Source organism: Syngnathus acus, chromosome 24, assembly GCF_901709675.1.
Source record: "Syngnathus acus chromosome 24, fSynAcu1.2, whole genome shotgun sequence".
In the NCBI taxonomy this organism is placed as follows: Eukaryota; Metazoa; Chordata; class Actinopteri; order Syngnathiformes; family Syngnathidae; genus Syngnathus; species Syngnathus acus.
In genome coordinates, this window is record NC_051108.1 from 3477497 (window position 1) to 3536776 (window position 59280).

The 59280-nt window shown below is 40.8% G+C and overlaps 2 protein-coding genes across 3 annotated transcripts; both read left to right on the forward strand.

The window, feature by feature from the left end:
* The first annotated feature begins 11457 nt into the window (after positions 1 to 11457).
* On the forward strand, positions 11458 to 22664 carry tfap2d (transcription factor AP-2 delta (activating enhancer binding protein 2 delta)). The gene is made up of 8 exons (XM_037245091.1): positions 11458 to 12177; positions 12674 to 13189; positions 15633 to 15693; positions 18842 to 19007; positions 20362 to 20480; positions 20563 to 20704; positions 20847 to 20960; positions 21323 to 22664. Exons 1-8 carry the CDS (start codon positions 12139 to 12141, stop codon positions 21537 to 21539), a joined length of 1374 nt encoding a protein of 457 aa, XP_037100986.1. The 5' UTR covers positions 11458 to 12138; the 3' UTR covers positions 21540 to 22664.
* A 3389-nt stretch (positions 22665 to 26053) lies between these two features.
* Positions 26054 to 34167, forward strand: tfap2b (transcription factor AP-2 beta). Of its 2 annotated transcripts, none has more exons than XM_037245060.1 (7): positions 26054 to 26144; positions 27786 to 28241; positions 28974 to 29028; positions 30200 to 30419; positions 30598 to 30716; positions 31072 to 31213; positions 33292 to 34167. In XM_037245060.1, exons 1-7 carry the CDS (start codon positions 26097 to 26099, stop codon positions 33569 to 33571), a joined length of 1320 nt encoding a protein of 439 aa, XP_037100955.1. In that variant the 5' UTR covers positions 26054 to 26096; the 3' UTR covers positions 33572 to 34167. The 2 variants fall into 2 exon arrangements, with proteins under 2 accessions (XP_037100955.1, XP_037100956.1); XM_037245061.1 differs by lacking the exon at positions 26054 to 26144 and adding an exon at positions 27299 to 27689.
* The last annotated feature ends 25113 nt before the right edge of the window (positions 34168 to 59280 follow it).

The following is a 59280-nucleotide window of genomic DNA, read 5'->3' on the forward strand; positions in this document are numbered from 1 at the left end:
GCTTTATTGTCAATCCCTTCATACGTCAAGACACACAAAGAAACCGAAATTCCGTTTCCTCCATCCCACGGTGACGAGACATACAAGTAGGCGACACAAAACAAAAACAAGAAGGCACAAACCATAAATAATAAATAATAAATAAAATAAAATGAGCGATGAATAAAAACAGATGTCATGGCAGCACTTTTCAATGTAGTAGATGCTAATGCAAGGACACGCAAAAAGTGTGTGCAGGTTGGCCTTGGATGGGGCAGACTGTGTGTACGCGTGTGTGTGTGTGTGTGTGTGTGTGTGTGTGTGTGTGTGTGTGTGTGTGTGTGTGTGTGTGTGTGTGTGTGTGTGTGTGTGTGTGTGTGTGTGTGTGGGGGTGGGTGGAAGTTGCACCTACACATTATCATCTTTGTTAATATGATTGACGCACAGTATTTGATAGTTTAGAGAAAAGCATGGTGTGCAATATGTTACTTTACATCAAAACCTTTTGTGGTTTTTCGTGTCCAAGGACGGAAAAAAGTGCGAAAATGACAGAAAAATAAGTAACATTAAGTGTAATATTACTTATACTAGATAAAAAAAAAAGATAAAAATTACAGTGGAGGCATTGTGTCATATTAAAAATAATAAAAGTTAATACATGTTGAAAACTGGTAATGTCTCTTCTTCCCTGCCTGAAAACACAGCAGCTTTTTAAATGTATGAATCATATAGGTATAAATAAAACATGATTTCAAACTTTGGGAATAACGGTGAGAAAAGTGGGAAGTGGGTCAATGCGAACCACAAGTGGTTGCTTTTCCACATCCATTTGTCAATTTGCTGAAACGCTTGGCAGCTTTTACGATCATTTTCACTCCTGCACTTCCTTAGCCTACAATTTTTATAACTCAAACATGATGATCACAAGACACTAATCCAATCAAAGTTTACTTCAGGATAAGATGTCGTAATTAGCGCACAGTTAGGAGTAAATCACTCTTCAGGATTTTCGGGGGAGCCTGGAAGCACCCAAAACACGATTAGTCCTGCCTGCCAAGGTTAATTCATTCCCTTACTAGTTTCAACCTCCTGCCTGCATTGGCTTCTTTGTGACTGGCGGTGATGGTGAAGTCATTAAAAGTTAATCAGAGATGCACCATTACAACCAGAGTGCAGGGGAGGATTGCCTTTGTCAGCGGCTCGGGGCATCGGAAATCGTAGCGGATAGAGATAGACCGACTCGGGGAAGCGGACAGGGAATCTTCTCTTACTAATGAACCGTCACTTCCCAACATCTATCCCACCTAACCAGGCCTCATTATGACAACCCATCCAGATTTTTTTTACATAGCGGGCACATCCTGTTGCAAGGTAATGGTGGGAAAGTCGGCCCCGCCGTACTTGTCACATCGCATCTACAGCGTAGCGGCCGAGAGCATATGCATGTGTTGTTCGTGTGTTTGGGGAGGGGGGTCTAGGTCTGGGGCTGTGCCTGAGGGCCTCGCCTGCGCTACAAAAGACTCCACTCAACTCCGGTTAGTCCCTTTCGCTAGCATATCGACACTGACGGATTGCACACGTGCGCAAATAGAAAGTCTCTGTGATTAAATGTGCACCCCCCCCCCCCAACCAATAAACACACTGACTTTGGTGTGGACAGGAGAGTGACAACATCAAGTGCTTGTTGTCTGTTGCTTTGCGCTCACACACACGTGTGGAAGAGGTAATGAAGGTGTGTGTGAATGTGTGTGTGCACTGCGTGCTATCACTCTCTTGCTAGGGGTGACAGGTTGGTTGGGGACTAATGCAGCGCGACGGAACTGAATGTGGCCTCGAGCAAAGCAGCTGCCTGCAGCCAGTCCTCATCTGAGCTGTCAAACACACACATACACACACAAGAAGCCATTCCAATGGTAAGAGAGTTTAGGATCCACACACACACACACACACTTCTAAACACACTCATGAGCATTATAACCCCCCGTCGCCCTTACTTTTCTGCTTGTGTGGCTCGCAGACAGTAATGCCTCTGCCTGGGTGAAGTGGCGGACATGACATGTGGCTGTTGCTTCACTTTTTACAGTTTGTTTCACCTAATGAAGTCATAATTAGACTTGGGAAATACGGATCGTTTATTATAACGTCGTACGACAGCCGACTCGAGATGGTATCGGGGATTTTTGTCAACTTCGATCGCATTTTTTAAAGTGTGTGTATCTAAAGAAGTGGCGGATGAGCGTCAGAATTTGCAGCCGTTTATTTGTTAGCGGTGGAGCTAGTCGAGGCAACTAACTGGTCACCAGTCACACAAAGTCAAGTCGCCTTCATGTCGGGATATAACTGCCGAAAATTTTTTTTATTCTCACTTGAGAATAAAAGTAGCTGTCATGTCGGGATATAACTGCTCAAACCTTTTTTTATTCTCACTTGAGAATAAATGAGTTTCAAATAAGGACAAATATTTTGGGAGGAAATCAATACGGCAAGATTTCTCTTAACCAAACCCAAATTGCCTTCACCCACATTCAATTTGAGGATATTCCATACGATGCATATAATTCAGGGGGGTACCACCGATGTTTTTAACTACCCCCATGTTTACATTAGAGCTGGGGTGGTTACTATGGCAATGGAGTGCCCCTCTTAACTGGTGCACTCAGGAATAATGCATTGTTGAACATTGCCTGAGGCTAGACACACACACACGCACACACACACACACTAATCCTTAACATCTGCTATAGCGTATGTGTGTGTGTGTGTGTGTGTGTGTGTCTGACTTTCTCACTGCAAACTCATTGATAATCAGTTAAGGTGGGCTCTATTAAGTTCACTAGTAGTAGTCTGCCATGCACTATCCTGTGTTTGTGTGTGTGTGTGTATGTTGAAGGCAGATTAAATTGAGGAGTGTATGAGCCTACCACACTACTAGTGCTCCCTCTAGTGGCCGGGGACCATTATTTACTCTCACTCACTTTCTCACACAGAAGCATAGCACCCAATAATTAATTTTTTTCTCAGACAAATGATGCACTGCGAACAATTTACATTTTTGTTTTGGCGATAATTTAAATGTGGGATTATGCAGAGCCTGGACACATCCTGTTGGGAATGAACCATCCAGAGGCACAATATTGGAATCAACCTAGTGTGATAATTACAGCAAAACCTATACTGTTGGTAGCCTCCAAGGACAGAAGTGACACCATTAGGAAGTCCCAACTTGCCTCATTGGAGCTCAAGTGTATCTATAATGAGGCTCATCATTCAGGGTGTGAAACAAATGTTAGCGGTAAAAAGGAAGATGGAGTGTCATGAGATGTTTCCAAAGTCTAATTGGGAAAGTTGCAAAGTCTGCAGCTCATCTGGTAGAGGAAATTAAAAAGTCAAACCGACGAGCTGGAATTAGAATCCAAAGATGTTTAACCGTTGCCTTCAGATATGAAAGCAAGCTGCATTTAGGCTTTCTTTGTTTGCAGCCTCCCCCCGAATCAACACAACTTTATTTTCTTCTGTGTGCCACGCGTTTACTTTGCCATCATTAGGTTGCTCCTTTCATGCCAATGAACCTTGTTTAAATTTGAATGTGAATTTGAATTTTAGAGGATAAATGAGGGGAGGGGAGGGAGAAAGAAAGTGGGGAGAGAGTGAGGTTGTCAGTTGGCTGTCTGTGTTTAATGGAGGTCCCTAGTGTCGCCCTCAGGCTCCTTCACTTCACAATTAATGGAGGATCTCTCTGGGGAAAGCTGTGCTTCTCAATAACACCCCACACACACCTACACTCACATCTAGTAATAAACCTTCTGGTTTAGCTGAACTCTGCACCACTGAGTAAGAGCACTGTACTCACAGCACGGGCTGTGGGTTTATTTCCAGCGACCCTGAACTGTTTCGACCAGTACCACCAGACACTTGGCTCCTCACACATTCAAGTTCTGGAAGTGGGGGTGCGGTGTTGAGATGCTATGGAGATGAGAGGAGGTGAGAAGGATTGGAAGGAAGGAGCGAAATGCTTTTCCCTCAGAACTCAGGCTTGATTATGTCTCTGCTCTGATCTGTCCACTTTGGTTTTTTTTTTTTTTTTGCTCCTCTTCAATGTGTGTGTGTGTGTGTGTACACAAGGTTACATATACACTGCAAAGTTGAATTTTCATGGTTATTTTAAACAAATAAGACATTAAAATGTATTATTTGTGTTTGCCAACACTTATTTTATATCCATAAAAGTTATCACTATTACTACAACTGTTTCCTTTTAAGTCTAATATTATAAAGTTTTTAATATTAAAACATTATGTTTTGCAGTTTTTTTTAATGAGGCTAGAACGGATTAAAGGCATTTTCATTCGTTTCAATGGAGAAAGACGATTTTCAGTTACAAATGCAGATACAAAAAAAGCTTTTAAAAAAAGCTCCATCATTCTGGCACAAAATATGGGATCTATTTTAGAGCAAAACGACATGCTGCGAAATATTTCATTTTGAATCTCAAGACATAACAGCACGTTTTCAAGATATTAACGGGATTAAACAATTACCGTATCATTTTCTTCATCTTGTTTTGTTGTCCAGCATCTGACTATAAATGGATTAAATCTATCCAAAGGAGACAATGTCTAGATTTGATCTATATTAGCCTTAATTCACAGTAAAATCCCTCCAATCAGCTATTTTCTATAACGTTATCCTCAATCTGAAAAACACATAATATCCAGACTCCACACAGGTAGGCAGGAAGAAGACGGCCACCCAAGTCGTGCTAACAACCTATTCCTGATTCTTGATTTGAATTAGGACGTGCTAATAATAATAATAAGCAAGTGTATGAATAAAGTTGACTTCACCGCTGATTGGATCGTGTTCCTTCACCTGCATGCAGCCACTTTTTCGCTCTGCATATTCATCCAACCACTCATAAATATTGATGAGCTGGCATCGGGCGCAGTGGTTGCCCAGTGGCTGCAGGGCATTGTGGGAAATTAGCCACATCACTAATTGTGATCCACCGCCCCTTGAGCATGTCAATCAAACTCGGGAAGGATACTTTTGGGGGCACCTGTAGCTCGGAATATGTATGCATGAAGCGGCGGGAAGAGATCGAGGGAGAGGGGAAGAGTGAGCGCGCCGGTGTGTGCGGGCACATCCAGGGCCACAAGACCACACCGTTGTCATGGTAACCTCCACCATCAGTGCACATGAGGCTCAGGATCGTGATCTCAGAGTGATGGAGTGAGGCTGTATGAGAAATGAAATGAGTTATCCATCCATCCATCCATCCATCCATCCATCCATTAAAAGTTTTAAGAATAGCCTTTGTCGACCTCTGCACAACCCATATGTAATGCACATTCCCTGCCAAATATTAAAGGGACAGTGTGTCGGATTTACTGCCAACTAGTGGTAAACTAACAGAATGCAACAACCTAAATTGGAAGCACGCACACTATGGAATCTCAGACACACCGCAAGCAAGTCTACTGCCATTTCTTTTCAGCAGAGGTGCAACCAAAATGTTTCTACATATTTAACCAAGCAATAAAGTCATTTTACACTTCACCCTTGTACTTTTTCTAATCCAAACACAGCGATTCTACTCAGACTGATTTTTTTTTCCATGTATAATTTTTTTGATGTATGTAGGGCAACATGCTGTTGCTGTCTGTAGTTTAAGCTAAGACATGTTAAAATATAGATACATTTAATTATGCATGGATTATCCACTATGCGTGCATATCAAAAGCTATAACCAAGGAGAGCGTCATATATTTATACACTGTGCATAGTTGTTCCCCCTCTTTCTATCTTGTACAAAAATCAGATCAGGAATTGCACCATGCGTAAGGCAAGGCGCTTAAAAACAGCAAAACATCTTGTAAAGATGTGCCAAAATTCCCCGCCATCTTGCATTTCTACCACTTGATGTGACTCCCTTTGACATATCATATTTGCCGTTATTTCACCAGGTTTATTTTTTTTCTTCCTCCAAGAGTACCTTGATGAATTGCATATAGCGCTGTTTGGAAATGCAAGACACAAGAGTGTATTGCAAGTGAGTGAAGTCATTAATATTTCCTCTGTATCAATATCACGGGTGGAAGAGTGTGTGCAGCAAAAAAAAAAAAAAAAAAAGTCGATGTGTGTCGAACGCGTGCTTTAGATTGACAGGTGGATGATCTCAGTGAGTAGGGCACCCCGGGATCGACTGCATAATCAGGGAGACAAAGGAGCAGAGGAAGAGATGAAGAGAGAGAGAAAAAGAGTGTGTGTGTGTGTGAGTGTGAAGGGGGGATGAGAGAAGCGCAGAATAGCAAAATTCCCAGCGGGTTGAAGGGGTTGTGTGCTCTCGTCTCTGTTTATTTCCCTGCATCCGTTTGAAATGCTTTGTGTGTATGTGTGTGTATACCAACTCCAGGCCTGTGCCAGTGTGTGTGTGTTTGTCAGGTGTTTGATGGTTTGCAGCAGTAAATGGGTTCATTGTGAGAACGGCAAAGGTTCCACATCGGGAGACTTCCCAGGTAATTACACGGGAACAGGCAAGACTTCCTCCTTATACGCACTGATCCGTGTCGCCTTGTTTTGTGGTTGTAATGTGGCTGTTTGTGTTGCCATGAAGCAGCAGCTTTGTGATCTCAGGTGAGTCGGCGCGCACTGACTTAACCAAAGTCAATAAATAAAAAAAAACAGCAAAAAGTGAAAAGGTGAGTTGACCAACACCACTCTTGGATACTAGCTTCTATTCATTCTTTATCTGTATTTGTTGCGCAATATTTGTTAATTAGCACAGTAGTCAATGGTATTGTGGGATTGCCAGATTATTTGGGGCCCAGTGGCTTTTTAATTATGAGCAAAATGTACCCACAGAGGCTACTTAAGGGCCTCCTAAGAGTCCTCAGAGTCCACTTAAACAAGCAGTGCAGCATCTAATATACTTTAAAGTCACCCAAAAGTTGTGATTGGAGTGTTGTACATGACTCATTATTTATTTTCTGACTGTTGGCTGCAGGTAAAATAAATATATGTCATCTTACAAATGATTGGCTGAAACGAAATATGGACATAAATCTTTGGAGGCGCTATGGGTCTACTTGAGTTTCACAAAATTAATTGCTCACCCCTGATTTTAAAATATAGGGGAAAAAAATACACATTGTAGGATTGAGATTGGCATTCTAGTGACCTCACAGTTTTGAGGTTCCAGGTTTGAATCTTGCCACCGGCCATCCTGTGTGAAGTTCTCTTTTTCTGGGGGGTTTCACGACGTACTCAGTTAGTTCGACACAAAAAAATTGTCTAAGGATTTGAATGTGTCAAATGTTTCCTACTTCAACCTTGCATCATGTCCAGCTGGCACGGCACTGAAAATAAAATCCATGTCTAACATGACAGCGTTTCTCTCCAACTTTTGAACTTTGTCAATCTAGGTTATCGATGTATATATTTGGACTATCAGCTCTTTCTGGGCTTAAATTTTTCTAAAGACAAAGTGGCAAGATCAAGTTATGCCTCCTATAGACTCCTGCTTCATTTTGCTAATTCAAGATACACAATGCACAGATATTACACAAAAATTACACAACTGAACCTGCTTACATGTGTGGAACTGCAGTGGGTGTGTGTGCGCGCGTGTCCGTGGATGTGTTTTGAATTTTGCTCTGAGGTGGCACCAAGTTGATCTTCTCCCAGGTTGCACTGCCAAAGTGGCGCACTCTGCTGGTTGGGACGTGAACAGCAGAATTTTTTTTAAAGCCTTCCCACAAACTATATTGACAATTCTAAATTTAAAATGTACAAAATTAATCTAACTTTAGTCTTGAACAAAGTTCGGTTGATAGCTCATAAATCTGTTATGCCTTATGTCGGGATCACAATTAAAATGACATTAGCATCGCCATATGTTTCAATTTATTGTATTTCCGTGCAAGTACTCTGAGTAAATCAATAAAGTGGAAATGTGTTTTTATAAAATCTGACCAACTATTGTGTCATTATATCTTCTACCAAAATATTAGGTACACCTGCACAAGAGCTCAGTTTTGATAATGACATTGCCAGATATGCTCAGTAATATGGAACTTGACTGAACCATACGAACATATCAAGAAAAAGTTTGCATTATAAATCTTGCGATTGCATTTGTTCTTTTCCCCACATAGCTGGAAAGTATCCCTTTAAAAACAAATAAATATATTTGAATGAGAAAAAAAAACCTCGTTGCTGTTCATTTCAAAAAAGAAGTGAATGGGAAATATTGGAAAGACTTGGCTTCCGTGTGATCTTGGGCAGATCTTGAGAGAATTCTGGCCAAGAAAAGTTAATGAGCATCGATCCGCGCACAAACACGCACAGACGCACGCGCACCAGACCCACTGAGCCAACAGCTGCTGAAGTTAAGTTATAAGATCAATTTTATAGCATCGGTTGCTGCTTGGTGGCTGTGGCTGTCTATAAAAAAAAAAAAAGGTTCATCAGTGACCGTGTGGAAGAGCGTCGATTGATTGCTTGAATGGCGATTTTAATTAGCAAGAAATCTAAATGAAAAATATTATCATGATTAATATTGTGATTATTATGATTGTTATAATAATAATAATAATAATAATAATAAATCAATATTATTAAGCAGAAGGATTATGCATGTCCAATATGGTTAGTGAGTGGCTGTCCGTTGGTGGCAGATTGGCCTTCGCTGCACTATTTCAGCAGCAGCTGACACGTGTCTGCCCTCTATGAGCCTCTCTACTGACTTCAGGACTAATTACGCACACAAAGAACCACAATTAAATGCACTAATTGGCAACACAAACCAGCAATGATACCCCAACGCCCATCTTGTTGAATTGGTCTTTTATTTTAAATAGAAATCCATGTGAAAATAATATCAGTTTGACTCGCCATTGTGTTTTGATTTGTATTTTTAATACGAACGAATTGGCAGACGACTGAAAGCTTTTTTTTTTTTTTAAGGGTCAATAAAGATTTTTCTGTCTTTCTCTATTGGGCAATCTGTTTCTCCCTGACTGTCCATTTGCCAACGACCACCTGTTTCCTGCCTCCTCACCTCACGCACTGCATGCATGGGCAGAAATTAATTTGCTGCAAAACAAGGCGCTGACGCCCCCCCCAGCACCCTAACCCCCCCCCCCCCCCCCTTACCCTTTGCAAACTGACAAGTAAATCCCTACAATTAGCAGATCCATATTAGCATATTAACCTGTGCTTCCAGTCCGTGGCGCATCCTTTATCTAGGTCAGACACCACTTGTCTTAATTGCTTTTTATTTTGGAGGACAAACATCTTCTGGGCCGTTTGTTTATGAATCACGCCATGATTATGTGCCGGTCGTTATTTGAGTGAAAAAAAATTTCGACTCCGCATGCACACAACTCTTGCAGGACTGATATAACGGACGCCCAGAGCCATATGAGCAGGATGAGTGATTAAAATGAAAACAGACTCGGGAAAAAAAAAGACCCACGCATGCGCAGATGCAAAACAGCGCCAACTTCTTTACTTGGTTAATAAATCAACACGATACGGTTTGTTCATAGCCACTTGATTGGAACATTTGCACAATAAAATGAGTTTTAGTTCATCAAAAAGAATAATGTTTAATATAGAAAGTCTCCATGACATCATTATTTTATTTTTGTAATCTTCAGTCAACATGCCTCCTGCTGGTCATTGGTCTGTCAAATGACTAGACGCGTCATGGCAGAAAATTCACACCTGACCTCTATTCTTGTATTGTTTTCTGACACTTGCTCTAAAAATATATCAACCAACCCCTCAGCTCCCGGCAGGAAAGCAATGGGCTGATCAAAATTCTCGCCTCTGGGCTTTACTGCGTTTTGGGCCTTTCCCTGCCTCGTCAGGCGGCAGATGGACTGGCTCCTGTCCGGAGATCAGTGCGCATCTGGTGCATGCAGCGCTTGCAGCCCACGGTATAGTAGGGCCACTTTATACAAGCTCAAAGCCAGAGTTTAGATTTCATTTCAATTTTCATTTTTTGCGCGGGGCGAGTCAGCATCTATTTATGCTAGAAAGGAATAAAAATCAAAATGACATCAGACGGATCATTGTGCTTTTTCATCTGCTGTAGACCCTCTTCCCACTCCTTTCTCTCTCACTCATTCATTCATTCATTCATTCATTCATTCATGAAGCTGAGGTTTGACGCTGAGCCTGGAGGGTACAGAAAAAAAACCAACCTCGAATCGTTAATTAAAATATTTAAGGCCTTGAGAACTTTTTTTTTTTTTTTTTAAATGATACTATTGGAGGCGTGTTGCTGATTCAGACGAAATGATAGTGACGTAATATTCCAAAGATACAGCACAATAGGGGACGAAAAAAATTAAAAATAAAATCGAATAATTTTTTTAAACTCTTCATGTTATATTATGATTGTGTTTTTTGCGACAACGGACAGTGAGAGAGGCGTGCATGCAGGAACAGATGGGATCGAAGGCTAAATAGTTGCTTAATTAAAGTGCAGAGTCAATGGTGGCGTCTGGGCGTCAGCAGTCTGCACTTTTTTTTTTTTTTTAATAATATCACATGAAGAGTGGCTTTTACAGCTGACTAGCAATCCAAACAAAACAAGTCTGATTGGGGCTTATCGTCACTATGCTCTCTGTCCATTCGCTGTGAATGGAAGAATGTGACAGTTAAGTCAGACGCTGCATGTTCCTCCCCTCCCCATCTCCTCCACACTTGCTTTTGCTCCTCTCCAGGCTGTGGCCGCGAGCTTTACCTTCTCGCGTTCACGTTTTGTATTGCTGTTTCTTCCTAGGCTGCCCAAGGGCAACGACTATAGCTATAGGTGGTGTTTGTACTCCTTAAAACAGGCTGCAGATATCACACGGTGCACCGATGTTCTCATATTAGCCTCTTTATTCGAGTGTTCACCGGTGATTTTTAACATCGTCATTTACAAGGTAAAAGTCAATGAAACGAATGCAAAGAAAAGAAGAAAAAAAAAGACTTTCGTCTTGTCAGGGTTTTCTGTATTAACATATCCTTGCAAGAACAGCACGACCACCCCGAGGGCGCGTGCACAGGTGAGTAAAATCACGAGGATATATAGTACAGAAGAAGGTCACGGGATTAATCGGGAAAAAAAAGTCATAAAAGCAATTCAATATTAACAGTGATTAAAAACATAAAACGAGTTTTGATTGAAATTGGGGTGGAAATGATAAAAACACAAAATAAATGTAAAGGAAAATAAAAATCGAATCCAAAAGCACGGGGAAGAAAAATGCCATGCAAATTCAACAGTCAAAGTAATGTTGAAAATGGAAACATTCAATCGTAGCTAAGAAAATATGTTGAAAGTGCATTTCAAAATCATTTGTGTTCTCGTAAAAATCGAATGTTTAAAAGAAACATGCGTAAAATGCTCTCCTTTTGTTTGTAAATTCGCATTTAAATGAAAAGAAAACAATAAAAATATTTTTAAACGCGCAAAAACATCCCCATATCAAAATATTCCATCCAAGCTCTCTCCGCGTATCATTTTTTTTTAACAAAATTATTTTTTTTATTTCCGACACAAATACGCAAATATTCGATATAATGCTCGAAAGTAAACTTACATTTTTTTTTGGGAGGGGGGGTCGAAAATCCGTTTGTCAAAATAAAAATTAAAATTAAAAAAAAGAATTAGGCTGTTGATATGGGGCGGAAAGCAACAAGACGGTGAAAGCGAGCAGAGCACCAAGCACAAACGGGTCAAAAATGGAAATGTCCGCAAAAAAAACGGAGGAAATTGTTGAAAGCAGCACGTGCTTCCTTATCAAGGCGAAGATACAATATTTATTCCTGGTCTCCCGGGATGCCCCACTCCGTCTATTGTCCTCCCATTCCTCAGTGCTGATGCTTAATTTTCAAAACTTCTATATCACCAAGGGACCTACGACATCAGCCGAGAAATACCCTGCAAGTACAAAATCCGTGAGCCAGCCCCGTCCGTGCAGAGGGGAGACGCTCGCCGCCTTGCACCAGCTTTTCCCTGCCCTTACTACCCACACACAGCACGCGAGGGGAGACTTTTCCATTTATCGCACATTTTGGGGACTTTAACGCCTTTTTTTTTTTTTGCCATTGTTGGAGAGGAGCGGGGGGGGAAAGCAACGGGTTACTTTGGAGAAGCACACAATGTCAGCGACCTTCCCGGGACTTGTCCACGACGCAGAGGTACGTTATTTACTTCGAAATGGATTCAACTTAAAGAGTATGCGTAAAGCGGATTTTTTGGGGGTAAATATATTTAGATCTTTAAATTTTACAAATGTAAACAGTTTAAAAAAAATAATGCAGGAGTGCCCCAAGAAAATCTATTTTATCAGTATGTGGATGATGGTAGATGTTTCTCCATTGTGAGGAACTGGGAGCAGCATGATATACTAATATATCATTTTTTATTTGAGTTTTTTTTACAAACTTGCGGAAAAAGAGAGTATAAGAAAAAAGCAGATGATGGCTCCTGTTGCGACGGAGCGTTGGTTTGCCTCCCGGGCGTGCAGGTGACATCTCCTTCAGGTGGTTAAAAGCGAGGGGGGACTCGCTTCGAGAGTGTAAGCTGTGTTTTTTCGGAATGTTGGGGGGTTTTTTGCAAGCCAGTGTGAGGAGACAGCTCGCTGATGCTAAATGACACGGTTCCCACAGCCCGCTCGTCTTTCTTATCCCGCAGATACGTCACGACGGATCAAACAGCTACCGGCTCATGCAGCTCGGTTGCCTGGAGTCCGTGGCCAACTCCTCGGTCGCCTACTCCTCCTCCTCCCCGCTCACCTACCCGGCGCCGGCGGGCACGGAGTTCGCCTCTCCTTATTTCTCAGCCAACCACCAGTACACTCCCCTGCACCACCAGTCCTTCCACTATGAGTTCCAGCACTCTCACCCGGCCGTGGCCCCAGAGGCCTACGGGCTCAACTCGCTCCACTCGGGTCAGTACTACCAGCAGATCCACCACGGAGAGCCCGCAGACTTCATCAACCTGCACAGCGCACGCTCGGCACTCAAGTCGTCGTGTCTAGACGAGCAGCAACGGCGGGAACTGGGCTGCCTCGACGCTTACCGGCGACACGACCTGTCGCTCATGACGTCACACGGCTCCCAGGCCTACGGCGTCGGGATGCACCATCCGGACCAGAGATTGCTACCTGCTGCCGGCCTGGGCCTCCCTGCCACTGCAGACGACCTGCAGGTACCTGTGACTTCCAATTTTTGCACCAACCAAAATCACATTTACTGCAAACCACTAAACTAACCGTCATGCAAAGTTTTTCCTTAATCGAGGCATTTAATTTGGTCTTGTCCAATCAAAAACAGTCAAGTGTGATCCAATGCATACTTCAGTCCGACATATATAGTATTGTGCAATTCAATTGTCTTTATTGTGGTCTAGTTTAGTCTAGTCGTCCAGTCTAGTCTCGTCTAGTATAGTGTGTTGTGGTATTGTGAAGGCAAATAGTTGTAAAGTAGGCCTATACATGTAGTATATACAAGATAGGTTAGAGTCTAACAGTACAATATATAATTAACTCTTAAATAGTCTATAGTTGGGTAATCAAAATACAGCCAGTCAATTATAATTGGAATACATGGGTTAACTATAGTACAGTCCAGTGTGGTCACCCCCCCCCCCCCTCCCCACAGCACCCGTGCCCCACTGGCCTACTATTATCAGCACCCCACCTCCACTACAACCATAATTCCAAAATATGAGTGGGAAGGAGGGCGCCAGATGTCTGCCAGTCTGCCGACCGGCCTTTCATGCGTCTTTGGAAAGCTAGTGAGGTTTATAAAGAAAAAGGGAATAATGCTGCATATCCTCTCGAGATCATTTGCTTGCCAGCAAGTCAGGAGGGGAAACCGAAACGAACGTGACCCTACAACAAGTAAATGTCAAGTCTGCACGGGACTGCGCCTCGGAAAGCCAGGCGTCTTATTTTTGAAAGGTTAATTGACTGGCAGTCTATACAATCCTCGTCAAATCCGCCCTTTATTTTTCCACATGCACACGTGACCTAGATTTTACATAATTCTTTTGGATGTAAAGTAGTGGAGATGAAAACTGCGTGTGCGTGCATGTGCGTGCGTGTGTCCGGCTAGCTGTTGAGGCGAAGAAAAGCGGCTAGTTTCTCTATTCTGCGGTCAAGGGCGGATTAAGGGATCGGGGTTGACGACACAATACCCTGCTCGAGCACCATAAAGCACCGTAGTTTATCCAATTACAGACTTAACGTCAATCAACTTTGTCACTTATGCAGCGACATCTGAGCTGATTTAAACAAGCTTCTAGTTAAACACGTCGCCAAATTATTTCGGCTGCGTTAAGTGTATTCGCCCCAAAAAATTGAATTTAATTGAAAAAAAATGAATAAAAGTAAGCCGTCATTTGATTATGATTAAAATGTGACATGGAATTGTATGCAGGTATTTATTGAACTCATGAATCTGAAATTGACCTCAATATATATTCGTCCACGTCACAGCAGCATTTGAAAATAATTTACAGGAGTATATGTTTTTGTTATACATTTATTTAATTGATTTTATTTCTGCTTAAATTACACCGTCTTTTTTTTTTTTTTTTTTTTTTCGTTTTTACGGGGAAATAAAGCTCATATTGACTGAGGGTATAAAACCAGCGCAGTTTAGGTCCTTTATCGGGTAAAAGAAAGAACCAAAGGGTCCGTGAACCTGAGCTCGCACAAGGCGTGAACGGAACAGATGCGCCTGTATAGTTCCGTGGAGCCCACTGTCATCTTTTGAGCGCCTTAAAGCGATTTTCATGCCGAACAAAAGCAGCTGCCACACCTTTCCCCCGTCACTAAGCTAATTCATGCAAGACCTCTGCGTTTTGTATATTGATTTTATAATCACTTTAGCTTCGCAATGGAATAAAAAGAAACAGAGCAGGAGCTGGTTTTATGTATAGCCTACAATACTCCCCCCCGCCCCCCTCCACCAAAGGCGAACTACAACACACTCGCTTTCCCCCACTTTATTATAATCGGGGAGTTTTCTGCGTGGGCGCGGGCCTTGAGGCTCGCACGAGGGATTAAGTGTTGCTGAATAAAAAGAGCGTGTTCTTTTTTCTTGATGACACTGTTGATAGTGCTGATCTGGACCAAAATGGCGGAGCTCGCAAATGCACATAGATCTACAAGGATGACCTGCAGATAGTCAAATTATGTAATTTCTTTTTATCTAAAAACTGGTATGACCTTCCCTATCCTTGTTAACCTTTATAAAGTTGAAAAAAGCCTCAATATTTACCAGGCATGTGCTTCATATCTAAAATAATCGAAATTAGTCATTAAAAGCTCTCATTCAATGTCATGTTTTATATTCGTTTCATTGCGATAAAAGTCACGTGCATGTGGAGGTTTTTTTTTTTTTTTACTGAATTTCACTGTCCCAAATAAATCCGCTTGCCCCAAATATTTTAAAATATACTCCAGCGACAAACAGTATGTTATAGTACAATAATAGCAATCATTAAAAAAAGATCCGTTTATTTTTTTATGACATTGTATGTTGTTGGTAAACTGTACATAGACAGTTCACCTGTAGCAATCAAATAATATGCGCAAAGTGATTTTGAGCATCCCATCCGTGTTAATGAGTGCGCGTCTCCACAGGGCTCCGTGGAAGCGCAGTGTGGGCTCGTGCTCAACGGCCAAGGGGGCGTCATCCGGAGAGGTAAGACCCACTTCCACTTCTCTGTTGTGTTGTGTTGTATTGTTGTATACCCCAGGCCGTGAATACTCACGTTCAGACACGACAAGACAAGACAAGACAAGAGAGCAGCCAGACAAACGCGCCGGAACACACCCCACTCGTGTGCTGTCAGCATGTTACGCACATCACTTGTAACATGCTGCTTCCTATTTCCGGTCTGAAATCACTTTAGTCACTTCATGCCCGACACATTGAGATGATCCCCTATATTTCATGCCAATTGATTGATCATATATTTATTTATTACGCGGAATTAATTAAGGTGTGCATACGTGGGTCTTGCATACACACACGCGAATGTTATCAGATATAGAATTGGTGATTCAATTCAAGATTAAAAATGGAATTCATTGTAGGGATTATCACGAGGTAAAGCAAATCAAATTACAATACAAAACCATCACAGCATTTGGTGCACCAGTATAATTATTTTATAATAGGCCTACCGAATGAGACATTACCAAATGTTTACCTTTTCAAGGACAGTAAATTGTTTTTCCTATGGACAAAATTAAATTTGTTGATTTTTAAATGTTTTAGTGGTTGTGTGATTGCATGCTATTCTATATTTTGACGCCACAGTAAAACGTGATTGATTAATTTTGATCACCTGAAAATGATGTTTTTTTTGCAGACCAAACTAAACAAATTCGGTCATGATGTTTTTTTGTGGGTTGTTATACATATCGATTTATTTAGATGTTTTTTTTTTTTTTTTAATTTAACTGCATTTGTCACATAAAAGTCTAGGCTATTTTGTCTGTATTTTTGGGAACGTCCGGAGTTATTTGCGCGCATTTAGCTTTGCAAAACAACGCTGTTTTTAAAGCGCACGCGCGTTTGTACTTGTGCGTGTTTATAGTCAGACCGTTGTGCTTTTCCATACGGAGAGGAAAGCGGCGTGTCTCCCGTTTAATTTTTCATCAGGACTTCTTAGGTGTTGGGGCTTTTCTGTCGGATTGACGCGGGAATCCCTCCGCTATCACATTCGGTTAATGGTGCGCAGTATTTGGCCCTGAGCTCAGCCGCCGCAACCATCACAACCAATAATCTTTGCTTTAGCTCGCACTCCTGTATCGATAGCTTCTCTCGCCTCGGGCGCACGCTTTGATATGCTAATGAGGATCGGGGCTCCGGATTCAGCCGAGATCATATTAATGTTGTTCTTTCTGACTGCGGCTTTGCGGGCATGAATATTCACATAATGCCCCCGCCCCCCTCCGCCCCGCACGCCAGAAGAAAATCAGTAAAGAAAGGCGCTCGCTATACTTAAGAGTCGTCTGCGCTTTTAATCACCCTGCGAGGCCCACTTCCGGTTCCGAGCGTGACATCACCACTTTTACTCGCTCCCGTTACGCGCTGTCAAGCAAGTCACGCGGCGGGCTTGTAAGAAGCTGTAAACATTGTTGTTAAACTATGAGAAGAATGACATTTGGCCCGTGTTCTTTTTCTTTAATTTTCGGCAAACTGGTTTTAAAACAGACGCTTGATTCCGCGTGTGATCCCGCCCGCCGCTCGCGCCGCAGCCCGAGGCTACTCTCCGTTGCTTAAATACCGTTATCGCCTCTGGGCCCGCACGCTCCACTCGCTGCACGAGCAGCAATAGCTCGTTTCGATTGCCCTTGGCAACATAAAATACAAACTACTTTGTATCAAAACATTTTTAGGGGAATTAATACGATGTGAACCCGAGGCTTTCAGAGGCGCGCGCCCCTGTCAGAGCGCGTGAATCTGACAGACAGGTCACATATTGGAAACGGACATGCGCAGTATGATCCAGGTAGCCGTGTCCACTATGTCGCTGTCCAGGTGCTGAAATGCAATCGTCGCTGTGTTTTTACAAGTCGCCTATTTTCAGCGGACTTTCTGTGGCAAGGAAAGTAACACAGGCTGGTGCATTTGTGTGGATGGTGAATAATACATTTTGAGGGCTGAAATGTAGGTTAGAAAGCCTTAGTTGGTGGCCAAATATGTCCACGTTGGCCGCCCCGAAAAAAGACTGGCGCGGGCATCTTCGCCTGCAGCCCTGTTCCGCTTGGCCTAAATGGAATCTTTTCTTCCGATTCCATCACATCATGGCCTGATAACAAAGCGACACACCCCACTGTTAGATTTGATAATGAGGCAGATGAATAATAGAATATAGCCGAGAGTACATCAGACAGCAACCTTGCGTTTCCGCTGCTTGGCACGTTAGTTTAAGTGAAAGTTGATTAATAATAGGCCTCCTCAGCTAGAGTAGTCAATATTTTCTAGGAGGAGAGCAGGGAGACTTACTCAGATGCAGTTATTAATGCGTAAGAGCCTTCGCTAGAATGATTTATTAACACTTTTACAAGCACAACTTAGTCAACTTGGTGGCGGGGTGATAAAATACTGGGTTTGTTTGCATTAAAGCAGACAGCTCCGACCTACAAATATTAGTTTGACGCTCAAGTGCACATGGAAATGACATTTTAATTATGAGAAATGGCTTTTTAAACTCTATGCATCTTGGAAATGGACAGTATTTATTTTCTGTTGGTGTCAGCAATTCTTATTTTTCAAGTAAATAAATAAATAAAAACATGATCCGTTTAATAATACTAATGCACCAATGATTTGTAAAATGCCCCCCACCCCCCCAAAAAAAATATCTAAGCTATATCTGGGTTGACAGCCCACTTAACAAAATAATTAATGTCTGATTTTCTCCAATTTTAATGATTTTCCACAAGCTACAAAGTTAATATAACCGCATAGGTTTATCTTTTTTGAATCTTGAATTGCATGCTTTTTTGACCTAGGAGTAAATTTAAATAATTCATGAAGTACTTAGTTCACTGAATTACATTTGTCATTAACTTTGTTTTGGCTCACTGACTTTAGCAATATTGTACTTAAAGTAATCTATCATTACTCACATTAAATATAATTACCAATTAGCCAATTTACAAATATAAACTTAATGTGATCATAGCAAATAAACACATTTGATTTAATTTCTTGTAATGCATTCTTTTTGACACTTTAAAAAATGTTCTACTTTCTGTCACAGTTACCCACCCCAAAAAAAAAAAAGTTGTTGTGGTATTTTTGTTCTAACAAATTGTCTTGCATTTGCGTGCAGGGGGAACTTGTGTGGTGAATCCGACAGATCTATTCTGCTCGGTACCAGGTCGACTGTCACTCCTCAGCTCCACCTCTAAGTACAAAGTCACCATCGCAGAGGTGAAAAGAAGACTGTCACCACCAGAATGCCTCAACGCCTCTCTACTGGGTGGAATACTGCGCAGGTTCGTACAAAAATCACATCAATGTGACAGCTATATTACTTTTTTTTTGGTAGGGGGACTCGAGACACCACTTGTATTGAAGCCAATAAGATCCAAAAAATGATAATAAAAATAAGAGGGATATTTTTAACTGCTTTTTTTTTTCCAGACCAATAGCAAATATTTAGTACTCACCGATACATTGTACTTTTGGTGTATAAAATGTCTTTCAACACGACAGAAATTGTGAGCCAAAACCACAGATATGTCAAATGACCACAGTATAGCGCCACCTACTGCAGAGGAGGACTATCTGGTCTCCATACTTGCCCATCCTGATAATACCTGTCAGAATGATGCAATGCAGTTCCACACCACCATATAATAAATATTATGAGTGTCAATTGATCAAACATTTCCTGGACATACAGTATACCCCCCCCCACACACACACACACACACTCTGCTGAAGCACTACACTTCAATGATGTTGAGTTAGAGGGCCCATAGTAATTGCGAGAGATTGTAGAGCACTTTTTAGACGCTAATCTATTTAATGAACATTGAAGAGCGTTACATGAGTCTTTGTAGAGCTCAGATAAAAGAGAGGATATGCTAGTAGGGAAACGTTCACAAAGACTATTGGTGAGTCAGAGCCAAACCATGCTAGGATTAGAGGAACCAGAGGGTCGGCTGTATTATTGATGGGATGGAGAGACAGACGGGCAAAGAGGAGACGGGCTTTGTGAAATGGTCAAATAAGGTGACTAAACTAAAACATCGGGGGAAAAAAACAATATACAGCTCTGTGCAATGTCAAACAAAGTATTGGCAAATATTTTAGACACTTTTCATAGGAACAATAGATTAGGAGATATCATTTTTGCTCATGTGTCATTTTATATAAAGCAAAGCTTTGTTTGGAAATTAGTACAGTTTGATGAATTTGACTTCAAACCCGATGATCCACATAAATTAATAAGATTAGAACTAAGAAAACCTATATTGTCACATTTCTACATGGAACAGAAAATAAAAATGACATCGATCTAAAATAGTGTGTATTTAACGAAAGATAAATGCGCTAACAACAGAGAAGAAGCTCAATGGGAATTACAAAGTGAAAGCGCATTAAATATGCAAATGTGCTTGATTAAAGAAATGACGGTTATCCTCAAGGTGACATATTATAATTTATTCAGCCTTTCATTTACTATAATCCTGTTGTCATAATAAAATGAAATCTTGTTCGCTGTATATTGTCAATATTGGAGCCAAAGCGAGTTGTATTTTGGAACAATTCCCAAGAAACCGAAAGTCCGAATATTCTAAAAATATGGAAGACGTGATGCTAAATTTGTTGACTCTTCCACAGAGCCAAGTCAAAGAACGGCGGCCGGTGTCTTCGGGAGAAATTAGACCGTCTCGGCCTCAACCTGCCGGCAGGACGGAGGAAAGCTGCCAATGTCACACTGCTCACCTCCCTGGTGGAGGGTGAGTTAGTTTTGATGTTTTCAGCTTTTATCCTTCCTTTTTTGGTCCACATCCCTCTTATCACTCTGATGTGTGTATGCAGGAGAAGCGCTTCACCTGGCAAGAGACTTTGGCTACACCTGCGAGACAGAATTTCCCAGCAAGGCGGTGGGCGAACATTTGGCCCGGCAGCACAATGAGTCAAAAGAAACCAGCGCACGGAAGAAAATGGTTTTGGCTACAAAGTGAGAAGACACACACTACTCCACCCATGTACACAAAATAAACCGTGATTTGCGCTAGACTTGCACTGAGCACGAAAATATATTTCTACAAAAAAAACATTAGCATGCCGATTCCTTGACTCATTTCTTTTATTTCCGTCAGGCAAATCTGTAAGGAGTTCCAGGACTTGTTAAGTCAAGATCGTTCTCCTTTGGGATCCTCCAGACCGACACCAATTTTAGACCTGGACATCCAGAGACACCTTACACACTTCAGGTAACAAACACTAATGAAAAAAAGATTTGTCATCACCATTGGTGCAGAATTCAAATTAAAATCAACTAATGTGCCTGTTTGGTCTCCATTGGGCCATTTGCCATTTACAAATGTGGCAACTCTGCAATTTGGTACATTAGGGGGGCTCTTAGCAGAAAGGTCATGTGTGATGTCACCCTTTAGAAAAAGGTTTAACAATCTCCAAGTAATGAATGCTAGCAAGGGACTGGACTCAAATGTTAGCACAGCATGCAGCTGCTTGAAGAAACTCATCTGATCTCCTACCACAACTTAAATGGGGGAATTTTTCCAACACTATTACCGAGGTCTTTACACTTTCTCCATCTTCTTCTCCCCAACAGTTTAATCACCCACGGTTTTGGTACGCCAGCTGTTTGCGCCGCTCTCAGCACTTTCCAAACAGTCCTGAGCGAGATGCTCAACTACCTGGACAAAAACTCAAGCGGCAAAACAAGCGGACCGACCGATCAACAGATTAACAGCGGCTCGGAAAAGTCGCAGCTCCGCAAAGCGACCGAGCCGCAGAGCAAAGACGGGAAAACTGAAAAGACTGAGTAGTCCCACCCGCCTGGTCCCCCGTGCCTTGAAGCTGTGTGTGTGCGTGTGTGTGTATATTTATTTATTTTATTTATTGATTGATTTATGGACTCATGATGTACACATGGACATTCTAACATCAGTGTGCCATTGCACAATACATACATCCACTCACATAAAAGGGGTTAGAGGTCATTTCAATGTGCAGAATCAAAATAAAACCACAAGACTTGACTTTCCTCTGGTTTATCCAAAATGGGGTCACCAACCTTTATGAACATGAGAAATACTTTTGGGGTACTAATTATTGCGAAGGGCTACACACTACTGAAATAACAGATTAACAGATTTTATCTATGTGAAGATGCGGTTCAATAATTTGTTTACAGAATATGCAACATTTTATTTCTATCAATTTCTGCAACTGTTTACATTTTGAAATGCTTCATTCGAAAACATTCCAATGAAATCACAATCACAAGTGAGCTCCTTTTAAAAGAGGCCCTTGGGCAGCTCATGTGGTCCTTGCCCACCATGTTGGTGACCTCTGACCTACAACGATAACCATCTTTGATTGGCAAGTTTCTGAAGACAAAATCAGTTGTTAACGCAACAAATTGTTTTGCAACATCCCCACTCCACAAACCTTTGGCTTCATTATGAATTTCATCATCTGTGGTATAGCAAAGAATATTTTTACACAAGAGTCTGGTATGAAGCAAAAGCATGTTCTGATGAGAATTTAGTAAGATTACTTGCTAAATTCTTTTGAGTACACATTGAATGTCCCAACATGAGCTATAGGCTATGACGTGTGAGTGGAAACATTTTTTTATGAGTTGTTATTTATATGTGGGGGGTGGTTGTAAAGTGCGGGATGGGTCCAAGTCAGCCATTTTGTTACAGTGACTCAGCAATCACTATTTCCTGTGCATGTCCATGTCTACCTTTGTACACTCTCGGAAAACGGCAGCTTTAGCCGACACAAGCTCTACGACTTGCTCATGAACATTTGTAAAGATATATATAAATATTTAAATAACTTTTCTTGTAGGATTTGGACTATATATATGTTAAACCCCTACATTTAAAAAAAAAAAAAAAAAAATGCTGGTGTTCAATAAATACAAGTTGCTATGTGTTCTATTATTTACTCGGGCCTCAATGTGTATGCAAACACGGACACGCACACAGTGAATATAAATTAGAGAATTCAAAGTAAACAGATTTAACTCATAGTTTCTAATGCCGACATTAAATCTAAAAACTTTCTTCGAAATGATGTGAGGAGCTACAAAAGCTTGTTTTGCTAGCGCTCATGTTTGCTTTCATGCTGAGTGATTTATGTCAACTTAACTGTTGAATTAATTTAAAGAGAAAAAAAAAAGATTAAACAGCGGCATTTCCATCCCACCTTTGTAGATGGTGTTTACTTGTTAGTATGTTAAAAATGAGGTCACACGCACTATACGTGGCATTAAAATACAAAAAAAAAATCAGTCACAGAGATGCCTACACTGGTTTGTCACATTCACTCAATATCGGAACGCTTCAAGTGGGAAAGTGATCTATCAATAAAGACAGTGATATGTGAAGGAAAGATGTGCCGTGGGTGTCGTATGCTACAAGTTTGCTGCTATTGTTAGATTTCATGCTGCTACACAGATATGGCAGGAAGGATTAGTCAGAAATTCCTTTTAAGTAATTTAAGGACAATTAATTTGTCACAAATAGTCATAATGTTACTCAGTGATAATATTGAAGAGTGATTTTTAAAATGCGATTAAATTCAGATTTTATGAGTCTTTCATAGAAGTGTCATTTATTAGGTTTTAAAAGTTACGTACTTTTATATTATTTCAACTTTCATATTGTGATGTTATTACTCCCCATGTTATAGCCATGTTAACATTTCATTGCCATTTTTTTAACCAAATGATGAAGTAAATATTTGATGATTACAAAAAAAAACCAACTGGAAGTATGTTTAGCATTGGTTCATTTTGTTCTCGACATAATAATGAGCACACGTTTGCTTACCTTTTTCTTTGTTGTCTTTGTTGCTATTTGACTTCGACAGGAAGGTACAGAAGAACTCGTCTTCATAGCTTGCGGGGTTTTGCTCATTAGATCAGCTTGTTCCCAATATGTTCTAAAAAAAAAAAAAAAAAAAAAAAAAAAAAAAAAAAAAGAAAGAAAGCTCTTTATTCGGAGATTCTTGCCCAGTTAGTCGAAATGTGTAATTGATTATTTTTCATGTTTTGCAGCCTTTATTGTTTAAATGTGGGCGTTCTATATGTATTGATGTAATTTAATAGAACTAAAAAAAAAGTTTCATTTTTTTTAGTTGTATTAAATTACATCAATTTTATTAGCCTCGTGTGAACAGCACGGCCGACATTCTGCACATGGAGATGGTCTCAACTTCTCAATACTGCAATATCATAAGTATTACATATCTCAGAGGATAAAGAATCTATGCCTGGGTGTATTGTTATAGTGCATAGTGTTTGTGCAAATAGTCCTTTAAAATTGTACAACACAGAAATATCCAGTATACGAAGCAAAGCAGCTTTGATGGTAGTAGCAACCCACAAGAGAAAACAAACATCAACAAAGAAATATCAAGATTCAGACAATATACACCCCCCTCCAACACACACTCAAAAGTATGCAATACACTAAGTAAAAGGATGTTTGTTGTTATGTGTGTGTGAAGAACATTTAATCTCTGGAGGTAATTTCCCTGCTGATTTGAATCATACGCAAATCAAAATAAACTGAAAAGAGGGAAAAACAACTCATTGAAATTCTGTAAATGCACTTTAAAAACAAATTAGGCTGAATGTAAATCACATGAATAGTTATAATTCAATGTATTCAATCACATGATGCGATTTTCTTTTCACTACTACTGTTTGTTATTATTTTTGTTAAGAACAACTCAAGCAAATTTAAGCCCCTTTTTTAAATTGTGTTGACCTGGCTGCTTACTCGTGGTATTTTACTGCCATCTAACGGTCAAATTATGAACTGCACTACCTCTATTTAAACAGCACTTGCGTTACTGAAAGATGTTTGAATATTATTATAAATTCTTTCATATGGTGAAACCCTTTTTTTAACTTGCTCCCAGTTGAGTTTCAAATAAATACAAATGAATACAACAAAAAAAGGCCATGTGTGCTATATGTTATGTATGCTGATACATCATGTGTCAAAGCCCTTCAGGATAATAATAATTCATTAAATAGCAACACAAACATGCCTCCAGACCTCCAGACTGTCATGGCATCTGTCATTGCTAACAGTCATATTCTCCTCCTCAGTGTGTGTGCGTGCACGCGCGCGCGTACACGTCTGATAGAAAGCCAGACATAAAAAACTCTTTCTTTGGCAGCAGGTCATTTTGAGGCTTTGCTTCTAAAACAATGTCAAAAAGGATGCCTTATCCGTGGTTCAATTATCTATGGCGTCACATCAATTACTCCACTAGATGGCAGGAATGCAAGGAGTAAGAATTAACTTGTCATATTTTATTTGGAAATTACAAGCAACCATTTGGTACCGATAGTTGCATGAATATTGCTGTACCACTAGATGGCAGCGTTTATACACATTTAAACAAAGGAGCGTTGACTGCCGGGGAATGATACTGCGAATTCTAATTCTTAATTTTTCATCTTTAGTCTATCTGGAGCTGCATCTGCCTCAACTCTGTGATGAGATAGAGAGATAAGTTGTTCTATTTGTTGCTGCTAGCTTTATCTCCTATTGCCCAGAAAATAAAAATCCAAACTACCAAAATATCATAAATCAATATAATTGGAGAGTAAGAAGGAAGATGGCGTGCGGGTAATCTGTCACTATGATGTCTTGCTTTTTTTCCAGACGTGAGGTGTATTTTACACAATTTTGCAATAATCAATAACCACCTATCCATCCATTAAATATATTTGTGAGGACTATAGACTAAACAGTTTATATTCCAATTAATTTACACTTAAGAAACCCGTATGTTACTGTCACAAATATCCAACATGAAACAATAGTGCCACCTACTGGCTGACAAATTACCTCAACACAAATCTATGACTCAAGGTACCACATATCTTTTAAACTTCTAATAACGCTATAAATTACATGTACCAATTAAATAGAAGATACAATAATAATTGTATGCGGGGAAAACATTTGTCTACTTGTATGGTTAATTACCAAGAGCATTAAAAAATTTGAATTGACTGAATTTGTACAGTTTGGTCTTTGGGGAGCTTTTACATATTGTTGCAAGTATAAATACATGCAATACTTCATTTCAAGTGTTATTGTTGAATTTTAGTGAGTGTTTGTATACTTTGTAGTCGTCGTGCTCCCGCTTTTAGAGTCTCTCTGGGGCTTCCCTGTTCATCAAGTCTGTCTTTATGAACAGGGAAGGGGGTGAGACGAGGAGATGGAGGGAGCAGGAGGGAGGGTGGGAGGGAGGAAGGGGGAGAGAGAGAGAGAGAGAGAGGCTGAGGGATGTGACACTTCATCCTCTCTTACATTCGGTTTACGGACAGCGGAGAAGCAGCGACCATGCTGTGGAAACTAGTTGAGAATGTCAAGTATGAAGATATTTACGAGGTAACGTTGCCATCCTTGCTTATGGAATTTTGCTGAAATGAGACTATTAGGCATGCTTTATTTAAATGCATGCATGTGTGATTTGTCTGCCGGGTGCTGTAACTTATAGGCCTAAATTGTGTCATGATCATAAATGGGACTTGGCATTTATTATTTTTGATGTATTGCTTGTGGATTAAATGCACGCTTTAGTTTTTATTTGGAACATGAGAGAAATGAGGGGCACAATTTGAACAAATTCATTTATAAGTCAAATATTTTTGAAAATAAAATGGTGTTGATGGAATGTTATGTATTTTCAATTCAAAGTATAACATGGGCTACAACATCAAAAGTTATCATAAAATCTAGTTCAGGCGTGAGATGCATGTAAATCATCTTGGCTTTTATCCCAGAAGTATAATAGAAGAAAATAGCCAAATTGCTGCAGACTGAGAGGCGAAAAAAAGGGCCCCTCGGCAGAGCCCAGTGGGAGAGCCTTGTCTCGTGCCGCACATGGCCTCTCTCCCACGGCCACAGGAGTTTAAGGGAGCGCCTAATGTCATTAAACAATCCCGACGCGGAGGGCATTGTGTGAGTTTAGTGCGCCTTTTGACTCCTGACATGGTTCACACGAGCCCCCCACGCGCCACGGATTGCATGGATAGTTTATTTGGGATAATTGGTTGGGCTGACTTCCATTTGTTTAACTTATCTTGGAACTTAGAGCTGGTAAGGTTTTATTGTGTGGTCATGGAGATTCATTAAAAAAACATATTTTGTCACTATTGCAAATGAATCGCGATTGTCCATTCGCTCCAAAATCAGGTTTTTATCCAGAATGACTATTATTGGTTTCTACACCTTTTTAAATACTACAATATTGAAAATGGAAATATTTGTTTAAATGCAGTTTGTATAAGAGGATGAACAGTTTTCCCAGATTTTCATTGAAATGAAAACCGGGTTCCATTTTAAGCCCTCCACTGATCTTTGAAGGCTTCGGGAATGAGCCAAATATGTGCCAACAGGAGAAGATAAAACCGAATACTTTCGGCCTTACTGCCGTATAGGGATAATGAAAATTGTAAATAATATGTTTCAAAAAGTGTGAATGCGTTTAAATGTGCACATTAAATTATTTAAACATATGTATGGTCTCTCCATATCGCGGATTTTCACTCATTTCAGGGTTCAAAATGTACTCCTGCGAAAAAATCGGTATTTGTATTCTCCTAAACAGATCGGTTAAAAATGTACCTGTGCATCTCAGAAGATGCTTCACTCGTGGTCATGTGTCGCATTAATACAGTTTTGATGTAAATCTCAGTCATGAATAACAATTACACGGGGGAGGGTAAATGGTGTGAGGAGTGAGAAAGAGAGAGAGAGGCAGAGAGGGGAGAGAGAGAGAGAGAGAGAGAGAAGAGTCAGCCCCTGGAGGTGTTTGCAGCAGCATATGCCCGGGTTCTTCTGGACTAAAAAGTTGTCGGTTCGGCTGGATTTGTTGTTTTAGTGAGGCTGACAGCGGTTTTCCAGATGTTAGTCCATTCTTACTGCACTGCGGTGAGTTTTTGCTCATGGTTATTGTTTGTGGTAAATTTGTCTTCAGGCTCTTTTTTTTTTTTTTTTAAAGTTTCTAGTTTTCTGTGCTTCTTCAAGGACCGTCATGACGGGGTCTCGAGTCACAGCTCACGCCTGTCCCAATTGGGTTCGGTATCCCACGCGGGGCCCTACTCCAGCGCACCGCCCCTGTCCCACGCACCATCGTCGGACTTCCAGCCTCCTTATTTCCCACCACCTTACCAGCCGCTCGCCCACTACCAGAGCCAGGACCCCTACTCGCATGATCCGTACTCCTTGAACTCTCTGCACCAGAGCCAACAAGGCGCATGGGGGGCGCGGCAGCGGCAGGACGCAGCCGCGGAACGGATGGACAGCTCGTCTTTGTTGGCCCAGCCTCGGGCCTCGCTGGCGCAGCTACCTGGGCTAGACCCACGGCGGGACTACGGTGGGGTGAGGCGGCCCGATGTGCTCCTGCACGCCGCTCATCCGGGACTGGAGCCCGGTATGGGGGACGGACTGTTGCATGGACTGCACGGCATGGAGGATGTGCAGGTGAGTCGAAAGTCAATTTCTCTCAATGCGTGATTAATATTTCTACTCTATTTTTGCGTTTTTTCGATTTTATTTTATTTTTCCAAGTCCATCAATTTTTTTTTCCGGCATGGAATCGTTGCTCTGTTAAACGACAAAAGAAATAGTGTATATGTAACACTGACCAAAAAAATAATAATACTGAGCTCTACACATTTTACTTTAAATGCCAGAATCAAATAATTGTTAATTTTTTTTTTAGCGGGATCAGAGGTCAGTGAATGAGGTGCACCCTTAGGGGTGACCTCTGAAATAATGCAGCTGTGGTCTGACCCAAAAGGGCCTAAGGCTGAGAAAAGGACCAGAGTCTGTTGTAAAATAAACCACCGTCAAATCGACTACATATATATAAATATACATTACTTGAATTGTATTTGGGCTATTTAAAGTTAAACTCTGAAATATGAAAAATGCACTGGACAGGAATAAATGGCAATCGTTTGAATAAATTGTAGGAAATTATGTTTCTCCTGCTTTTCTATCGTTTTATTTGTAAATGGAAGTGATTTTCACGTTCATTGCCAATATTTTATTGTCATTGAAAGTCATTTTGATTATGTCTGGTGAAGGCTGGTACGTGATGGCATTCGCTTAAAAAGCCCAAGGCTTAATTATGTGTGAGTTATTACAGCGTGAACTGTCAGTATACGACAATCTTATAATGTTGGTTTGTATGTGTCTTGATACTGACAGACTATCGACGACACCAACGGAACCAACATACTGGATCAATCTGTTATTAAGAAAGGTAAACTGCATGTCGATATGTGCAATATAAATGTGTGTTGTTTTTTTAATTATGGCTCGAGTGTGAATCATTGGGCACACATGAATTATCAAATCTTAAAATTGTTTTTTTTTTTTAAACTTGAAAATGATTAAACAGCTGGTATTGCATGACTAATTTCTAATTGGTGACATTCTAAATTGGAGACTATTGCAAATGGAACACCTCTGAAATAGATTTATTTACATTTAAGTGTACCTAATGGGGTGACCGGTGAGTGCTGTATTACTGGAAAGCATTAAAGTGGAGTTCCAGTGGTAAAAATGAGCAGTTGTTCCTGCTCAGTGGCTCCAGGATGGGGAGGCTGTAAAGCGGGATAACGACCCCCTCTGCTCCCCCTGCAGAGCGCCGCTGACAGGCTGCCACGCATGCAGGCGAGCCGCTGATGATGTGCAATGATTCAGTCGTGGGATGTTGAGTGACTGAGCTCCCCGCGGGGCATTTAAGCCGCTGATGTAATAAACGGCACCGCTCACGGAGATCTCGTGAGCTCGTTTAGAGCTAATCTGCTGTATTATCCCCTGTGGAGCTATCAAAAAAATAATAATCACACTGGCCACGTGCATGCATGCATGCATGCGTGGCTGCAGCGGCGTTATTTTAACGCCTAGTGTGAGCATTATCATGAATGGAAATAAGATGAAGGAGCGCCAATTGTTTTGGTAAAATGGCCGTGCAAAATCTGGAAGGTTGGATCAGTAGCCAGAACTTTGCACCTTTGGCCTCGTGAACGTGCTTGAGAAGATGAAATTCATTTCTATCTTGCGCCAGCATTAAATAACATCATTTTCTTGTTTTGTTTGTGAAAGAACGGTAATGAAAATGATACTTTGACAAAGCTTATAATAATGATCCGTTTTGATTGACAGCGCTAGTTTGCAGCATTGAGGAAAATATTGCGCTATGCTGGCCAAAATATTAACAGCTTTTATTTTTAGTTTAGTTGCATTTTCAAAAAAATAATGTTTACTTCAGATAAAAATATAAGAACAGTTTTCACGCACCCAAATCTGATGGAGATGCACATTTTGAATCAAAACAGAACGTGTTTTTTATTTATTCTATTATATTGAATGTCAGTCATACTAAATTGCCCATCGACTAATTTAATACAAAATGCCCCTCTTTTTAGTACCCATGCCACCTAAGAATATCGGTTCGTTGATGCTGGGCAAAGACGGCCTGATCGGTGGAGTCAGCGTCAACATCAACGAACTGTTTTGTTCGGTACCGGGTCGGCTGTCCCTGCTCAGCTCCACCTCCAAATACAAAGTGACCGTTGGGGAGGTGCAGAGGAGACTTTCCCCGCCCGAGTGCCTCAACGCATCCTTATTGGGGGGCGTGTTGCGAAGGTACACACACACACACGCACAATTTTGCACTTCTATGCAAATCTCATGCAGACACTTTGAAACACACACACACACACAAATCACTTTAAACATCCCTCGTGGCATGCTTGCTCTAAAAGAAATACATTGCGCATGCTGTGTTCTCCAAATGTTTACATTATATTCCTATTTTTGACAGAGCAAAGTCCAAAAACGGTGGGAAATGCCTGAGGGAAAAACTAGAGAAGATTGGACTGAATTTACCTGCTGGGAGACGCAAGGCGGCAAATGTCACGTTACTAACGTCACTAGTTGAAGGTGATTATTAGAATCATTATTTGAAATTTATAGGCTAGATATTTTTTCCCTCACTAAAGGGCGTGGCCTGATGTGTTGAGAGCCTGGGGAGGGGAGCCTGGGAAGCTAAATCAATTTGATAAAACAATTGAAGCAACAATAATTATTATTATTTTAGATTTAATAGTTTCCATGAGCCTTGTTTGCATATTATTTTAATAGTTGAGCAATTTCTAAAAATTATTAACTAATTCAAATAAATTCTAACAACTTATTGGGAATTGAGGTGAAAATATTTTGATGAACAGCAATTCATTGCAAACCCAAAAGTGGGCTTTTCTTTGCGCATGCACCCACGCTGACTCCCCTTGTGCAGGTGAGGCGGTGCACCTTGCCCGAGACTTCGGCTACATCTGCGAGACGGAGTTCCCCACCAAAGCCGTGAGCGAGTACCTCAACCGGCAGCATGCGGATCCCAACGAGCTCCACACGCGGAAAAACATGCTGCTGGCCACCAAGTGAGTTTGATGGTCCATTTGATTGGATTCTCTTAAGGCTACTCTGCTGTTTGCTTTTTATTCTGAATAATTCTAATTTAAAAAAAATAAATAAATATCAATAATTAACACCAATATATTGGTACCTCAGCCCAAAGCAGCGGGTGCTCCCACACTTGACTGTCCCTCCACACAAAAACATATTGTTGCTATTTAATTTGAATGACATTACCTCACACATTGGGGTGAAAAATAGGCCATTCATCACCTCCAAATGGGGAGGGGGGGGATTTCTGGTTGAAGGAATTAGTGAGAAATTAAATCCTCCTTTCATTTTCCAGGGCCCTCTCTTTGGTCCTCCTCTTAAAGGATGGCCTGAGGGAGCAAAGCCTGCTGTGTGCTACAATATATACGCCTGGTTCATTCTGGCGCAGTGAGCATGGCAATGACATTTGGAGATGAGATTTTATTCATAGTTTTAACCCGGAATAAAATCTAATGTTTGATGATGGAAAATATCACCGCAAGAATTCCCTTTTAAATTGGCTAGCTCTAATATTAAAGATATTTTATTTCTGGCAAATGTCAGCCCAAGAGTAGCGTTATCGGTCTTTAAAAGAATCGTTTGCACAAAACCTTTTCGGGCAGTGATATGTTTGATGTTGAACAATTAGAGCTCACTGACATTTGAAAATACAAGCATATTTGACCCTTTTTCTTGTCTTTCAGGCAATGTACTCATCTCCATGTAAAGTTACTTGGAGTAATACATTTTACAAATACAATGTTGGGCGTAAATATATTTCGGATAGCAACAAAAATAAAAAAAGCTTGGTGCTTGGTATGGCTGATGTGCTCACCGGTGGATGTTTGATGCTCAGATGTGAACGTGCTCCACCACCGTGTGTCGGTGGTGCCTCTTAGAAATTCATTATTTATCAGTGAAGTGTTTCAAGTCATCAGAAAACAACAGTGAAGGGCCTAAAGTGTAGCCCGGGGTGGAGACTTCTTCTCTCTACTCAACTAACCCCAGCTGGGCTCGGCCTGCACCGCCTGTCACTCATTTGCTGCAGTGCTGCCCTTAGGCCTCTATAGCGAGTGTGTGTGTGTGTGTGGGGGGGGGGGGGGTACAGAGATCCCGTGAATATAAATTGGGCCCAAAGCTCAATGAAAAATGATGTGTTTGAATTTAACAAGGTGTCTAAAATGAGATGTTAAAAACCTATCGCCCCCACTTTAAGGCCTTCAAATATACATCCTATGTTGTGCCATTATTATTTGGGGTTGCCCTAATAAAAGGTCAGATGAAATTGTTAGCTGCCTTTTAAAAAAAAAAAGCGCTAATAAAATAAAAGCAAAAGAGACTATTTTTGGATTATTTACACAAACATTTGAAGGTGATCTAGATAAAACTATGACATGTTCGTATGTGTTAAATCGCTCGACCACAATGCAATTCAATATTATGCTTTTATAACCAAAGCAACAAATAACGCAACAGATAATCCACAGTTTTTGTTTTGTTTTATAAGGATTTTTTTTTCAAAAAGGTCTCCAGAGAAAACCTACAAGATGAAACATTAGATACGTTGTGGCAAAGTGCCTTCAAGTAAACTGCTAAATTTAAACATGAGAAAAAAAGCACAGGCAAAATGTCACATTATCTTAAAAGTGGGGGGGGGGGGGGGGGAATGGTGTTCAACTTAAAAAATTATACTTTAGAATTTTTTTCTGTTCATTTTGACACGAATTGTTGATGTATGCACTTTAAATGCCCAATTTTTCCATATCACAATTTCAGTTGCCATTGTCTTTGATAAATGGGTTACAATATTAGTTAACTTTTGGAATTATGGCAATAATAACTCGTATTGCAGGCCTTGTTAAATATTTTTAGTATTCTATACATCGAGGGCCGCTGAAAAATGAGTAGTGGGCCGCAAATGGCCCCCTGAGAGCAGTTTGGACACCTCTACCATTGTGGATTGAGGTTACTCCTGAATATCTAATATCCGTTGAAGTGATCACTCTCACAGCAGCGCAGCCCTCCCTTTCTCTGAGCCGCCCTTTCTGACATGTCACTGCATTTCTTCCTCCAGACAGCTGTGTAAAGAGTTCACAGACCTGCTGGCCCAGGACAGGACTCCCCTGGGCAACTCGAGGCCCAGCCCCATCCTGGAACCCGGCATCCAGAGCTGCCTCTCTCACTTTTCCTTCATCACACACGGCTTCGGTTCGCCCGCCATCTGTGCTGCGCTCACAGCCCTCCAAAACTACCTCACCGAGGCACTCAAAGGACTCGACAAGATGTTCCTCAACAACCCTCCCAACCGTCACGGGGACAAGGCTGGCGAGAAAGAGGAAAAACAACGGAAATGACGTTGTTACTTGCAGCTTTACGCCGCCGAGACTGACTCACTGGCCTGCATGAGGGGGGGAAAAAAGGGAGGACCAAGTTCACAGAGGGATTGTTCATCTCTATTACCTTCTTTCACTCCCTGAGGACAAGCTGGCATTCCATCCATTTTGCTCCAGCATCAGACCAGCGTGCTGTGTGCAGCAAGAGACATTTTGTGTGCGCTTTGTGTTTGTCTTCACGCAACAAAAGCATTGTGAGTATGAAGATAGGTGATCTATCGATAAAACAGATTTGTCTGGTTATTACACACAAAAAGAAAGGAAAGGTGTTTGTGAGGGGGTAATTTATGTGTGTACATATTTATTTATATTAATTTAAACGGTTGATTTTGTAAATACGTGCCAGCTATTTTGGAGTAGGCCTATTTATTTGTGATTTGATCTTTGTGAGTTGCCAGTGGGTGGGTGTGGGGCGGGGGGGATATAAGGACTCATCCAATGTTTTTTCTGTTCTTATAGAGCTGTTGTCATGGTGCTGATGATGGGTAGACATCCTTTGAATTGTCCTGTGCTTTCATTTCTATCACATTGATAATAAACCATGTGTTTTATTATGAGTGGTATGCTGCGGGCACCTTTCCTCCATAAAAACGCTGGCTGCACTATTTATAATGCTCGTACTGTATTTCAAATATGCACTGATTGGATGTTTTAATTCCATCAGAAAAGAAACGTTTTGAAAAACGAAATCTGATGAAAAGCCAAAAAATGCACCAAAAGAAAGGCAAATATAATGGTCATCGTCTCTAAATGTATCCCACTAACAAACTTCAACGAAATTAGCAAAACAAAGCAGGTCCGCTCACATGAAACTATCTGCTGCATTTTGAATCAAATTTAAGAGGAAGAAAATCTGCATACCAAAATTATGTTTGTAGCAGCTGATGCAAAACAGTGAAATAAAAAAAAAATTATCATTTGTTCACAAGGTTTGAATTACATCTATTTTTTGCGGCGCAATTTCAATGGCTTCATTTGAAGAGCAAATTTCTATTTTGGAAACTTTTTTTTTTTTCCCCAGGGACCCAAAGCAAGCCTTTTAACCAAACAATACAACAATATATAATAAAATATAAGAGAAAGTTTGTTTGTTTTTGTTAAATAATGTGTATAGAAGTATTTGTAGCAAACCAAAGCTAAACTGAATAATAAATAAATAAATAAAATTAAATAAAATGACTGATTTTATAGATATTTTACACTACACAACCTTAAGGTCACTCCCAGCTTGTGCATAACTAATTTCCAGTTCTGTAAATTAAAAAAAAAAAAAAAAAAAGGGTACATTTTCTGACACGTTCTCCACTTTCAAAAACTTTGATGTTACACAAACTATAATAATTTTAGGTTAGCTTAGTATTAGTGTCACTAACATTACTGTCAAGCAGAATTTTTTTTTTTTTTACCCAACACTGCTATACTAGCATCTTATCAAGTGTTCTTTGCACACAATAGCCATTTTAACTACAACACTAGCAAAACTGCTACTGGTAATAATAGACCAGATACTGGTATGTCATCATGCAATGTATTCCAGAGCATGCACACAGCAGGATAGATTCCAGCGAGATAATTGGCTGTATTCTGGAGGCCTCGCACTCGCACGTGCGTAAGGGGAAAGGAATTGTGCCTTGGGGGGGGCTTCTGTGTTGGCTATCTTCTCCTATGGTGGCTATCTTGCAATGTACTAATGATGGGAGAGCACGTGACAGCGCTGGTTCGAGCAGGGCGAGATTTTGAAATCAGGCTTTTTTTTTTTTTTTAAACAATCCACATTGGTAAAAAAAAAAATAGATAGCAAGAGGGAAGCGAGAGAAAGGGAAGGCGAGAAGGAGCGAGTGATAGAGGCAGCCTGGGGCTTAGCGTGACCCGTGGAGTGGAACGTCGTGTGACGCAGGTGCAGAGTTCAGAACCTGCACGTCCGCGAGCAATTCCCGTCCAACAAAAAGGAGAAGCTATTGAGAATCAGTGGCTACACAACAAAGACCGGTCCCATGTTGTCCTACTGGACTAAACATTGCAAAGTGAAATTTTCAAAGCCCTGGATTTTATTATTTGTTTTAACCTAACACTGCTAGATAGATTATAAGCATAAAGTATACTGTGCATCTTCTATTGCTCAAACTATATGATGACATTGTTTTCATGAAAATGTCAAGGTGCAATACTTTAAGGTTGAAAGTGATCCAGCTGTGGAAAAAAAACCTGAGTCCATAACAACTCAGCTCATCCATGTAGACGTTACGTCTTGCATCCTGTGTCACCCTGTCATTTGGACAGAAAGTGAAGAAGCACGTTGCCATCAGCAAAGCCTTGCAGCTCTTTGTCACCCAACGGGCTGTAAAAATTCTTATCCCACACACACACACACATATATGCAGTTTATCCAGCATGCAGACAGCCAAGTGCAGGTCGGGAGTAATTCCTGCTCACAGCACTGTGCTGCAGGCTGTGAAGGCGCTGGATATTTCATTATTCATTAATTTACTGTTTAACAAATCCTGTCATTACTGAGCTAGAGCTGATTTCTTTCTCTCTCACACATGCACAAAGAAACACACACACACTCATAGTAGCGGGTGTCAGGCGTTGCAAATCGGCCTGTTTGATCCTGGCCTTCTCAACAAATGTGTGGAGAGCCATGAATAATAACACGCAGAGCTTTGGTGGAACGAGCAAGCGTGACAGTACCGCACAAAAAAAAAAAAAAAAAAAAGCCCTTTAGCGTGCAGCAAAAGTCCGCTGGGGCCCACAATAGACGCCCGAGGTTCTTTATATGTAAAGACAAAACTAACAGTTGGCACAAGTGTGATCGATATGAAAGGCAAGGCCCCCCCCACCCACACAGAAGGTAAGAATGACATTTTCTTTTTTTTTTTTTGCATAAAAGAGGGTTAGCACAGCTGCTGTGTATTTTATTCACTCGTAACATTAATGACATGTTTACGTGTTTGTCGTTGGCTCAAGTTCTGAGAGTCATGAAAATTCATTTGGTGTAAAAGGGAAAGGGCTAAAAATAACAATAAATAGTTGATTGATTATTAATACAATTGTGATATGATGCATCACATTAAGAACTAAAAAGACAAATATGTCTTTTTAGATATCAGAAACACAAAAGAAAGTGCATCTCTCCTTTATTTTTATCTGAAATAGTTTTGTCAAAAACTTTTGACTTCCCTCTAGTTCAAGTTAAGGGGTCATCTAAACGTGTGCATTCATTTTGCGGCAAAAAAAATAATAATTCTTTCCTTAATCATTTTGGGCATAAATGGGACGGGGGGGGGGGGGGGGTGGAAAGCCAGCTGAAAGACTCAAAAGCACAAGTCTGTAGTTAAAACCTTGAAAGCGTGACACTCAAAAGCCAAAAGGGAACTGAGTGACATTCCAAGGAGAAGGAAAGCGGCGGGGTCGCTCAATGTGCTGGCCCTCACCTACACCATGACCGACTTGATGTCATTAACACGTGACATATGTAGAGCTGACGAGGAGTGGCTGGAGGTCGTTCGTGTGTCTGCAGGGCCCGGCCCGGCCGAGTCGAGCAGCTCTTCGGTGTCTGCCGTTGAGACGCAACGTGCGGATCAGTATGCATGAGGGACAATGTGCACGGATGGTAGCTTAGGGCGAGGTGTGGGTGGGACTTATTGCTGTATTGGGAGAAGGAGTGCGGGTGGGGGTTGGGGTAGGGGGGCTGGGAGGGATGCTAGCAGTCAGACTCCCTTAAGGACTGTTTGAAGATATTAAGTTGAAGTGACAGTGGCCACTGCTGCTACTGAGGCAAGGCGCCTTCTCCAGACGGCTCAAGGTCACAGAGGAGGACACGCTCCTGTCACCAAGCCACTCATGCTCATTTCGACACGGCAACATACAGTACAATCGTACCAACAACAAAAAATGACAGATTATGCTATTCAACATTAAAAAGAACAAAGACCATACTTGATGTGTTTTGGATCAAATCTATTTGGCTCGTGTCGTCACTCAGAATGTTGTCACCTAGTCATGTGACCAATTTTTCCAAGGAATGTACCTGTTGCATATTTGACCAAAAAGTAGTAACATGACAAGGATGACAACAGTGCTGAAAAGGTTCAAGTTGTCATTTGACTAACATTTATTTATAGGGAAATATGACTGAAAGATAAATACAATGCTCCAAACACAAGTTATGCCTTTAAAACTGTGCTTAATACTTTACTTTGTTCATCCTTAAACATTAAAGACAACAGTAAATTAAAAAGTGCATCAATTTGCCTAAAAAAAAAAAAAAGAAGGCACCACTGCCATCTACTGTAGAGGATGTGCAATTACACTATTCTAATTAGTCCCAAAAAAAATGTTCCCCTGGGTCCTCCCCCGTGTTTGAAAAGCACTGCTCTAAAGTCACACAAAAACAAATAAAGATTCTGTCCATGTGTTTTTTGTTGACTTTTTACATACATTTTCTTCATACATAACTTGCAAAAGAAAATCGACACTAAAAAAAAAAGGGTATTAAAATCCTAATATAAAAAGAGAAGATGACTATAGGCTACAGAAGATTTGTTTTGCCAGAGAACATGCTGGGAGAGCCAGAGGTGGAATCGAACCTGCACCCTCCAAACTGTGAGGCTGACATGCCAGTATGCCACCGAGCCACCACAACCCACACAATTAAAGTTTATTTTTTAATAGTAATAATTAAATATCCATGCATATATCCTGCGCTCCATCCAACCCTCAACCCGCCTCCACCTTGCCCAATATTCATCCACCCCACAATCCCTTGAGAACTGGTTGTTATTAGATGTGCTTATTGTTTGAGGAATTCATGGGTCAAAGCAATTACAGACAAACAGGGATGGGGGGGGAATTCATTACGGAATTATTTCAATCCTGCCAAAGGGTGAGGCAAATCAGTAGCAATGTGATGACAAATATTTAGCTGTAGTACATAAAACTAGTTAGAGGAGCCAAAAATGCTAAACTAATTATCGTATTTTCCGGACTATAAGGCGCACCGGACTATAAGGCGCACCTTCAATGAATGGCCCATTTTAAAACTTTGTCCTTATATAAGACGCACCGGACTATAAGGCGCACCATTAATGCATCATGTCAGATTTTGAATCCAAATCAAATCATTCTCCATTTTATCTTTATTTCAACTTCAGACGCAACAAATGACTTTATAATCACAAAATAATGATCCATAGTCTTTTTGATTCATGATTCATAGTCTTCAGCGGGCCACTTATGATTGATTTCATGACCCAATGCTTCGGGCCAGTTTAAATTTAGGAATTTGGTCCTTATATAAGGCGCACCGGACTATAAGGCGCACTGTTGGCTTTTGAGAAAATTTTAGGTGCGCCTTATAGTCCGGAAAATATGGTAGATGCTACTGAGCTCTGATTTAAGTGTCAGTGTAAAGAAACATTTTCGTACCACCACAAATGACAACTAGGCCATCATGACAAGGCTAAGAACATTAAAAGCAATCAAACCTATTTTTCAGTCTACAGTCTTAGCATGAAAATGTTTGAAGCCGCACTTAATTGATTGACCCTGTTAAGTACCCCCTCAGAGCCTGCTGGCATTATGAATTGATTTACTTTCAAAAGAAACATTTGCACGGTTCCTCCTAATCCCTCCTTTTAAATAAACAGAGCGCTTGTGTCACCGGGGATGGAGGAGCCAACACAAGCGCTCGCTGTCCATTTACGTTTTAGTTTAACAAGTTAGGTGTTGACTTATTTGAGAAATCTTCCACAATATGAAACCAAGTCTGTGTCAGATCAATTTAACCCTGCAAAAATCATATCAGATCAACGAATCTAGCTTCCTTCTTGTCCATCCTTCCACATTATAATGTAAATGCATTGCAAACAGGTAAAGCGTGACCACAGATTTGGCAACAGGAATTCTGGCGAGATAAGAGCACGTCTGATCATTTGTTATCGAAGAAGATGATGAGAGAGGAGTGGAGGGGGGGCAGTGTATTATCTGCGGTGTTTTCAGATATAATAGAAATTCATCTTTGGCTCACAGACTGCGTGAAAGAGAGAAAGAGTTTGCCTCGGGGCAATGGAGGTCTCTGCTCGGTGTCTGAACAAAATGCCTAGTCTGATCGAGTGAGCAAGGCCGTGAACCGACCATCTGCCCCTATAGCGTTGAGCCCAGCCTCATAACACTTAATACTCGGTGTGTGCGTGTTAAGGCTAGACAGGGATATAACCACCAGTCCAAATCCGTATGAATACACAGGAAACAAAAAACTAATTTCATCGTGAGAGAATTGCAGTGCAATTAATAGAATTATTTTTTTTTCCCCAAAAATATGGAGAGCGTCGTTTCAATATTGCTAGCATGTGTGGAAAATTCGCCGAGTGTAAGACAAGGAGACAAAAGGGGACACTGGTTTGGCCAAAAGGCTCCTTGGGTTACCTTGGACAGCAGCACAAGGGCTTTTCTTGACGTGGACCAGAGAGGACAGGAGGAGGCCCGGCCGTGACACTCATCGTAACCGAAGCCTCCATCTGTACTGGTGTCTCCCCACCAGTCAAGTAGCCAAACACACACATACGCAACAACGCGGTTGCCTCTAATTGATTGTGACAGTGCTCACATTCTGTTAGGCCCCACAGTGTTTTTGCATGTCACTGACCATAACCCAAACATACATTTCTTTAAAGGAGCTACACCACAGGACATGGGGCGTGGACACCCGAGGAATACCACAAGACAAGGGTGTGGGGAGGGAAGGAGAACACATGCCTGCAGGGTCATGTCGTATCTCCGACGTTAGGGCAAAGTCAGGGGCTGCGGAATAAAGTAAGCGGCAAAGCTAGACTTTGCACCGGGCCGAAATATTCATCATCCTGCATGGATGCTTCTCCAAGTACAAGTACAAGAAAATGTAGTATGGTTGAACACTATTCATGGACAAAATTAAAAATATTTCATGGTATGATAAAAAAATTGGTGCCGATAATAAAGCAAAAATGTTGAGTTGAAATATCATAAGTTCAAAAATATTCAGTTTGGTTTATTTAGCTCCAGCCCGTTTTTATTGGTTAGTAGGGGAACGCGACGAGGTTAGGTAAATTCTAAGTTAGTACAGTCTGATATCAATTTATTGGACTTATTGGGGTAAGGGGTCATCTGACACTACAATACTTTTTTTTCTTTGGCCTAAAAAAAGAAAAAAAAAACATAGCCTAATAAATACACACATGAATAAAATTCAAAGTATTGAAAAAGTTTATCCAAAGTTTTTGGGGGATTATGGCATGGTGTTGTTGAACTTTTTTTCCACTTCAGGTTTCTACAATTTTTTTTTTTTTTGAAGTGTGCCAAGAACTTGGAAACAATAGCCTGTCGACAACGCAAAGACAATGGCGCTAATAGAGCGAGAATATTTTCCAGTGGCAACAATAGGTTATTCTTATGAGTCATTGCACATACACACAAACACAACCGCACGCAAGGAACAGATTGGGCTTGACTGACAGCTCTGACCTCAATGTGCATATTTCTGCTACCCCTCAAGGCACAGGCACACCAGCGCACACACAAACAGACAAACACACCTTGCACTTGTCTGTTCAAATGCTCAAAACCTTTTATGCATGCAATGTACGTATGTGCTTAAGTATCAATTTGCAGATTTTGTCATTTGTGTTGTTTAGGTGAGGCTGAGTCAGTTGCTCTGGAAAAATGTGAAACGCATTAAATGTGATTTAAATGCAAGTCAAGGGTTGGCAAACTTTTGGAGACGAAGGAAAAATCTTTCCAAGGACAGGCCAATTAAATACGCCTAAGGATATAGTAGTTCGATTTTTTTAAGAACTATTTCAACCTAAATAATACAATTTTCTCATTTTTGCCAGTTTGGGTTTAGCACCGCTTGACATATTCAAATTTGTATCCATTTTTATTCAATGGAAAATCACGGTTATATCCTAGCTTTTTAATTGGCTAAGGTATGAAGGGCAAATTGGTTCACTAGTATTATTGGCTTCCTAGTTTACATCTGTGCAGCTTTTTGGAAATTCTCTATGACATATGACAATTTATTGCAAATTATTTCACAGAACCCTTTTTTAGGTTACTTGAGTATTTTTTTTTTTATTGACATTTTCAGAACATAATATTGGGGAACCATCCATAGCAATAAAAAAAAAAAGCCAATTTCACGCTTAATGGGTCGACAGAGATACAAATATTTGTAGATAAGCAACAAGTCCATTTTCCATTTTAATATTCAAACTTGAAAAGAAAAAAAAAAAGTTATGCAATTCATTCATTTTTACATGGGGCCATTCAAAGAGGAACAGATGGCAGCAGTGACTCGATTTGTTCCTGTTATTTTAGGCAAAACTGGAAAATATTCCCACCTCGTTATCATGAAATCATATTTAATTGAAATGAATTGACTTGGCCATAAATATATTACCTACCCTGATGCAACTGGGATGCAAATAGTCTATTTGAAACTTGCAACAACAAAAAAAGTCCATTATAGCTTGACACACACAACATACATACCAAACAAACAAGCAGATAACGGAGGCTGTTTGCTAGAACGCGGTGTCAAAATAAAAAGCGAGAGGAGGGCTCACCATCTTCTCCATTAAGGCTGACAAATTCTCCCTGCTAATTTGCGTTTGGTTAATTAACTAATTACTGAGGATGTCTGAGGGCGAGGCTGTCTGTCAGCCTGTATCAGTAATTATTTTCATCGTTTTAATTAGACTCACACATTTCTACACTCAATTCCTTATCCCCTCCAAGTTGCTCCACCCAGCAATGCTGCATGACAAAAAAAATGGATGCTCTCAAAGTTCCGTCAACTTCTCAGGTTGCAAGGTTGGCAAGAAATTGTTTTTTTTCCTCTTTGTTCAAAATCCCAACATATATCAGAGGTCCAGAATGAATTGTGTCACCCTTTAGGGTTCCACTATCCACACAAAATAAAAGTCGCATGTACAGTTTACGTCGATCAATACAAAAGTGTGACAAAATTAATAGTATAAAGCCTAATGCACAAGAAACAACAGTGATTGGAATCATAACTCAGGCCAAAATCCCCAAGGCTGAATCTTGAGCACTTAACTTACTTGTAACACAATTAGAAGGCCGATTTTAATTATTAGTAGGATTTCCTCGAAAATAACAGTTGCCACTGTGATCAATAAACCATTTCAAACAAAAAGTTTTCCCATTGAAAAGAGAGCCTAGGATTGCTCGAGAGAAACAAAAAAAGGATTTGATGGATCGGGAAGAAGCCGCTTCATCTGCCATCCTTGGTCATTATTTCAAACGATCTTTGTTGGACGTGCGCCTCCAACTCTTTGCCTTGCCGAAAATAATAAAACGTTCTTTTGCTCAAAGACACAAAAAGATCAGTCAATGTAATGTAATCAATATCTTGCTTTCCCTTGCTTTCCCTTGTACAAACTAAAAATTGCTTCAATGCTTCTAATAGTTTTGCTCTCTTTGAGACATTATAGAATTGCAAGTATTCTTTCTAATGCTGTTAACTGCTTTTTTTTAAAAACAAAGGATGCAAATTTTGTCAGTTCAGCATTAACATTTCAATATTTATCAAGCAATAAAAAAAATTAGGGTCAAATTTTGGTCCACGTTTGGTGTTTGTGTGTGTCGTCGCCTTTTTACAGCTTAAATCTTTCATGGCAGGAAAAAAAAATGTTGCCCGCTCAGCAGTTTTTGTCCTGGGTCAGAATGAGGCAGAAGTTGTAAACAGTAAGCAGATCTCTGGCAGAGAGGCCAAACAGCAGATTTCCTCCAAAGAAGCCAACTTTAGAAAACGTGCAGAACTAATGAGGAAGCCAAACACACACACACACACATACATAAAACAGGCATAGCATCCACACAGTGTCTGAGCATTTGGAGGCCCCCGGGCCCCGGGGCCAGAGCAGCCCAGATACCTGATGGGAGCAGGGACATCAAAGCTGCAGGATTAAAGAGAGGAGAGGAGAGATTGCCGTAGGCAGGAAATGCTAACTTATTATCCGCTTCCCAGCTAATCCTGTTATCTACAGAATATAGCTGTGTTTAACCCCCCTACACACCTCCCTCTGACAACACACACATATGGCATACACACACAGAATGCAGTGTTGTTTTGGGTTCAACAGTCTCCCAGAGCGCCCTCTGGTACCACTTGGAACCCCTAAAAACCATCTGCTTGTGAATCTTTGTTGAAAAAAATGTCAACGCAGCAGAGCATCTATGGCCAGAGAACTTAACCCAACAGCTTGGTTTCCAAGTGCATGACAGTTTTCACAAGCTTTGAGATGACGTAATAAATCTGGCAGACATACTAGGGGGTTGGAGATTGTCAAGCCCAGAGAGGAACCAAAGTCCATTTGTGGCTCAAGATCTTTGTGTCAAGATTGTATGCCAAAACCCTTAAAAGTTCTTTACACCCACTATGCGTTGACCTTCACCCATGACCTTCACAAAATGTCCTAACATGCCATCTGATTACTTTAACATATGCCAAGTATGAATTATTTACACCCAAAATACATTTTTTAAGGTTACAGTCTCTTTGACCCGTAACTTTAAATTCTAACCTTTTTGGTCCAATCATATTCTAGAGGCAGATACAACAAAATTCCCTTCTGGTAGATATTCATAAGGTAGAATGCGAGGCCACAGTGACCTTGACTTTTCACCTTTGACCGCTAAAATCTATTTAGTTCATCACGGGGGGGGGTCAAAAGTGTGAGTTTGTGTCAAATTTGGGCAAAAATCCCTTCAGGTGGTACGAAGATATGCGCACGCTAGAATGGGACGGACAGGCAGACGAATGGCTGGACAACCCGATAACGTAAACCCCCTGCAGCCTCGGATCCGTACAGAGGCGTAAAAGTGCAGGAAGGAAGAAGCTAAAATAAGTAAAAGTCCAACCATATCATCTTTAAATGAATGGGCTACTGTAAAAAAAAAAAGAAAAAAAAGAAGAATACACTCCTCTAATGCATGTTGATGAAGTGAAATTGTCATTAGGCTAATCAGCGCTAAACTAATTGGGAGTCATGGACCCTCCCTATCTACTAATTCTAACCCTAAACCCTAGCCCATATCTGCGAGCAAATAGCGAAAGAGCTCGTGAAGGAAAAAAAAAAATGAGTTGAAACCCAGAGTGAGGTAACGAGAGGAAGAGAGAGATGAAGCCTAATTAAGAGTGCTGGGATTTATGCAAATGAGGCTGTGCTGATATGGTAATCAGAGCCTGCAGGGCCGTAACAGGCTGTGTGTGTGTGTGTGTGTGTGTGTGTGTGTGTGTGTGTGTGTGTGTGTGTGTGTGCATCTAAGAGGCTGACAGCTGGCTGTGAGGAAGGTCAGAGCCAATCAGGCTCTTACTCTAATGCTCACTGCCCTCTGGCCACTCAGCCATCTCTTTCTCGCTTGTGTGCTCTTCTTCTCGCTCGCTCTGGTCTCTTCTGGATGTTTCTCTGCCGAGCGCCATCATCCGAAGCACTCCTCCTCGCTCGTCTTTCACAAAGCGTCTTACTGACACTCAAATGTGTGACGTATCGATGCTATTGTAAATTCCACGGCAGGTTAGGGTCTGTTTGTTTCCATCAATAAATAATGTGACAAAATTCTCCTGAATTGAACAACATAGGTTAGCAGGATTATAATAACTTAGTGATTTATTTCCACAAACATTATATATCTATATCTTCTTCTGTAACAATTTATTACCGAAATTAAAATTGCTTGACTCGATTGAGGATTATGCTAATTCACCAACGCCAATTTAAACACAATTGTCTATCCCAGTATGTGATCTTTTACAGCAGGGGTGTCAAACTCATTTTTTTGGCGGGCTGCATTGTAGTCATAGCTTCTTTTGGGGGGGGGGGCATTATGACTGTCAACCCAAATAAATGAATGAGCACCTCATATTATAAACAGTAAAAGCTACAAAACAAACTGACAAATAACTCCTTTTCAAATCAGAAAAACTGGTCAATTATTTAAAAAAAAAAAAGATTAAAAGTGAAGACAATTTGCTATTCTAGTAATGACACACGAATTTGATGCACAATTTGCGGGCCACATAAAATGATGTGGCGGGCCGTATCTGGCCCCCGGGCCTTGAGTTTGACATCTGTCTTTTACAGCGTTGCGACAGTCAAGAAAAAAAAAAGTTTGCTGATTCTTACGTGCCCCGTAATTGGTTGCCAAACACTCCTAAAAACAGCGAGCATAGCCTCCAGTTCACCAAATAAACTTCCATTTCTATCTGCCTTAAAGCTCAATACCAGAGCATCATTTAACACATTCGGCATCACTTGTGACTAAAAACTTCCGAACTCCTCCCTCAGTTTTCATTTACGGACCTCACAAGAGGATATATATATAATTATTAATTGTACACACGCTGAGAGATTGAACACATACACACTCATCCCAAGGCCATGCGGTCATATCACCACATCTGAATGTAATCCAGTTAACACAGTGTCCCAAATGACTAAATTAATCAGAGAAATACTATCTGGCTCATCTTTTTCCACCGCTTTGATGTGTGCATGCAAACACACACACACATGCTCATTTGAGTAGAACAGTGATGGAGCTGAGAAATGACTTTACCTTCTCACATAATAAGACCCCAATCCCGTGGAGGGGAGCCTGTGAGATACTAGCGATGCTCCGACAGCCCCAAGGCCTCGGAAACACACAAACACACACTTCCGAGTGCAACAGATCAAAAAAGATGCATCGTTTCAGGGCTGCAGATAGTACCAAAAAAAAAAGAAAAAAAAGAAAGCCAAGCACAAAAGAAGAATCAATCCCTGTTTTCCATCCAAATGACGCTATTCTTAATTGGTGACATTACTTTGTAGGATGCTTGTGCTGCTCTTATCTTGATGGTGGATGTTAAAGCAACACAACAAAGGTACTGCGATTCAAAGAAAGAATTTCGCATTGGTCTTTAATAACGGCTTATATTAGCACTGAATGCGTTTTTGAGGCAGAGTTGGGGAAAGTTGAAGACGGCATGACAACGTCAAGTTTTGCTTAGAACCAAGCAGCACCATAAAGTGCTTAAGGCTAACTAAAAAGTTAGCGTGTATGTCGGCTGGTGATCTAAGGTCATAAATGCAGATTAACCGTGAATCTTAAACACGATGGAAATTCTAAAACCCCGAGTTGTAGAATTTAGAGGGGGTTACAACGGGAGTGAAAATGCAAATAAGGGGAACATGTACATTAATTGCCATTAAAATTAAGGATGGATAGTTTTCACATATGGGGCTCTATTTTTTCTACACAGCACATCAGCCAGCAGAAATTTTTGTGCAAGTGCAAATTATTATCATCATTTTATATATATCTCAGCGTCAGTGAAAAATGTAGAAGCAATGAGAAGAGCCACTGTGATCAGTCAGCAGTGATCACTCCCACATCAGCGCAGACCTCTCAGATCCAATGGAGCTCTTAATATCAACAGTGAAAGTCCAATTATTTAAAAATAAAGTTGTGCGGCTCACCATTAAGGCAACCAAATTTGTATGTCAGCTAATAATGTTTTTTTTTTTTTTTTTTTTAAATGTACGTTACTGTTGACACTGATCCAAACTATAAAATGACAGTTGTCCCTGCAGGCTATTAGCATCGTACCCCAATCCAACATCTCCCGACCGGTTTGCGTTGATTAAAAAGAAGCATGTTAGCGAAACATGCTGGCTTTGAGCTAAAGTGCAACTCAGTGGCTGGAACCTCCATTAAAATAATGAAAGCAATAAGAGCAACAACAATTTCAAAACCTTTGGAAAACATTTCATAAACCATCAGGAGCCAATTAGAGGAGCCAGCGCGGGTTTGCTTGGGCTTTGTGTACGGATGTATGCGTTGGGTAGTAGAGCGTTGCAGCGCCCGGCCCGGTTGTGCCCCGCAGGCCCGACCTTCTAATCATTATCTGTCTGTCTTATTACGCTCCAAACCGGGCCACTCTTAAATAAAATATGCAAAGGTTTCTTAAATGATGACCCGAGGCTGCGCGCGCCGCCGCTGCTCTACATGCTGTTAATCTGAGAAATGCAAATTCCCTTCGTCTCACACTCGCCTTTATTAACTTTTTTGAATTTAAAATTCCACGAACAATGAGTTCTGTCAGCTTCTGAAATTATATTTTCTCTGCTCTTTTTATGTGCGCACGGAAGCGAGTTTAGAGCATGAAATTACCAGGGGAAATATGAGTGGTTTCATCTCACCCGCACAATTTAATTGGCTGCTTTGCAATTATTAGTTTTTGCTGCTAAACTTTTTTTTTTTCCTTTATTGTTGCTGTTTCCTTAAAGTGGTAGCTCACAACAGCATTTTTTTTTTTTTTTTTTTTTGCGTGTGGTGGTGGGGGGGATTGTTTGTCAGTTTCCACCACTCAGCCAGCACATTTTGAAAAATGTACAATTTAATGTCAAAATTCGGACTTCATTGATGCTGAGAGGAGATCAGATGGATGCCATTACATTTTTTTTAGGGGGGCTGAATTGACCTCACATTCAAAGTTCGTGAACTTCAGATTACACCATCAAAAATAATCCCCCTCCTCTCCTGAATATTTTCCCTCTCACATGAAACAAGCTAAGGCCTTAGAGTCGGTGAATTTAGGCGAGTCTATATCTAGTGATTGACAGACAGTTGATGATGTCGTTTCCATGGCAACAGGTTAATGTGTGTGATACCAAACTGACAGTTCACTGCCCGGAGAGCAAACACACACACGTCAGGTTTATCTACCATGTGATATTGTTGGTATTGAATAATTCAATGATTTGATCATGCGCAACCACAACAAATGACTTAATTATGCTAATATGGGCCGGAAACTCCAAGCTAGTGTGAACGCGAGTGTCAGTGTATGTGTCAGCAGGATTGACAGGGGCCTACGGGCTTCAGCACTGAAACGCTGAGCTGGAATTTCACATCCTTATCCCCAAAGCCTCAGGACTCACACACACTTTATGCACACTCTTTCGCTAACACGCACACCTCGCACTGACTTGAGTTCATTTCCTGAAGACGCTAAAATTCTTAATGAAATGTACACAACATTAATGTCATGATGTGAAGCAACATGTTATGCTACTGCTATCATTGGTGGCAATTTAAATAATCAATATGTAAATTTTTTTTTTTTTAAATTGTTCTTCACTTTTTTAAAATTAGGTGGTGACTTAGCAACATTTGACAACTATTTACATTGCAGTTAAAAACAGCAGCACTTACGTTACCACAAACATTGCAATGGAAATATTAATAAACACTCATCCCAGAGAAGTGCTGAGCAATGCACAAACTTTTTTTTTTGCACACAAGTCAGGTGGAAAGCCACACACACGTGCACACATGCACACACACACATTCAACTACTTACAAACAAAACAGTTCTTCAAATGTCACTAGCTCCCAATTCGATACGGTTATTAATAAGAGGGTGAACACCAAGAGTTCTGGCAACTTGCAAAAGTTCAGTTCTTCAAGCTCTGACTAAACTTTTAATGAGACAACCCATCCAGCCAAAATTTGATCCTAACAAGCCAAATATTTGGAAGAAAACAAATGCACCTATTGAATACCAGCGGATGTCTATTTGTGTGATAAGTTACACGTTAATCTTAGAACAGTAGTGGTTGGGCGATCCATCTGAAAAAGTCTCTTATTAGAATACCAACTTGGGAAGTAAGGGCAGCGCAAAGAAACACACACTAACTTGATCACCTCTTTGCCACATGCAACAGACTTTTCTCCTCCTTCCTTCTCCTGCTGTGCCAACTAACGAGGCTAAAAGGCAGCGAGTCAACAACACGGTCAGACGGGGAAAGTCTCGAAAAAAAAATTAAAATAAATAAAAAAGGTGCGAGCGGGATGAGCTTCTTGAAAGCGAATATTCAAAAATGCTTTATGCATCTGTGCATAACTGGAATCACATTCAATAGCAGAATAATCAAGATCTTGATATCTTAAAAAAAATCCTTTCATGTTTTGTTTGGGTTAGCTCATAAAATGGATTCCATACAGGAAAAAAAAAAAGCTATCCCGTGTTGATTAAAACACTCTGCCTGTTTGTATTGTTCCCTCGATGCCCTCATTAGTATTTACAGAGTATACACCACCAGCAAAGCCCAGACAGACACTCTATTTGATGGAGGCCATGAACATTTTTATGGAAAACAGCTGTATTGAATCTGTTCCAGGCCTTTTTTCTAGCTCATGAATGCAATTTCCCATGCTGCACAGCTCCAGGCTCCTGGCACATCTCAGAGGTAGCACGCTCCCTTTTCTCTCTTTGTGTCTTTCTTTATTGCCTTCACACACCTTATTGCCATTCGCCAATTACCGACACGCGTTTTGGCAACAAACGTAGCATTAATTGAAACATTTAATTAGCATTAAAACCCAGCAGTAATTAACCGCTTTTCCGCTGTGCTCTTTGAGCCAAGCTCAAAATTCTATTAGGCGGCTCCCGACTTTGCCCACCTAACACTGAATTTTTGCAGAATCCACAGATGTGAGTGTGTTTGTGTGTGTGTGTGTGTGTTCATGCACACTCAAGGCCTCAGGTAAGGAGCCTCCGTGAGGAGTCAAGCACCAAGGCCAGGCCTGCTGGGTGCCCAAGGGAGAAGAAGAAGAAAGACGTTTGAGGAGAGATGTGAAGATGAAGGAGGGGAGGGGGTCAAAATAGAAGGCTTGAAAGAGGGAGAATAAGGTGGGAGGTGAAGGATGGCTGAGAAGGGAGGAGAGAAAGAGTGACAGGGGGATTAAAAGCAAATGCAAAAAGAAGAGGTGGTGTGTGTCAATGAAGACACACACACACAGCTTGAAGACAAACAACCGTACAGAGAGTGTGTGTTTGCACAAGCTTGCTATATGTGTGTACGATTGTGTGAGGCCTACTTGGAGCAGAAGCAGGGGCCTGGATTAGCGGCGTTTGCCAGGGCTGGGGGGCAGGATTAGCAGGCTGAGCTGCTGTCTGATGCCGCTCTGCCACCACTAATGGCATTATTAATAGGCAGCTAAAAAATTCATTAAAAAATCCATTAAAAATAAATGTGTTTTACATAAGACTTTGCCCCAGGTACAAGAGAGGAGGGGGATGAGGCAGAAGGGAGAGAAAGGGGGACAGTAAACGTGGAGGGGGGGGAGATTGCTTTGAGGTCAGATGAATATCAGAGCCCAAATACTGTGGATACAATAAACACACAAACACTTGTCTCACTCACAAGATGTTCAATGCGGAGGAAAATGGGGATAAACCGACAAGATCAAATATAATGATCAGCATTAAATGGAAATACTTCTATTAAAACAAAACTGAGTATTTTGTGGTTGTGTATTAATTGGAATCCAGAATCAATTATTTTTCAGACATATTTGGCAGGAATATGACAAAAACATACACGCAGGGAGTTTAGAAAAGTACTGATCCACCCATAAAAAGAAGCCATGCACGTTTTATCCCGCGAATATCAACATGACTGGCTTATTATGGTCATGTGACCATAATTAGTGACCCTGTAAAAAAAGCTACTGTAGATATGTATGTGGAAAATAAATAAAAAATGCAGAGTGATGATGCAGGGTTCATCATTTGGATATCGCCGATAAAATTTCAGGCCTATTTAAAAAATCAAAATAGACCATCCAGCCGTTCAAGAGTTGTCCCGAATTTACCAACAGCCATCAAGATAACACATGTGACTTAACACCTAACAAAACACTTAAAAATAACTAATTTGAGCATATCACCAAAAAAAAAAGAAAAAATCTGTCTCTCTGGGTCTGGAGTCAAGGTTAGGATAAAAAGCTCAAACAAGTATGAGAAATAAGATGTGCGCTATCATGCAAGAATGACTGATCAATCGAGAAACGTGTCTGACGCAAGCAGGGTGTAAAATCAGAAGCCAAACATTGGATTATCATGACAGCACGTAAATAGTTTTTACTCCGAGTATGTATTTGAACTTCTCAGGTATCAGTCATCATCCACCATGGCTTGTATAGCCAAGTGGGGGAAGGATTAAGAATATGTCAGCAATTGGAATCGCAATCCATGGTGAGGTAAAAAATAAATAAATAACTTGTCGGATTTGGGGGGGGCTGGGGAAGGGCATAATGTGAAAGGCAGGAAAAAGCAGCACCCGCAGAGTCAGAACCTCAAGTCAGCAACATTCAACGCAAAACATCAAACATCAACCAACACAAGACACTTTGATCTCGGCCAGACTCCGGCAGGAAGCCGGCATCTTTCGAAAATCCTCCAAATGTAAATTAATTTACGCGAGAAAGGGGCCCCCTAAGCGTCGGTGTGCATCCCAACAGCAACCCCAACTTAGCCTACGGAGACACTTCAACCCTGGTCGGTCAATCTAAATTTAGCTCGCCATGCACATGTTCCACTACCAATTTCACACTATCTGCACACTCAGCACTTTATTTTTGTCAACTCTTTAAACTCACAGTTTGCAATATGTCAGGATAGAGGAGATAAATATTTCAAGAAAACAATACCTTGCGTTGTAGCAGGGTGGTGGCTGCATTATGCCTTGGGCTGGTTTTTCGTCACTTCACCTGAGGCCTTAAACAAGAGCCAAGGAATTATGAGCAGCTCCAAAAAGCAGTCAGTGCTAGCTCAAAGCAACCAAGCTCCGGCTAGAAATTAAAAAAAAGATGATAAAATCTTTGCTAGAGCAGATTAACTTTACTGGAGTTCTTTTTTAACAGGTGGCAGGTGTGTGCCGACGCCCATTTAGATGAGTTTGAATCTGATTGGTTGCTTCTGAACACATCCCAGCCACGTAAGGGTGTGCACAATTGTGAAAATACATTATCTCAGTGTTTATTTTTCTTGAATCAATTGTCTTGTCTGTAAATCTAATTTATTATTATTATTAGACTGACATTTTATGATACAGCACTTGTTGCCAGCATTAGCGAATGCCCGATATAGACTGGCAAGACCCATTTAATTTTCAAACATTGGTTTAATAAGCAAAAATGACCACACGGTTTCAATATAAGCAAAAATAAATGTTGATTATCTAAAGCACAGGTGTCAAACTCCAGGCCCGGGGGCCAGATACGGCCCGCCACAACATTTTATCTGGCCCGTGAAGACAAATTGTGCATCAAATTCGTGTGTCATTACTAGAATTGCAAATTGTCTTCACTTTTAATATCTTTTTTTTTTTTAATATTTGACCAGTTTTTACTCGTCTGATTTGAAAACGAGTTATTCGTTAGTTTGTTTTGTAGCTTTTACTGTATATAATATGAGGTGCTCATACATTTATTTGGGTTGACAGTCATAATGGCCCTCCGAAAGAAGCCACGACTACAATGCGGCCCGCGAAAAAAAAGAGTTTGACACCCCTGATCTAAACTGACAAAGAACTGGTTGAGAAATGAGTTATTTTCTCTTCTGTCTTCATATTTTTTCTAAATCAAGTAAAAATATAGATTTTTTTTAAGACTCAATTACTTGAACAAATTTGCATGATTACATATTCAAAATGTGATTTCAGTAACACTGTTAGGTAAAAGTGCAAGTGTCGAAAAGAAGACCTCAGGTCACATCACAAGCGGCGGTGTTGCTCGGCGAGCTGTCTAAATATCCTTCAGGTTACAGCCAAGCGCACGCGTGCCCTCGGCCCGGTGCCATGCTTGTCTTTGCCCTGTCAGTGTCGACGATCTGAAAATATACGAGCGCAAAAATCTTCTCCTTCACACCGAGAGACACGTCGCATACGTCCCTCCAACCTGCCTGGAGGTCCTATAATCTTTTTACAATGTGTTGAAACAGAGCAATAAATCTGTTAGCTTACAATCTAATTTCCCTGGCCTTTTCCGGGAATCCTCATAAACTTTTGGCGCCCCCATTAACAGCCCTATTGAATCAGAGTGCTTAATCTGCTTCCAGGTGAGGGGTCAGAAAATGAATGCTTTGATATCCATCAGAGTGACGGGAGCAGAGAAAACTGGGTGAGGGAGAGCGTTGCGGAAAAGGGCAGCGTCTTTTCCCCATAGGTCAATCGCAGCCAAGAGAGTCAGTCATCCTCTTTTTTCCTCAACGTGGCTCTCATTTTCCATTTAATATGGACATCCAATTAATGTGACCGTGTCTGAGGCAGCCTGCATTCTGATGAATTATTGCCCATCATCGTCCCTGTTATAGGCCGATGAGACAAAAAAGGAGAGGAGATAGGAGAAGGTGGAAATGAAAGGGATATGTTCTTGCACTACTTGGTGCAATGACAAGGAAGTTTTCAAATTTTCCTTTAGAAAAAAGTCATTAAGACATCACAGATTAAAAAAAACCCGATAAAAAAGGAAATAAAATGAATGACTAAGAAAAGTACCGAAATTGACCAGTAGGTGGCAGCATAGTGAAGAGACATAATTAAAAAAAAGAAAGCTAATTTAACAATTAGCTTACTTTGCAAAAGTGATGCCACACCTGAGCAGATTAAAAAAAACAATAAAAAGGAGGAAGAAAAATGAATGAAAAAGAAAAGTACCGAAATTGACCAGTGGGTGGCAGCATAGTGAAGAAAGAGACCTAATTAAAAAAAAGAAAGCTAATTTAACAATTAGCTTACTTTGCAAAAGTGATGCCACACCTGAGCTGTCCTTTACATTGTTGAAAAAACAATCTTCCCATGATTATAATATGATGTCTCATCTCCATGGAGACAGAAGACCTCGTAATCTTAATGATTACATTTGAGACCAAATACTAACCACAAGGTCAGATAAGGTTGGCTCAAGTGTGCCTGGTGTTTGTATGTTCAACCAAACTGTATTAGGTTAAGGCGGGATATTAAACCTAGAGAGCAGCGCCTTATTGTGGTTAGAGCACCGGGGATTTGTCATTGTCATTTGTACCTATCATTATCCAATTAACACCGTGTCGGCCCACAGCCAAACACACACTCAATGTGTGTGTGTGTGCAGAAATAAACGGAAAGTTTTTGTGTGTTTTGTTGTAGCTGTCCGACAAAAATAAAAATGGCCAAGTTAATAAGTATCAAAACAGACTTTGCCCACATCTGTAACATTTTAAAGGGCCAGTCAAATGTGCAATTCATTAAATATTAATATCCATGAAGAGCTCTGCAAATTCCCCTGCTCTGCTCTTAATATGTTCTCCTTATTGCATGAATCCAGGAAATACTTCTATTCAAAGCCCTCTGATGTTAGAATTTCTCTTATTAAAAGTCAGATTTTTTTTTTTGGTCTGGATTTGTCAGAACCTTCAGATATGAGAAATCACAGATATCAAGTCACCATAATAACAAACAATGAATTTTTTTGCAACAGAAAGAGTCACTTAGTTTCAATGTCATTTTTATTTTATCTTCAAGGGTCCAGACAGGGAATAAATCCAAGGTGAGGGAAGGTGCTATGGATTTCCTGCTGGAGAAACATGTCAACAACTTGGTATGCTTTCAATTCCACTTTCAGACTTTTCAAGACTACTTAAAAGGATCTGAGCTGCCATTTTGTTTTATTTCCTCAAGGTAAACCCTCTCATTTTAGGAGTCACGTCACGACTTTGATCATTAATATCGCGGCGGTCAGAGATTAATATATGGAACGATTAACAACCAATCGGTTTGCTTCTACGAAATAAGTATTCTGGCCATAAAGGAAGATGTTTCTGCAGCGTCTGTAGAGATGTGTTTTAAAAGCCATAATGTTCCCTGACATCCCACAGTTAAAGTATCATAGAAGCAGCATGATCGCCCTTGGCGAGTAGGAAAGAGACTGCCTGGGGCCTTTCGCTCTGGGCAAGAGTGTGTGTGTGTGTTTGTGTGTGTGTGTGAACATGCAATATTCTCAGTCATCAGCCTAAACAGTTAACCAGGATGCTCATGGGAGAGAAGAGGACCAAGCAGACGGTTCTCAGTCGCCTGTGTCGGACTCCTCCTTTAATGAAGGAGGAAATTAAGAGCAAGGATGAAAGGAGATGAAGAAATCCTTGCGATAAGTCGACTCTTGTTATCTCGTTATGCTTTCCCACTAGCACCCCCCCTCCCCCCTCCCATCCTGGCTGATGTGGCCGCCAAGCGCGCTGCGATCTCCATTAGCAGCGATGCCCGTGAAGCTTTGCCGCATGATGTTGAGACCATTGCTGAAATAATCAAGCTGATTTATAATATTCTCTGCTAAATTATTCAAATGGTTCAGGCTCAGAAGTTTCAGCAAATTGCTGCCCCCCCTTTCCTCTTGAAGCGTTCAAGTGCGAGTGGTAACAATGTTCACTGCCAGCTTCTGCAGGCCTGATCCTTTCTAATTAGCATACACATTTTTCCCTATAACGAAAGAAACAATTAACGCTGGACGACAATACTGCAACATACATGACGCCGAGATGATGGTGATGTTGTTTCCTGGGTCAGTTTGTCGTGTTGTTGTCTCATTTGTAACTCAAAATGCAATATAAGCGAAATTGAATGAATATTACCCAAGATTTAATTAAAAGCAAATAAGACTGTGTCACGATGTGAGTTAAGAAACTATTTTCACTTATATTTTCACTAATAAGATTTATATATATATTTATTTATTTATTTTTTCAAATATCTTCACAAATAAAAAAATATTATTTTTGTAATGTAAATTTAAAAACTTTTCCTTCAACTATTCTAGGATGACTTATCTTCCACCATGCAGGAATTTGTATGTTTTGATTGCCCGGGGTAACTACACAAAAATGACATGCCCTATTTCCATAAATCTTTAGAGACGTTGCAAATGGGCCAAGGATGATACAAATTGTTCAAAGATGCTAGTTTTAGCACTCAAAATCCAGCAGAAGGAGTACCCGCCACATCTTCTCAACCACCTCGGAATGGAAGTCAAAAATATTATGACTAAAAGAATAGTAGTGGCAAGTGAGAGGACAGAAGGGTCAGAAGTATCACGGTGCCTTATGTGAGTCCACTCAGCAGATGAAGTCATTTCACACTCGTCTGTGAGTGAAATGAGAGCTCCGTGATAGCGTCCGACTCCGTCAGTGGAGCTTTTGATCTTGCCAAGCGGCGCAGAACCGATCTTCTGTCCGACTTTCTTAGAGCAAATCAGTGCCGGACCATTGGAATTATTCTGCGTGTGCCTTCGAAATACTGCAGAGCAAAGAGTTCAAAGCTGAGGGGGCCTGGATAGGATGAGCTACTAACTCAGGAGGATGTCAAATCACATCCAGAGAATTGAATGTTTTTTATGTCTTCAAGATGACCGTGGAGAGGTATAACAGAACCTGACCACAGAACACGGTTTTCTGCAACAAAAGCAGAGTCGATCGCCCGAACCTTCAGTCCCAATTTTTTCCCGAGTGGTTAATCCCCCAAAGTGAAGCCCACCCCCCTCTCCCAAGTGTTTATGTGGCACGCAGAAACATGCAAGCAGGAGTTGAGCCATGAATCATAACTATTATCATTAGGTTAAGCACCAGCCAAGCCCAAAGGCGCTTGGAGCTCTCTGTGGAGAAAGAGCACTTTAAATGAGCCTGATTGTTATTATTGTCCTCCAAATGAGCGCGATTAGTATTGATGTCTAAATGAGCATCGGGGTTATTATTGCCTCGCCGATTATTGTTATTATTGTGGCGGCTTTATGAGGGGAACGCATCGTTCACTTTTAATTCCACGGGCTGCCTCTTTAACTAACCGCAGCGCCACATGGTGTCTTATACATACACGCGTGTGTGTGGACACAAACATATGCATCTCTACGTTAATCTCACTTTTATTTTAAAGCGGAGAAAATTCAATACGTGGAATAATTTTCAAACCAAGAGCACCATCTAGAGGAGTCGGAAAATATTACAAGTGCTTCATGAAGCTTCATTTGCTATTGTCTTTGTTTCATTGTCCCTTAAAATCTGTCTTGACATCATTTAAAATCGACTATTATGTACAAAATATCGCTTGAAAATATTTTTAAATGGTATAACCAGAGGGGCATTGGATTTAACAGGTTAGATTAGAGTTTTTTTAGGTTGGAGGGCACACGCACGTGCACGTGTTTGTACGTGCACGTGCATGTGTTTGCGTGTCATGGCAACTGTCAGATCTGTTCGCCGATTGGTGAAAATGACAAGCTCACAAAGCGCCGTGGGAGGAGAAAAGTCGAGGTGGGATGCCGGGCTGTCATTCACTGCCAATCATGAGTCGAATCAAAAACTGGGCCTCCGCAATCACACAAACCACAAAGCTCCAACCTGTAAAATATTTCGGCATTCTTTTAGAGAGACAAACACACATTTAGTTAAAAAACTTGCTTGGAACACACACACTCACCACTCTTTACACAGACAGACATTCAGTCTGACAGAGTAATTATGACGTCCCACTCGAAAGGAGCCCAGGGCTGAGAGGTGAGAGTTATTGATCCCACACAGGAGGAAATTTATCAATGTCCAAGCATTCAGCTCTGACAGGAACCCAATCCACTTAGAGCACAATGTTCAAACTGTTTTAATACCCCCCCCTTTTGAAACTTTGGAAGAAGAAAGGCCTGTGATTCTTTTCCATCGTGTTGTTCCTGTTCTATTATTATGTTCAAGTCTCTCAACGTGTCAGTTAGTAAGATTTCATTGCTCCTGAATGGCCTCTAATGATTTCCCCCGTGATGAGGGTGACATTTTATCAGTTGGTGTTGGATCAACAGAGTAAACGGTGGTGACAGACTGAATGAATTTATTGAGATGTTGTTGCAGAACAGCATCTTCAATTAGTCCCTGCGGTGGTGTAGAAGTCTTTATAATGTTTATCAGCGTTACCAAGATTCATCTGTTTGCAAAATATAAAAAGGAGAATTAATAGTATTATTGCATTCTAAATAAAATAATGAGATAATTATCAAAATGATAGCGATGAAGGAAGCCCCACCAAAATGCGTCGAGGTCATTCATCTTCTCGAGCACCTGTGGACATCTTGCCGCACCCCGAGGTGATGTCCACCTTCATTTTTCTCCGACAATGAGTGGAATCATTTCCCCCTCGCTCGCACGCCTCTCCATCATTATCGACACACAATTATTGATCAGGACCTCAACGGGTAAATTAGTCAAACTTTGTTGATGCAGGTTGTTTACACGGCGTGATCTATTCTGGAAATTCTCCCGTCAAGTCCATCCATTAGGTGAATGCAGATGAGCGGCCCCGTTCCTCAAGGGGTTCCTAGCACACATTAGTTCAAGGAAGCATCCGGGTGAAATCTCCAACACTGAAGTTAGAAGAGCCAAAACAGCTGCCTCACTTTTTTTTTTTTTTTTAAATGTTTGTCCCCGAGGCCTATCCTACTAAAGAGAAGTAATTTGGCTTATCTTATCCCAGAGACCTAGCAGCTGCTTTTTTATTCTTTTTTGTGAGGTCTTTTTTCTCATTTAGTCCAACAAAGATTGTCCTCATAGATTGACCTTCTCTTGTGCCCGTAGGCCGTTGCCCTCATGCCAGTAACTAGATAACACACTCTATCAGAGATTTGAGAAAATCATTGGGAAAGCAGTGGTGCTGATAGTGGCATCAATCCTAACCTGACACCAGGCTGGGTCAACCATTTATCTCCGCACACCGCCTCTGGTCACAACGGCGGCCATCTTGCGCCGCTACATCCTTCTTTAATAACCTTGA

Bases quoted from the DNA above. Each gene is read 5' to 3' on its own strand.
- tfap2d (XM_037245091.1), top strand. From the start codon at position 12,139: ATGTCAGCGACCTTCCCGGGACTTGTCCACGACGCAGAG. The intron at 20,481-20,562 runs GTGAGTTAGTTT...GTGTGTATGCAG, and splicing joins GCTCACCTCCCTGGTGGAGG to GAGAAGCGCTTCACCTGGCA. The intron at 20,961-21,322 runs GTAACAAACACT...TCTCCCCAACAG, and splicing joins AGACACCTTACACACTTCAG to TTTAATCACCCACGGTTTTG.
- tfap2b (XM_037245060.1), top strand. From the start codon at position 26,097: ATGCTGTGGAAACTAGTTGAGAATGTCAAGTATGAAGATATTTACGAG. The intron at 26,145-27,785 runs GTAACGTTGCCA...TGCTTCTTCAAG, and splicing joins AGTATGAAGATATTTACGAG to GACCGTCATGACGGGGTCTC. The intron at 28,242-28,973 runs GTGAGTCGAAAG...TGATACTGACAG, and splicing joins ACGGCATGGAGGATGTGCAG to ACTATCGACGACACCAACGG.